This window comes from Microcaecilia unicolor, chromosome 3 (genome assembly GCF_901765095.1).
Source record: "Microcaecilia unicolor chromosome 3, aMicUni1.1, whole genome shotgun sequence".
NCBI lineage: Eukaryota > Metazoa > Chordata > Amphibia > Gymnophiona > Siphonopidae > Microcaecilia > Microcaecilia unicolor.
In genome coordinates, this window is record NC_044033.1 from 83,667,915 (window position 1) to 83,740,003 (window position 72,089).

A 72,089-nucleotide genomic window follows, 5' to 3' on the forward strand; every position below is an offset into this window, starting at 1 on the left:
TTGCCTCTGCCTGTTCTGCACATACTTTTCCCAGGAAAATAATGCATGCATTTTTCAAAATGCAAAACTGCATATGTGTTAATGCCTTCTCTAGTCAGACCCCACCCCAAAAAATGCCACAAAAAATGCAGGTGAAGGAATATCCACCACCAGGGAATCCTGTTTTTGGTTCAGATTCATCCACTTCAAGAACCAGCTGAACGTTAATTGTATCATGTAATAAATACACAAATAGAAATATATATTTTAGGGAGCTAAAATAAAGCAAATCTACTTACATTTTCAAAAGTATGCATGCAAACAGGGCAGGTGTTAGACATTCAGGGGCCCAGGACCCAAGATCAAATTAAAGGAGACCTAACCAAACATAGTCCAAAAGAAAAAAACTTAAAAGACTATCAGGCTTATTTTCGAAAGACAAGGGCGCCCATTTTTCGACATAAATTGGAAGATGGGCGTCCTTCTCCCAGGGTCGCCCAAATCGGCATAATCGAAAGCCAATTTTGGGCGTCCTCAACTGCTTTCTGTTGCGGGGATGAGCAAAGTTCACGGAGGCGTTTCGGAAGCATAGCGAAGGCGGGACTGGGGCGTGCTTAACACATGGGCGTCCTTGGCCGATAATGGAAAAAAGAAGGGCGTCCCTGATGAACACTTGGCCGTCTATACTTGGTCCTTTTTTTTTTTTTTAACGACCAAGCCACAAATATGTGCTCTAAATGACCAGATGACCACCGGAGGGAATCGGAGATGACCTCCCCTTACTCCCCCAGTGGTCACTAACCCCCTCCCACCCTAAAACATTTTTTAAAATATTTTTTCCAGCCTCTATGCCAGCCTCAAATATCATACCCAGCTCCATGACAGCAGTATGCAGGGCCCTGGAACAGTTTTAGTGGGTACTACAGTGCACTTCAGGCAGGCGGACCCAGGCCCAACCCCCCTACCTGTTATACTTGTGGTGGTAAACGCGAGCCCTCCAAAACCCACCACAAACCCACTGTACCCACATCTAGGTGCCCCCCTTCATCCCTAAGGGCTATGGTAGTGGTGTACAGTTGTGGGGAGTGGGTTTTGGAGGGGGGTTGGGGGGCTATGCACCTGGGAACTTTTTCTGAAGTCCACTGCAGTGCCCCCGAGGGTGCCCAGTTGGTGTCCTGGCATGTTAGGGGACCAGTGCACTATGAATACTGGCTCCTCCCACGACCAAAGGGCTTGGATTTGGTCATTTCTGAGATGGGTGTCCTTGGTTTCCATTATCGCCAAAAATCGGGGACGAACATCTCTAAGGTCGACCAAAATGTTGAGATTTGGGCGTCCCCGACCGTATTATCGAAATGAAAGATGGCCGCCCATCTTGTTGCCATAATACATGTTTCCCCGCCCCTTCGCGGGGACGTCCTGCGAGGACGTCCTCAGGAAAACTTGGACGCCCCGTTCGATTATGCCCCTCCAAGACCCACGTGTCAGCTTTACCCTAGATTCAAATAAGAGAATCAAAGCTACTACTACTATTACTATTTAACATTTCTAGAGCGCTACCAGGGTTACACAGAGCTGTATAAATAACAAAGGACAGTCCCTGCTCAAAGGAGCTTGCAATCTAAAGGACAAAGAGTACAGTCAATCAAAAAGTTGGGGCAGTCTAGATTTCTTGGGTAGAGGTACAATGGTTAGGTGCCGAAAGTGACATTGAAGAGGTGGGCTTTGAGCAATGATTTAAAGATGGATAGGAAAGGGGCTTGGCTTATGAGCTCAGGGAGTTTATTCCAGGCATAGGGTGAGGCAAGGCAGAAAGGGCGGAGCCTGGAGTTGGCGGTGGTGAAGGGTACTGAGAGGAGGGATTTGTCCTGTAATCGGAGGTTACGGGTAGGAGCGTAAGGGGAGATGAGGGTAGAGAGGTAAGGAGGGGCTGCAGATCGAGTGCATTTGTAGGTTAGTAGGAGAAGCTTGAATTGTATGCGGTACCTGATCGGAAGCCAGTGAAGTGATTTGAGGAGTGGGGTGATATGAGCATAACGGTCGAGGCGGAAGATGAGGCGCAGCAGAGTTCTGAACGGATTGAAGGGGGGACAGATGGTTAAGTGGGAGGCCAGTGAGGAGTAGGTTGCAGTAGTCAAGGCGAGAGGTAATGAGAGAGTGGATGAGAGTTCGGGTGGTGTGTTCAGTGAGGAAAGGGCGAATTTTGCTAATGTTATAGAGAAAGAAGTGACAGGTCTTGGCTGTCTGCTGGATATGGGCAGAGAAGGAGAGGGAGGAGTCGAAGATGACTCCGAGGTTGCGGGCAGATGAGATGGGGAGGATGAGGGTGTTATCGACTGAGATAGAAAGTGGAGGGGTAGGAGAAGTGGGTTTGGGTAGAAAGACAATGAGCTCGGTCTTGGCCATGTTCAGTTTCAGGTGGCGGTTGGACATCCAGGCAGCAATGTCGGATAAGCAGGGCAATACTTTGGCCTGGGTTGCTGCAGTGATGTTTGGTGTGGAGAGATAAAGCTGGGTTTCGTCAGCATAAAGATGATATTGGAAACCATGAGATGAGATTAGCGAGCCCAGGGAAGAGGTGTAGATAGAAAAAAGAAGGGGTCCAAGGACTGATCCCTGAGGAACCCCGACAGAGAGCGGGATGGGGGTGGAAGAAGATCCAATGGAGTGTACTCTGAAGGTACAGTGGGAGAGATAGGAGGCGAACCAGGAGAGGACAGAGCCCTGGAACCCAAATGAGGATAGTGTAGCAAGAAGTAGTTTATGATTGACAGTGTCAAAAGCGGCAGATAGGTCGAGGAGGATGAGAATGGAGTAGTGACCTTTGGATTTGGCAAGGAAAAGGTCACTACAGACTTTTTAGTGAGTGCCGTTTCTGTCGAGTGTAGACGGCGAAAACTGGATTGAAGCGGATCGAGGATGGCATGAGAGGAGAGAAAATCAAGGCAGCGGCTGTGAACGGCGCGTTCAAGTATCTTGGAGAGGAAGGGTAGGAGGGAGATGGGGCGGTAGTTGGAAGGGCAGGTAGGGTCTAGTGAAGGTTTTTTTGAGGAGTGGAGTGACTACAGTGTGCTTGAAGGAGTCGGGGACAGTTGCAGTGGAGAGAGAGAGGTTGAGGATATGATAGATGGGGGGTGGGGTGACAGTAGGAGAGATGGTGTATAGTAAGTTGGTGGGGATGGGATCGGAGGAACAGGTGGTGCATTTTGAGGAGGAGAGAAGGTGGGCAGTTTCCTCCTCGGTGATATCAGGAAAAGAGGAAAAGGAGGCCTGGGTTGGTTGGTTGAGGGAGTGGGTTAAAGGGTGAGGAGGAGGAGGTGGCTTGGTAGTGAATTCGAGGTTGATCCTTCCAACCACTTTAAAAACTTCCACTACTACTACTAAAAGGCTCATGCTTGCATTTCTCCCTCGACCATTGTCCGAAATTCTTGTTCCAAACCATCCCAACAGAGGTGATTCAATGGCTAACAGACTGCCTTAACAGGCTACTAGTTTCTGGCTCTTTTCCCTTAGATATGAGCAAAATCATTCCACTCTTAAAGGATTCAGGGTTAGACACAGCCTCCGCAGCAAATTATCGCCCAGTGGCAAGCATACTACTCTTCACAAAAATGCTCAACTCACATGTCAGTAAACTATTCTCCAAATATCTGGACGCATTCCCCATATTACATCAGTCCCAATTTGGATTCAGATCAGCTCACAGCACTGAAACCATGCTCCCAGTACTAATAACGTACATCAAACAATACTTAAGCAAGGGGGATCAGGTTCTACTACTTCAATTCAATATATCAGTGGCATTTGGTGCAGTGGATCATGCAATGTTACTGTAATGTCTGAACCAGATTGGAATAATGGGACCAGCACTCCAATGGTTCAATGAATTCCTCTCCAACCGAAGCTACTCAGTGAAACAAAACAAAAACCTTTCCAAATACTGGATTCCAAAATGTAGGGTTCCTCAAGGGTCCCCGCTTTCCCTTATCTTGCTCAACTTCTTCATGTCATCCTTTAGCTCTATACACCTGGTCTCAGGAGAACTATTAATATCATACGCAGACGATATCATGCTCCTTCTACCTCTAACATCCTCACACCAAGACCCAACCCAACCAGCAGTGATCAGGATGCACTCCATTCAGACCTGGGCCCTGGCTAACAAACTGAAATTGAACACGCAAAAGATGAAGATTCTCTGGTTCCGGAATCAAGGATTTGATGTCCCAACCTCAATAACACTAACCAACATCACCTTCCTAGTTGAATCAGAAGCCACAGAGAACTTCGAGGGGAGGAATACTGAAGAAGACTGTAAATAGAATTATTATTATTATTTATTATTTTTAGAACATTTATATCCCACAGATTCCCACCAAGGCAAGCACTATGTGGCTAACAACATTTACGGAAAACAACACCTGTAAACTATGGGCCTCTTTTACCAAACTGCACTAGCGATTTCCACATGGCAATGCCAATGAAGCCCACGCAAATAATGGACTTTGCCAGCTTTGCCATGCCGGGAATCACCAGCACAGTTTAGGAAAAGGCGCTATATATGTTCAAGTCTATATACATTGTTTGCTGTAGACTGACTACCCAGGTAAAAAAAAAAAAAACAGCTACAGCCATTTATGTCCTAATACTACATGCACAAGTAAAACTTACTTATAGACTTGTCAAAAATAACTAGTCTGAAGCACTAAAGTGGTTAAAATGTTTTTATTAATTCATTTTTTTCAAAACTATAAAAGAACAATAACAAAGACAGTTCTTGGGTGCTGGAGGTGCTCATGTTTTCTATCCTCACTGTAGCCCTCAGGATGATCCAGATTTTTTCTGGCTCTTTTGTTTGTGAGAAGTTTCTGGTTTTCTGTCAGCATTGAGGAATGTGCATCTTTGATAGCTTTGTTTTTTGCAGTGAAGTCAAATTTTACCCTCAACTATGACCATCATTCAAACATATAGATATAAACTAAAGATATCAAGAAGAAACTGGTTCCATTCATTAACTGTACTTATAAATACAGAACACAGTTGTCAGTGTGTAAGTCAGAGTTCTTCCATTCAGGGAGGAAAAACACCTCAAAAGCAAGCCCCTCCCACAGATGTAAATGGGGTGAGGGCTACAAATTCATCATCACAGGTGCTTCTAAAACCTCCTCATTTTAATCACGGTCTGGGAGGAGAGTGTCTGCAATCTGCCGAAGTTAAGTAAAACTTTATAGCATACTCGGCAAAGCAGTTTTGTTGTTTAGCATTAGAAAAAAACTTTTTCAAAAAAATGTTTTAAAATGAGGAGGTTTTAGAAGCGCCGATGATGAATTTGTAGCCCTCACCCCATTTACATCTGTGGGAGAGGCTTGCTTTTGAGGCGTTTTTCCTCCATGAATGGAAGAACTCTGACTTACACACTGACAACTGTGTTCTGTATTTATAAGTACACATCATTCAAACATTACAGCTCATAAACAGCAGATGGCAGCATTGAGCTGCTGTCCATGAATGACTCTCTTTAGATCACATAAAGCAGCATTGAATAGAAATGTTTTTCATGAATATTGAAATAAAATTGCAAGCGTTTAACATCTTTTGGAATTTTTGCAGTGTTCTGGAACAGCATAGATAACCCTACATTGCTATTAGGAGTCTCAGTCCCAAGTAACTGTTTATACTGCATATAGAAAAAGAAGGCATCAAACAGAAAGAGATTCAAAGATATACCCTAAAAAAAAAAAATCAAAATTGAAGAAACAAAAAAACCAAGAACCAGGTCCAGCTGAATCTACTTTCACTCTTTTGGTCTAGCCAATATTAGCTCATAGCTAACTACAGGAAAGTTTCTGTTCGAGTAGACCAATGTTATTTTACAGATCTGAAAGGCAGCTGGAGAATTGTAGCCCAGCAAAATCACGTACTTCTATTTCTAGTACAAAGCTTAAGGTTTTTCTGGAGGTTTATTGACTGCATTAAAGCTTACAATGACTGGTTAAAAACCAGCAGTCAATTGGGACCTATTTACTGTGCTTCTTTGAAAGCTAATTTCTGCCATGACCATAATGGCTGCCTTGCAGGAGTCACTTCTGAGGTTGAATAGTGCTAGTGTTGTACTAATGTATGTATGGATATGTAGTCTTCATCTTGGAAGAGATGGCTTAGAGGGGTTAATACAAAAGGTCTTGATGGACATTCACTGTGACCTAAGCATGTAACGTGCCAAAACTATGACTGTGTGAGGTAACAATGTTATGAGTAATTCCTTCAGATTCTTATGCTCTCCCTGCACAGTCCTCACCATTTTCCAGGCCCAGGTTTCCTGTACTGCTTTCACTACCACTCAGGAGCAGCCCAGAACTCAAGCCTCTGTTTTTCACTAAGTGCTAGAGAGAAAGCACAGGTATGTGCCTTTTTAATTTCCTTTGCCTCCCTTTGGCTGTCAGTGCTTCTCAACCCAGTCCTTAGGGCACACTCAATCAGGTTTTCACAATAACTATGCATGAGAGAGATTTTTATGCATTGTCTCCTCAGCATGCAAATATTTCTTATGCATAGTCATTGTGGATATCCTGAAAACCCAACTGGCCAGGCATGCCTGAGGACTCACTGGGCTAAGTAAATGGTCACGGAGAACAGGGAGGCAGGCCCCTCTTTGGTAGACTCAGGTCTTCCTACTCTTTCTCCTGAGGCTAGCAACTCCTTAAGCACTCTGTTGCGTGCAAGTGAGGTCCAACAGATAATTAAGTCTCTGACATTGGGTACTGCCCAGGGAACCGACGGATTCTCCCCAGAATACTATAAGATGCTGGTTCAGCAAGTGAGCGCACCACTTATACTTTTCTATGAGGAGGTGATTTTAGGGGGAACTTTCCCTGCATGATCTAACGAAGCACTTATAGTACTCATTCCTAAACCTGGTAAAGCTCTTGATGCCCCTGAGGCTTATCGCCCAATTTCGCTGCTCAATGTGGACGTAAAAATCTTGGCAAGGGTGCTGGCAGATAGGCTAGCTAAACATATTCCCGATCTGGTGGGAGACCACCAGGTAGGATTTGTCAGAGAGCAGCAACCAAGCCTAAATGTTGGTAGAGCGCTGTTGGTGGTGGCCCAGAGCGGGGCCTCACGGAACCCGATGCTCCTTGTTGGTCTAGATGCAGAGAAAGCCTTTGATCGTGCAACCTGGGAATACCTTTTTGAGGTGTTGGGATATGTAGGGATAAAGGGGTGGTTTTTGCAGGCAGTGGGCACCTTATACATGGAACCGGTGTCCCATTTGCTGATGAATGGCTTATGCTCTCCTAGCTCTCGGGTGGATAGAGGAACCCGACAGGGGTGCCCGTTATCTCCTCTTTTGTTTTTGTTATATTTAGAACCCCTACTCCGCACCATACTAAGAGATCCGGCAATCACGGAGTTCTGCTACCCAATCTCTCTATTAAAGTGTTGGCTGTCGCAGATGACATATTGCTTACCATTACAAACCCCCAGAGCTCGTTGGCCGCTGTGCTGAATGTTATCGCAGAATATGGATATTATTCGGGCTTCAAACTTAAATGACAGAAATTGGAGGCCTTACCGATCCCTGTTTCAGTGAGGGAGGAATTCTTCCCATTAAAATGGGCAACTGGCCATATCAAATATCTAGGCATTCGGGTCCCAGCAAATTTGAAACAACTCTACGCTATTAATCTGGCTCCATTGTGGGCATCTACTCAAACTTCTCTGCGAATGTGGCAACCTCTTCCTGTATCTCTATGGGGAAGGATAGCATTATATAATATGCTAATAGTCCCTAAGTGGCTCTTGTTATTCAAGTATTGTCCCTCTTTTTTCTGCAACGCGATGATCGACTGTTGCATTGATTGCTGGTGAAAGTTTTTTGGAATGGAGGGCGAGCCCGGGTCCCTTTTTTGCAGACCTATCTTCCTATGGCCAAGGGTGGCCTTGGAGTGTTCAGTATTAAAGCATTCTCAGTGGCTGGCCGTATGAGACATCTGAGTGACTGGTTTAGGAGTATGACTTTCTTTTCCTTCCCGGCTACTAAGGGTATAGTGGTCAGCCCGCCCCACTTTAGTTACTGGCTACATGTGGCCCCTGGTCGAGCAGCTACGAGACTGAGTTTTGCCCCCCTTTTTCTTCCCCTGTGGAGGGCATGGCGTTGGGTCTGTAAGATTTAAAATCTTGACCCTCAGGTATCCCCATTGTTGCCAATGGGTAGGTCCTCAGCGGTTTTCTGCAGGTGGAGGGAGGAGAGGACTCTTTTTCTCTTCCAAGTTTTAAATAAGGATGGCACATGTAAAGCTTTCCAGGACTTATGTACTAGCAAGCACTTGACCCCTCGAGCCTTTCTCTCCTATCTGCAACTGCATCATTATATTGCCTCGTTACCACAAGCCTCTTTGTCTATGACAAAATGGGAACAACTAGTTGAGATATATGACCTAGAAGCACAATTGGCAGTTCCCCTGAAATATTTTCATAACCAATTAAGAGGCACTACCTGAGACATGCTATGGGGACCTGGTATAGAGTTGGTCTGGAGAGTTGGGATACCAGATACAAAATAAAACATTACAAGCCAGCTTACAAACCTGTTATGGGGCTTTTGGGAGTGCTGATATTCGGGAGTTGCAGTATAAATTTACTATGCGCCTATATATCTTGCTGCATAGGGCCTTTAGGGCTACCCTGCACCCCTGTGATGACTGCCTGAAATGTGGGGGAATTGGAGCTCACTTGGGCCATATGTTTTGGCTGTGTCCTCCAGTTCTGGCATTCTGGACGACCCTTTGCGCCCATGTGTCTTGAACTTGGAGGATTAGGTGGTGACCTTCCCCTGCATTGCTGTTCAATGTGTATCATACAGGGGGATCCCTAACAACTTTCCTAAGGCGGGCGGTTCGGATGGGGAACAAAAAAAACACTATATTGAGTGTCTGGCTGCTTCCCGATTGCCCCTTGGTTCCACAGTAGCGGTGCCTTTTGATCTCCTTGAGTGCAGTGGAGCGTAGGGACATTCGGTATCTGGCCTCCAGTGCGGGGACCGTCTCTTGCAGTGCTGGTCTCCCTTCTGGGACACGCTAACGCCAACTGCTCAGAGTAGAATTTTGAATGGTTGATGCCCTCTAGGGGAGGGAGGGGGTGGGGGGAGCGGGAGAGGAACTCAAGGGAGGGAGGGGGTTGATTTACTTTAGTTTTCAGGGGGGGGGGGTAAGCAATTGTAATATGGGTGTTATGCCAAAATGATAAAATTCAAAACTGTTGATTACCTGTTATTATTGTAACCACATACATTTGCATAAATGCAGTTTTAAAAAATGTTAAATAGAATTGGTCTCAATACCGATCTATGTGGCACTCCACTGTTCACCCTCCTCCATTGAGAGAAATGACCATTTAACCCTACCCTCTGTTTTCTGTCCAATAACAAATTCCTAATCCACACCAGAACCTTGCCTCTTTTTCTCAGGAGTCTCTATCATGAGGAACTTTATCAAAAGCTTTCTGAAAATCTAGATACACTACATCAACCGGCTCACCTTTATCCATGTTTATTCACGCCTTCAAAGAAATTAAGCAAATTGGTAAGGCAAGACTTCCCTTGGCTGAACCCATGCTGACTCTGTCCCATTAAACTATGGGTGTCAACGTGTTCTGTAATTTTATTCTTTATAATGGTTTCCACTATTTTGCCCGGCACTGACATCAGGCTTACTGGTCTGTAATTTCCCAGATCACCCCTAGAACCTTTTTTAAAAATCTGCCTACCTCGAGTATGAGGAACTTGGTCCTTGCCTGGAACGGCGAGATCCAGGCCCACCTTTGACTCCAGTGATGCTCCCTTTATCGTCGTCAAGGGGGCACCAGCATAGGCAGCTGTGGTCGCCAGTATCACACACAGCACTGGCGTCTGTGACCTCACCAAAGGCTGAGGGCTTTGCGAGGCAGCATTTAGAGGCATGACTGGCACAAGCATTCCCTGATGCCAATGCACTCCGCTGGAATATCCCCGCCTGGAGAATGGCCCGGATTCACTCACTAGGGTCGAATTTGGGAAAGGCTGGGGTGTCAGTTCAGAGACAGCCTGCTGAACTGTTGGGGTTGACTCAGGTACCTGGCCCTGGCTACCCCCACATCAACACCTCCTCGACAGAGGGGGAGCACTCTTCCGGTGCAGACTCTTCTCGGGTACAAGATCCCTCGGTGCCCCGGTGCTCCTGGCACTATGTGTTCAGGGGGGGATAGATGCTTGTGCTTCTTGGCCTTCGCCCAATGCCAAACATCGACATCTCGGTGCTGACAAGGATGACATTGAATTCTCATGCGTCCTTGGTGTCGTGTCCGATGCTGACTGGTCCCAGGGGCCCTGCACAGCGGCCAGCACTGAGGCAGATGGAGACGTGCTTGATGCATGCCCACTCCCAGTGTGGGACGTGGGTCTAGCAGCCACAGGGACTGATGCACCTGATGCCAGTGCAAGCACAGATGCCAATGTCGATGCAGACGTCGTCAACGATTTGGACCTGGCTCCAGAAATTCTCTAAGCCTCTCTGGACAACCATGTTCTTTTCTGCATATGCAGGCAAAGAATACAGTTAGTAGAGCTGTGGTCTGGCTCCAAACACTGGAGAGACCAGGAATGGGTGTCAGTTCTAGAGATTGTCCGATTGCACCAAACACAGCACTTTAAGGCACTGGGAACCTTCGATGACATGGAAGGAAAAACAGCTGTGGCCCAAACCAAACAACAATGATGACAGAAAAAGGAGTAAATCACAGAGAAAAAAAAGGTATGAGAAAATCCTGACCAAAGCAGGCCTCATGAGTCCAAGAAAGTGGGGGAAAATAGACTAAAATTTATAAGTAAGGAGAAGAGTCCTGAAAAAGGGAAAGAAACACAAAATGAGGTAGAAAAAAATGCAGGGAAGGTACCAAAAAAAAAAAAACCTCAGAAAGTAGTCACGCACTAGACACTGTGGCACGAGAGCATGCAAGCTCTTAAATATATAGTATGCTGTAAAAGTGTTCTGCACTGGGAAGCATGGATGACATCACCCACATGTGAGAATGGTCTGGTCTGCTCATCCTCAGAAAAAGATCAGTTTTCTCTATTTCCATCTACTCGTAGGAGAGGATAATACCCACTTTTTCAGGATGATACAGTCCAGACAACTAGGGGGAAAAATAAATACAATTTTAAAAAGCCCTAAATGCTGCAATGTTAAATATGGGCTTAGTGTGCGGGAAAGTCACACGTTAAGATGCACTAAGCCCAGATTCTAGTGCCCTTTAGTAAAAGGGCCCCTTATTTAGTAAAAACAAAACAAGTTTCATATGTTCACAAATGCTCTGATGAGTGATTTTTAAGGAAAGAAAACACATGTTCTGAAAAGTTTGCAGGTAAAATTAAACTTTTTCACCCCCTAAAACAAAGATCGTGATTTATCAGTCCAATAAAACTAAAATCTTGTTAAGCCTAAAAGAAGCACTGCTATTTTCTGTGATTAAAAGTGACAGAGATCCTTTTCCTTCATTTGAAAATATTTGTTAAATTTGAAAATTATAAAGAAAGTTATACTGTATGTGAAATATATTGCTTGACTGCTCTAGAGTGGTTGTGGACACAGTGTTCAAGCCAGAAATTATATTTTTTGTTCTGTGGTTCTCGGCCCCCTGCCCACCCCACGCCGTTTTCATATTGAGCCTGCCATGTGTGGGAAAGCGCGGGACACAAATGTAATAAATAAATAATGTGTTTCATACTGGATCTCTCTCAAATCCACACATTAAGTTAATAACTAAATAAATAAATGCTTTAACCAAAAATTATTGTACTCAAAATATCTTGGAATAGTTACAATGAACTGCAGGTGTGCCAATAAGCTTTTATATTGCTAAAAATGGTTTGACTATGTAGGCTACTCTAAAGAAGTTTCACCAGCAGGCAGTAACAACCCCAGTTTTGGCCAAAAGCATAAGTCTTATTCTTGATGACGCCTTGGGGAACTGGAAGGACAAGCTATGCTGCTGTGATGGAGGATAATGCAATGGCAGGTTGCCTAATGTAAAGACACTGTATAAGCGCTTCTACAGAGGGAATTACATTACTATTACACTACAGCTTGGTAAAAGGAGGCTTGGTGACTTCCTACAGATGATATGATGCTCTAGTTGCATGGGAGGAAGAAGGGAGGGAGGAGGGAAGCAGACTTAAGGAGCTGGAACTAGGAATTCTCATCTCAAACCTACAAAGTATCCAAAGAAAGGGTCAAGAAAAACAAAGCAGTCAGCTGGCCATACATTTAAACCAGAGCTCCAAGCATTTACAACTGGACTTGAATAATGCAATATTTTGGTCCATTGTTGGTATTAATTTTGAACTGAATGCTGAGCAAAGAAGGACTTACTACCTCTATCAGGATAGAAGATAAAAGCATATTGGTGCTGCATAGTGTTACCTCTTCACCTCATTTACCTGAAAAAAAAAATTAAATTAAAAATTTCAGTATGGAATTTCAGTTCAGAATTCTGTGGAACTGAACATAATTTCCTGAACAGATAGCCAAACTTTGTAATGTTCCATGTAGCCATTGTCCTGTTCAATTACCACGTTAAGCCTGCAAATGAAGGCTTATCTTGATGGACATCTTTCAATCTGACCATTAACAGAACAATCTGAGAGTCAACACCTCTTATCCCAACTTAACACAAACACAAATGGGCAATTCAAGACAGAATGTACAACTAATACTTTATTTATATTACTATACTTATAAGTTACTTCAGTTACATAAAACAAGCTTTTTTTTTGTCCTTTTCTTCGCATTTTAAAAGAAAATTTCCAATCAACACAGATTATGTTGTGACAAGAACTAGGAATGGTGACATCTCTGTCTCAAGTACAACCAGACAGAAAGGGTTCTGTGCTACTTATCGACCCCAATAAGGAAATGGCACACTGGCCAGCACAAGCCAGCCCAACACTGAACCTTTAGCATGGGTCACACTTTCAGATCTTTTTCTTAAACTACCAAAGCAAGAGAAAATTTTAAAAGATTACATTTTTTTAAAAAATAAAGCAAAACAAAGGATATTAAACACACATCTTGATGGTTCTGTCAACAAGAACTTACATAAATGAAAACTCAATTGGTACATCCTGGATTTTTTTTTTCTCTTCGTTCAAAATCTGTTCATTTAACTTCACATATCAGACCTACAGATGTAAACACAGGAAAATCTCTATCACAGCACCTGCACATTTTCCCTAAATATCACTGGGATGGAAAGTTTAAAAAAAGAAAAAAAAATGAAATGAGGGGTGGGGAGAAGTTAACAAGGCTTCATCTAAAATTCTCTCAGTCCTGTTCTTGATGGTTTTCACGAATCCAACGCAGATGCTAAGGTGACCATATATGTAAGTAGAACATTTTGCATGGTTTTGGTACGTTTCAGTGAAGGAAACCTATATGGAAAGAGACTGAGGTTGAGGCCTCTTCAAGAGTTGTCAGACGGCACATGCTCCTCAAAGCCCTCACTTTCCCTGACAAGAGCCCGTTCCAGAATCACACGGCCTTCTTTGTAGCGCTGGCTGTCTTCCGTTGCAAACTCGTAGATCCAACCCAGTTTGCTGTTGCAGTTCTTGCAGCTCACATCACGAACCATGTGCCGGCCTGTCAGCATGACCCTGTCCTGGACTTCACTGTACTGTAGATTTACCACCTGAAAAAAAAAAAAAAGGTATGTAAACAAAGAACCTGATATTACATCATTAAATTTCAGCAGCATTAATGGCAATGTTTTTACTTTACAGAACTCAGAAAGGGAATAATTATTACATTGTGACTCATATTGTGTTCTTTAAAAGATACCAAACTTCTCCATTATACTCACTCCCACCATAATAAATCTAAGTAAGTAGGGGCTCTGCTGACTTGGAGCATAAGTCCACGAACAGTTGCAGCATGAAATCTGGACAGAATATTTTTTTCAAAAATATATGACAGTAACCATAAGAAAGACACAAATGCACTTTTTCTTGTAAACCCAAATTCAAAAACACTGAAAACTAAAGGGGGAATGAAAAAAGAATCCCAGAATCAGGCATAATGATATTTTGAGGAACTTACTTTAGGGCACAGGTTGATCTCCACTGGGTAGATCAATTTTCTAAAAAGAATTCTGTGTACCTGCACAATGCAGAATTTGCACAGAATTCTTCCAATGGAGCTGTGGTTTGAAAGCAGCTGTTGCCATCTTTTCCTACTCCCTGTTCTCTAACTGAGATCCATGTGTTGGATTTAGGGTATCCATATGGCTCACACTTGAGAGCTCAGCAGTGCAAGATACTGACAACTGTACCAGGAATGTTGCTTAGTGTCGAGAGGGGCTGAATCATTTACTACCTTAAGTTTAGGGCTTCTGAGTTCAGGAATTTTCATGTTTGCAACCTGCAGAGTCCTATAGGAGTTCTGGACAGAATAGATTTGTTTCCAACTGCTGGTATTTGTAGCATCAACTAGAACCACCACTGTGATGCTGCAAATATTGGCAGCTGTCAACAGTTAATACTGCCTGCAGTTCAGCACTCCCTTTGCACTCTATGGACTGTTGAACTAAAATCACCAAAACCCAGAGGCCTTAGTTATGGTGCACTATTACTTGACTCCTGGTGAAAACTTGCATTAAAAGTCTACATCTCTAGTTAAGAACATCTGTTTGGAAGTTGAAATTAATTACTAATAAAAGAAAATGGCACTATTATATGATTTTGATATAGTATGCAGTATAGTATACATAAATATTTTAAAATAAGATTACATGGGGGAAAAGTTATCATCTATCTTCTTAACTATTTCAGATTGGCGCCTGGCTGCTAGCTTTTGGGTGTAGGTAGGTGATGCAGGTACTAGGATTTGCTGGCTTTTTTTCTCTCCCCCTGAGCACTTGCTGTATTCCTTGTTAAGTGTGTGGTGCTCTCTTTTCCTAATATTTGAACAGGCTTTCTTTTCATTCCTTTTACTTGAAATTGTAAACCACTTTGTTATACCAACATGGGCGTAGTTTGGGGGGGGGGGGGGGGGGGCAAACAAGCTGCTCCTACCCAAACCTCCTTGGACTAACCCACCACTATCTTCTCTTCTCCCGGCTGCTGCTATCGCAGCCTGGAGGAACCGCAAACTTCTATGCTCTTCCCTTTCCTTCCCTGCCTTTCACTCGCTCACTCCCTCCCTCCCCCCTCCCTGGCAAAGCATAATGCAAACATGCGCAGGGCCGTACTCCCGCTGAACGCGCCGCTGCTGGCCTCCCTCTCTCTCTATTACTCACCTCATAATATAAGTTCATGTTTCCGGAGAAAGGAGGGAAGCCGGCAGCGGCACGTGTAGGACCATGGCCCCGCGCATGTTTTTATTTTGTTTTGTAGCAGCGTCGGGTGCGGAGGTGATGGAGTGAGCGAAAGAGAGGCAGGAAAGGGCAGGGTAAAGCACAGAAGCTCGCGGTTCCTCCTGGCTGCCATAGCAGCAGCCGGGAGGAGCAGCCAGTAGTTTTGCGCCTATGGGGGGGGGGGGGGGTAGAGAGAGTGAGTGAGAGGACAGGTGAGGCAGGGAAGGGGAGCGAGGGAGGACATTGATGGAAGGATGAGGCAGAGATGTTCGATGGAGGGATGAAGGGGAGACGCTGGATGGAAAGGAATGAGAGAGAGATGGAAGATCCTGCCAAGGGGAGGGGGGGATAGATGCTGAATGGAAGGGGGAAGAGAACACGATGGAAAGGAAAGAGAGAAAGAGAGAGAAGCTACGAAGGGGGAGAGAGAGGGGGAGACGCTGGATAGAAGGAGGAAGGGGTTGGAAAGAAACAGGATGGGCAGGGGAGAGAGGAGAATTGCTGGACATGGATGGAGGGGCAGGGGAGAAAGGAAATTTGCTGGATATGGATGGAGGAGAGAGCAGGGGAGAGAGGAGAATTGCTGGACATGGATGGATGGCGGGAAGGGCAGGGGAGAGAATAGAAATCGCTGGACATGGAGAGGAGGGCAGGGAAGAGAGGAGACTTGCTGGACATGGATGGATGGAGGGGGCAGGGGAGAGAGGAAATTTGCTGGATATGGAAGAGGGCAGGGGAGAGAGGAGAATTGCTGGACATGGATGGATAAAGGGGGCAGGGGAGAGAGGAAATTTGCTGGATATGGAAGAGGGCAGGGGAGAGAGAAGAGTTGCTGGACATGGATGGATGGAGGGGGCAGGGGAGAGAGGAAATTTGCTTGACATGGATGGATGGAGGGGAGGGAAGACAGGAAGGAGATGCACATGGATGAATGGAAGGGAAGAGAGGAGAAATGCACACGGATGAAAGGAAGAGAGGAGAAATGCTGGACAAGGATGGAGGGAAGAAAAGACAAAGGAAGGAGATGCACACGGATGGAGGAGAAGGGAGAGAGGAGAAATGCTGGATATGGATGGAAGGGAAACTGCTGAATTTAAGGGCTGGATCGAAACACTGAGGGCAGATGCTGAAACTGCAGGAAGGATAGGGACAGGACTACAGATGGTAGACAGGACGCATAAGGACACAGGAGGATGGTGGACATGGTGAGTGAAAAAATATATATCAAATGGAGAGAAGAAACTGCATAAAACAGAAGACACTGGGACCAAAGCGAATAGAAAAACTAAATGATCAGACAACAAAGGTACAAAAAAGTATTTTATTCAGAATTTATTAATTGGAATATATCAGCTGTTGGAAATGTGCATCTGTGATATTTTGCATTTAAGCTTCAAATTTTCTTGTATTGCCACATGCCAAGTCTGACTTCTTGAGGTAACTTTCCAGTTCAGTATTTTGCCTTCATATTTTTTATTTCTAGTTTCTTGTGTCATGCGTGATCAAGGTGCAGTATTCTGCTAGCGTGTAGCATTTGCAGCCCTTTTTGTTATTTTTCATGAGGTAGTGTATTAGTGTTTTAGAGCCCAGTGTAATTACAGTTCGGCCTTTCCACGCATAAGGTTGTAGCTCGTCCTGTCCTTGGAATTAGTGCTGTCATAGTTTGGTAAGGTTATGAGTGTGTTTTTGCACAAGTTTTTGTATAGAGGTTTGCAGTGGAGAGATTGTGTGTTGGCCTTACTGAGGTGGCACCAAAACATCAGAAAGGGTTTTAGAACGTAAATCATGACATACTACCTCTTGAAGGATCTACATATAGAGCCTATGCATTTCTAAGGTCAACACTGGCAGGGGGTGGGGAAGTACTACTGGAGAGGAAGAGGGAGTGCTGGGTAAGGAGGAAAGAAGGAAGGGAGAAAGAGCTGGCTTGATATCTCATACATATTCATTATGGTTATTCCCAAAAAAAGCCAGCTCTTTCTCCCTTCCTTCATATTAGCATGTTCATTTGCATATATATATATATATATATATATATATACACATACAAATGAATATGCTAATATGCCCCGCACCATCCTTTGCCCCACCAAATGAAACAAACTACGCCCATGTATACCACCTAATCTGACAGACAAGCCAATATAAACACATATCTGTGGGTGTCATGTTTATCTTTCCTCCGATTCCAATTTACAGTAGGTGATAAAGGCAGCTGAAGAACAGCTGATCTTGGTTCGCACTGGAGTAACTCTCCCAGGAAACAATGAAAAAAATGCTCCCTGGGAATCCTATGAATGTTTTTATTGTGATCGGCTTAGTTGTGGGCAGAATATAAATGGGAAAATAAACAAACAACCTTCTAATGTCATAAAACAAGGAAGGATCCCCCCCCCCCCCCAAAAAAAAAAAAAAAAGAAACCATTTTTAGACACCACCACCACTTGTTTATATAATACTACTGGATATACACAGTGCTGTACAACGGTGATAAGTATACAGGTACAATATGTCCCTTCCTTCAAGAGTTTACAATCCAAGGGGGTGCTCGACATTATCTCCCACTTTCTCCATTTTCCCCAGTCACAGCATCCCTAAGAGGGAACTAGTAGTCCAGGACCTCAAGCATCTTAGCCCTGGGCTCGTCCTCCACATACAAATGAAATGGAATAGCCTGAGCCATTTCCTTTACAAAACGGGAATGAAAGGCTCTCCAGAGACTTCCTCCTTTCAAGTGGAGGAGAGGGTTCAGAGGGAATTCCATAGGACTTATCTAAGGAAAAAATACCTTGGATCCTCCTCTGACTCCCATGAGTGTTCCTCGTCGGTATCAAATAGAAACTCCTCATGAGAGGGCTGAGACTGAGCCTGCCTTGACTTTAAGGAGCCATGTCCCCGAGAGGGGCGTCAAGAAACCGGCTCCCGCCTTGACTCTGGCAAAACGTCCTTCACTGACATCGAGGGGGTACCGGCACTGGTGGCAGTTGACACCGGGGCCGCACACGGCATCGGTCTCACTGCAGGATGAGGGCCAAGCGGGTAGAGCTGGTGCAAATACCTCTGATACCGACGCACATCATTGCAAAAGGCCATCCAGCAGCTCAGGAAGCAAGGCCCAGAGACGCTCATCAAGGTCCGATATCGGGAAAGACTGGGGGGTGCTGGCTCCGAGACAGGCTGCAGAACAGACGGGGCAGAGACGGAAGTCGGGTCCTGGCTGCTTGGAGACAAGACATCAATACCTCCCGAATAGAGGGGGAGCAATCCTCCCAGCACTGATGCTTCTTGGGTGCCGAATCCCTCGATGCCCTGCAGCTCCCGGCAACATGTGTTGAGGACGACCGATACCAAATCTTCTTGGCCTTTGCAGACAAGGACGGCGTCAAATCCTCACATCGCCTCAGGGTCGGGTCTGACACTGGCCAGTCCCAGGAGCCCTGTTCAGCAGCTGGCGTCGAGACAGGTGGAGACCCACCCGATGCACTACTGCTCCCTGTGTCTATAGGTCTCAAAGCAGCCATATGGACTGATGCTCCCGATGCAGTCTTTGACGTCAACCTCAATGCCGATGCACATGTTGAGGACTTGGACCTGGCTCTAAAATTGTTCAGCCTCTCTGGACATCAAAGTCCTCTTCTTCATCTGAGGACAGGGCTATGGTCATGCCCTAAGCACTGAAGACACCAAGATTAGATGTCTTTGCCAGAGATCATCCGATTACACCGGGAACAGTGCTTAAAACCACTGGGAGGTTTAGTGGATATGGAAGGAAAAACTTCCAAAGGCAAATCAAAAGACAAGATGGTGCCTGAAAAAAAAAAAAAAAAAAGGGCAAGGCACCACAAGAATCACAGGAAAGATCCAACCAGAGACTAGGACTAAACGTGGCCTAAGTCACGGAAAATAAAGGAAACTTAAAAACCGGCAAAAAGAACTAAAAATATAAGAGAAGAGAAAGGGACAAAGGCCTGAACAAGGCACAGAGAACAAGCAAAAAGAAGCCGAAAAAGGAGCGCTTCCAAATCTACAGACACAGTTGTCTCCTCACTGTGGTAGAAAAACAACTGCTGTAATCACACCCTCACAGAGGGCGGGAAGGCACTCACAAGTGCGTGGTGGAGAGTCTCTCGTACTCCGCAAAGCTTGTTATAAGCTCCGGACAGGCAACATGGCACTGCATTACCCACTTGTGAGAATGGCCTGCTCATCCTCAGAGAAAATCAGCTTTTGTATTGCCAGTCCTGGCCACTGAAAAACCAGCTAATTGGCAACCCTAAAGCCAGGTTTGTCAATAATGGATCAAGGCCTCAACAGGTGGTGGTGGGGGGTGGGGGGGGGGGGGGGGTCAGCTACTCCAGAGATAAAGCAATTGTTCTCAGGGGGATTATCTTCCTTTGGCCTTCAGCAAGCTTCCAATCAGTGTTGCCAGGTGGGCGGTTTTACCGCCCAATTGGGCGGTTTTCCGCGACCCGCCGCGGGAAAGTTTTGCCCGCGGCGGGTTGCGGTTTTTTGGGCTGGTTTTTGTGCTTCGGGCGGTTTTTTTAGGTGGCTTTTTCGGCCGCGGTGGGCGGGGTTAGTGACGTTTTTGGGCGGGGTTAGTGATGTGGGAGGCGGGGTTAGTGACGTGGGAGGCGGGGTTAGTGACGGGGAAGGCGGGGCCTATGACGGCGGGGGCGGGGTTGATGACGGCGGGGGCGGGGGTGATGACGCGGGGGCGGGGGTGTCAGGGGCGGGGTTTGAGTTTGGCCGGGTTTTGGGCTGGATTTTGGGCTCCTTTAGGCTGGAAAAATATTTTCCACCTGGCAACCCTGCTTCCAATGGAGCCAACACAATGAGCTACAAAATTAATCTACCAGGCCAGCAACAGATATAAAAGGGACTCCGACAAAGAAAACCTCACTTTCACTTTGCTTTTGCTCATCCTGAGGATATAACAGATGTTTAATACAGAAGCTCAAAATACATCAGCACCATCTTTGGATCTCATCCCAAATTTCAGCAGTTTAAAGTGGACCTTGGCTTTCACCAGCTGTCAGTACAAGATCTTCAAAGGGGAATCTGTCCTCTACTTCAGATATATCATCATCACCCATGCTGGTGCATTTTAAATCATCTAAAGGTGCCTCACACAGTTACCTAACAAGCGCACATACCGATTATTGCAAAAGATGCCATCCTCGATCCACTTCAATCCGGTTTTCGCCCTCTACACTCGACAGAAACAGCACTCTCTAAAGTCTGTTCCTTGCCAAATCCAGAGGCCACTACTCCATCCTCATCCTCCTCGATCTATCCGCCGCTTTTGACACTGTCAATCGTGATCTACTCCTTGCCACACTGTCCTCATTCGGGTTCCATGGCTCTGTCCTCTCCTGGTTCTCCTCCTATCTCTCCCACCGCACCTTCAGAGTTCACTCTCATGGATCTTCCTCCACCCTCATCCCGTTATCTGTTGGTGTTCCCCAGGGATCTGTCCTTGGACCCCTTCTCTTCTCAATCTACACCTCTTCCCTGGGCTCCCTCATCTCATCTCATGGCTTCCAGTATCATCTCTATGCGGACGACACCCAGCTGTATCTCTCCACACCAAACATCACCGCGGCGACCCAGGCAAAGGTATCGGCCTGCTTAACTGACACTGCTACATGGATGTCCAACCGCCACCTGAAACTGAACATGTCCAAGACTGAGCTCATCGTCTTTCCACCAAAACCCACTTCTCCTCTTCCTCCACTTTCTATCTCAGTGGATAACACCCTCATTCCTCCCCGTCTCATCTGCCCGCAACCTCGGAATCATCTTTGACTCCTCCCTCTCCTTCTCAGCACACATCCAGCAGATAGCCAAGACCTGTCGCTTCTTCCTCTTCAACATCAGCAAAATTCGCCCTTTCCTCTCTGAACACACCACCCAAACTCTCGTCCACGCTCTCATTACCTCTCGACTTGACTACTGCAACTTACTCCTCACCGGACTCCCACTTAGTCATCTATCCCCCCTTCAATCTGTTCAGAACTCTGCTGCACGTCTTATATTCCGCCAGAACAGATATACTCATATCACCCCTCTGCTCAGGTCACTTCACTGGCTTCAGTTCAAGCTTCTCCTTCTTACCTACAAATGTACTCAATCTGCTGCCCCTCACTACCTCTCTACCCTCATCTCCCCTTATGTTCCCACCCGAAACCTCCGTTCACAGGACAAATCCCTCCTCTCAGTACCCTTCTCCACCACTGCCAACTCCAGGCTCCGCCCATTCTGCCTCGCCTCACCCTATGCCTGGAACAACCTTCCTGAGCCCTTACGTCAAGCCCCCTCCCTGCCCATCTTCAAGTCTCTGCTTAAAGCCCACCTCTTCAATGCTGCCTTTGGCACCTAACTCTTACCTTCAGGATATCCGGACTACCCCAATTTGACTGCCCCTATCGTATTGTCTACTCACTTGTCCTTTAGATTGTAAGCTCTTTGAGCAGGGCCTGTCATTTTATGTTAAATTGTACAGCGCTGCGTAACCCTAGTAGCGCTTTAGAAATGTTTAGTAGTAGTAGAGAAGGGAAGGGAAGAGTGCTAGGACCATAATACAAAATGCATCATGCTCCAAAAAATAGATGCAATCTCTTCATTGTTTTTAGCCTGTTCTCACCATTCTAGATACCTGCACCTCTTTCATTAACTCTCAATCCTCTAATTCACTTTAAGACAAGGTCATAACATCTAAATGAATCTGTACTGGGGTAATTGATTTATTAATCTATGTAAAGAATGAAGAACAATATTAAGGTAGGAGACAGGAACCTTGACAATGTTAAGGGGGGGGGGGGTGGAAGTCTCCCCAACCCCCAACCAAAATACTTCTGTCCAAGCCTTCAAAAATGACTGGAGCCACTTATGCAACTTACCAATTCCCCCTAAATCCAGACAACCCTGGGTCTATTAAATTAAAACAGAGCTAACAAAACTAGAAGGGCCTGCACCCCCCCTCACCATTTGTAACATAGTAGATTACATCTGTACAGTCTATCTACTCTATTCAACAAGATAAACTCATAGCATAAGGCAGTGTTTCCCCAAGTCAGTCCAGGACTACCCCCTTGCCAGTCAGATTTTCATGTTACTGCATTATAAAACCTTGGCTTTTCAGGAGGTTTTCACAGCTTCATTAAAGTACAATGTATGCAAATCAATCTCATGCATATTCATTGTAGATATCCCAAAAACCTGACTGGCAAGGGGGTACGCCAGGACAGACTTGGGAAACACTGGCATAAGGTACGACGTGATACTAGATATGAATACTATAAATATGATAGTAACCAAAAAAGACCTTGAGTGGGAATCAAACCCATGTCCCCTGCATTAAGGGATCACAGTCCTAACCCCTACGACAAACGTGTTGCACCATTACAGAGCTGTGTTCAGCACAAAACCTTGCCTGCATCTTGGTCAGTGCCCCACTGCCCTCTACATGGAATTTCCTACCACTAGAGCTTCAGCAGTAGTCTTCATTGTAAATTTAAAGTGGCTCTGAAGACATGGTTATTTACTCAAGCCTTTCCCAATTCTAACCCAATTAACTTGTTTCAGCAGCTGCCTTTGTTTAGTTATTTATCAGCCTGAACGTACCTTCCCTTTCCACTATTTGGATTTCATTTTAAAAGATTATTGTTGTGCTATTCAGCCCTTTCTTTTCTGTGTGCCATGTTACCCTATCTTGTTCACAATTTAGAATTGCTATTCTTTTTAAGTTAGGTTATTTATTCTTCATAGTTTTCTGGACTTGTAAACTGACTGGCGATTGATGGTATAACAAATAATAAGCAGCTGTAAAACAGATGGATTGAGAAGTGAGATTAAGGGGGTGGGGGTGCCGATTTCACCTGTGCCTTAACAGATCAGTGACTAGGCAACGGTCAATGGTACTGGAACAGAATTTAGACTGGCTCTTCCTTATTGAAATTTAGATAACAGAAGGAGAAGATCCTAATAATAGCTTATATACTGCATGGAGTGGCTGTGGTTCTTGTGGAGTCGGTGGGATTGACAGAGCTCTGATTAAGCTAGGGCCCATGAATTGAGAACAAATCTTGTTACTTTACTGCTGCCTGCTAACTCTGACAGGGAAAAGATGGAATTTGCATATTGGGGGTTCTTTTAAATGTCCATTTAAATGTCCATTAGATTGTAAGCTCTTTGAGCAGGGACTGTCTTTCTTCTATGTTTGTGCAGCGCTGCGTATGCTTTGTAGCGCTATAGAAATGCTAAATAGTAGTAGTAGTAGTAGTCCATTTGTAATTTGACAAAATGGTCATTTTAGAGAACTTTAAAGCAGCTGGGGGGGGGGGGGTCATTGGTTCAGGGGTCAACCCCACCATAGCAGGGACACTTCATTTTTATATTGGCTTCAGTGTTGGAACAAGGGGGTTGATGGTGGGAGAAGTGAGATCAGTAGCATGGTCAGATCATTTTTTAGTGTTTTATGGGGGAAGGCCTGTAGGTTGCAGTTTTATTGATAGCACCAATTATGATGGAACTCAAGGTGGTCAGACAGAACATCTGGGGTCGCTGCCCTGGAGTAGTGAAATAAGTTACAGGAACTGCAATTGCTGACAAATCTGCTTACATTCCGCAAGCATTTGAAAGCCTCCCCCCCCCCCCCCCCCCCCGATAGATGTGTATGAGGCTGGAAGTAGCAGGAGTGATTGGGGGCAAGTTGGGCGTGGGGGAAGGAATTGTGAGTTTTTTTTTGGGGGGGGGGGGGGGGTCCCTACTTGTGAAATGGCTGGTTTTTTTTCTTTGTCCCAATTGTAAACTGTTTTGAATGAAGGACTTCAGGAAACTGGTATAAAAATTTATAAATAAAATTAAAAAACAAAACAAAAAATACGCCAATCAGATTTTCACATCAAATTCTGACCAGCAGTAGCAACCCAACATCTGCTCAAATTATGCCCATCTCATTTAACTGCTTTAGGTTTCCTACTTTTCAATTCAGCAAATAGCCTGAGGCAGGTTACAAATTCACATAACAAACCTTCTTAATTCATTAGCAGGGGATATTTCTAGAAAAATGAGCACTAGAAAAAGCTCACTAGAGACCAGTAGAGACTTACATAATATAACCTGGCTTAACAGTTCATCCTTGTCATAGACACTGCCAAATTATCCCATTTGGAAATATTACCTCAAGTAGCCAGCATATTTTAAGTTTTTGTTTTTCTTATTTGTCTGTTTTTCATTAAGTTTAAAAAAGTTGACCCAAGTATGTGGAACAGAGATGGTTTGATTTACTGCATCACAACTGGAGACTGGCAGCTACTTATGGCGAAGGATTTATAAAAAGACAGACTCCAGCAACATTGCAAATTAAAGCAGGGATTATTTCATGAGAATTAAACTCATCACATGACATTTATCCAAGGTTAACTATAGCCACTTGAAAAGTCATTGCTTCTACAATGGGGGAATAAGTCTATCACTATCTCATTCGTATGCTGGTTTAACTAGTGAAGATTAGAATTCAACTAGAAGGGCAATGAACATAGCAATGCTGATGGACTTTACAGGAAGGAAGAACCAGAACCGAACTGACACTGGACTGTCAAGACCTGACCAGTGGACTGAAGAGGCTACAGTCCAGAGTCTTTCTTAAAGGGGGGAGGTATGATGAAACAGTAGGTTTTTAAGCCTGTGAACTGTATTAATTATTTCATGAAGTTTATTTCTCCTAAGTTATCCAGCAGATGGTGTTTGCTTTGTGTTTTAAAGCTGTTTCAGAAAAAGACCTTTTCTTTTCCAGATTAAGCTTGGTGAACGGCAATCTGCAGTACCATTGGCCTGATACTTTCAAAGCTGGTACCCTGGTCTCTGGTTCTGGAGTTTAATTCTAGCCAGGAGGTACTGATTTTTTCCCCCGTCTCAGCTAGGGAGGAGAAACATCTATGTCCTGCGACCCTGTTCAAGACTTGTGAGCAATTATTTTCCTGAAGCTCCCCAGGTGCTACCAAGGTAGTTACAAGTGTTAGATAGTTTTAATGTAGATCCTAATGTAGATCCTTGTTTTGGTTATGTTATTGCTTGCTGTACTTTTTCACCAGTTTTTTTTCAAGTGTTCACTGTCCTTCTGTGACAATAAACATGCAAGTTTATTGGCTGTGTTGTCCTAGACTAAGATTCCTGGTGGTTTTTGTGTTGGGTCTGTGGTTGCTTTCCAGGAATTATGGGACCCCTAACAGTGTGGTCCCAGTAACCTAGAAATCACCAGGGAATAACTTGAGCGTGGGAAACTTGCCCAGAGGCAAGTGAGACTCAGTTGGTGGGGTGGAGGGTGCAAGAGTAGAGCAGAGCACACGCCCAGGTGCAGGCAGGCCAGAGCAGTGCTAAGGGCAGACCCTCTTAGTTGCCGCAGGGTTAGCCCGAAGTGGGTGCTAGGCGTTTCATGACTTTTTCAAGGATATTGTCTGGCCTTAAGACTGAAGGGTTCTCACACATCTCACATTCTTGCATCTGTTTATCTTTCTGCCCTCTCCCAGGTATAAAGGTACTAGGTACCTGCAACTTCATGGAATATGGTCCTAACATCACCAGGTGGAGAGACAGAAAGACACAGAAGGCTATTGTAATATGAGAATAATCGGTAATTTGTTTATTACACTTACCAATCAGGAATACAATTAGAATACATAATATAATTAATTCTCATATGAGATAGCAACCGGGACACAAACGTGACCTCTGACATTAGCTCTCTGGTTGCCTCTCTCCATAATTCTCCTTTATACTCTTTTCTCTCATAGACTAGTATGGGAAGTACAAAATCAGCATTTCTCTCTTATTCCAGCCCATTCTAGCAAATTCTATCTTTACAGAAGCAAAGTTCTTCATAACATATTTGTTTATAATAAGTAAGGTCAGTAAGGTTATCCTACTTTGCAAAAACCCATCTTCCCAGCAACTAAAGTTATGTCTCCTTCATTATCTGCTTCCATGGTCAACAGCAAATTTTCCCTCTTACATTACAGTATTCTCTTGTCACACATATATTTCTTATGATTCCATATCTGCCTGTGTCTCCAACAGAAGGAGCAAGCTGACATGAGATTCACATTCTGTGTATTTCTTATTATTTAGCTCCTCAATGACTTTTAACCTGTTCATAGCCTGTTCACAGAGGCCTAGCTTTGCTCATAATTCTCAGTTACTGCTGTAAAGTTATTTCATGGTTCATGACCTGCATGTCCCATATAAACACATCGTACTCTCTCTTTGCTTCATGTACCATTTCTCATTCATAATAGGTTTTCTTAATGTTAAACATCCATAGCTAGACCAGTATGTTTATGATACTGTATTGTAAAATTGGATTCTTACAACAAATTACTTTTTATGCATTATTCTTTGTTATGCGTCCTATACTGTTTATTGGAAACCACATTGAACTCAAACTTGTTTGGGATAATGTGAGATATAAATATCACAAATAAATAAATAGCAGTGTAATACTCGGATGTTTGTGTGTTCTGTTTTAGAGTAAGGGAAACTCACAAACCATCAGAAAAGCATAGATTCAACATTCTGCCTCATACGTGTGTCACTCACACTGAAGTGGTCTGAACTGCGGAAGAAGCCCAGAAAGGACTTCAAACACAGGAACTGCACAGTCTGAAAGAGGCTCTAACAGGCTGTTCAAAGCCCCATCACCTGACAGCAAGTTTTACTTCTCTTTTCGATGAGAGAAACCAGAACTGAATAAAAATTGTCATGTTACTGCATTATAAAATCTTGGTTTTTCAGAAGGTTTTCACAGCTTCATTAAGTATATTCTATTGTCACAAAATGTTATTTATTAAGCTGACATGATGGTATTTGTGCTATTTAGAATAAGCAAACTATGAACAGATGAATATTGAACTATTAATACTACACTTGGGAGTATTTTTATTTTTTGGAAAAGGGAGTATAAATAAATGCACCCATTAAATTCCTATATTTACTTAGGGTCCACATAGATAATTATTTTATCAAAATCTGCATGAGCAAAATGTTTATTTTACCTTGGCCCTTATGAAAGTGCTGTATATGCTATGAAAATTTCCAGAGCTGGGGGGAAAAAAATCCCTTAAGCTAGGACTATCTGGGTGCTTAAAATTCAGAAAAGGCAAACAAAAGTAAAAATCTGCCATAAGAGAACAAAGCAAAAATAACTGGGAAAAAAACAACAACCCAACCACCAACCAAAGAACAGCATAAAAACCAGAGTGAAAAAGGGAAGGAGAAATTTTCCCTGCTCCTCAAACTGGTATCCAATTTTTCTAAAAATATCTCCTCCTAAGTTTATGGTATGTAACCTCAATTGCTGACTCACATCTAAAGAATATTGGAGAGATCCACCTATCTGATTCATTTGCGAGTCAGCTTGTTCCCTCATTCCATGGAGAGGAGGAGGGATGCACCGTCCACTGTGGGTGTATCCCACACACGGGGCCTACTGGCCATATGCTTCCGTTGAATCAACATTCCGTTAAAGGTGCTGGAAACAATTTCAGCCCAGTATATGCTTTAAAAAGATCTGGTTGTTAGTATTAGGAGAGATGGAGAATACTAGTTTCTTTATAAAAAAAAAAAACAGCAAGAAACAAAGAGTGAAGAATATGTCATACTGTAGAGAAAACTCGTTTCATGAAACCTGGATAGTCGAAGCACTGTCTGTGTCCGAAGTTCACCAGGGATTTTTGCAGGTTTTAAAACCTTTTAAAAAGGTGTTTTATAAATTACATTTTATTTTATATGCTGCCTTCTTGTAACAAACTTTCAAGAGGTTTATAAAACAAAATAACATAAAAAAAAATCAAATCAAGAGATAGCTATGAGCTGTTGATATCTCAGAGACTTCTTCCAAAGACACTTCAAACCCATTGGCCTTCGAGAGGCAGTTCAACCTTGCCAACTGTTAAAAAGACATGCATTACACAAAAGCACTGTACTCTCTCACTGGAAAACATGAAGAGGAATAGTTCAAATAGAAAAATATAATGTATTCTTCTCTCCTTTGCTTTTAGAAAGTGCAAAGTGCATTTAATTATTTTATTTTATCAAGTCATTCATGACTGATATTTGGGACAGACGAGAAACCCATCAGCTGCCATGCTGCAGTGCTAGAATGCCAGTATAACCAAGAAGCACAAAAAAAGAGCACATTAAAGCAATTAATGGGTTGGAGGTGCTGGCATGAGGGGATTGCCAGTTTGTGGTATGGTGAAAGGCAGGAAATTTGCCACCCTAGAAACAGACTAGGTAGAAATGCGGGCTTGGTCACAGGTTTAACGTTAAATTACTTCTGATATTCTGGGGAAGTTCCTCCACAAATTCAAATTGAGCCCCCCCCCCCCACACACACACACACAAGTGCTGTACAGAGGGTGTCCAGTGTCTTCCATTTGTCACTTTCTCCCTATTTGGTGGGTTACTACTTTTTGGATGTCTACTGGGCCAGCCCAAGGGTATCTTGCTGCCTTAGGTGAACCTTCTGCCATGTGCCTCCCTGTCTTGGGGTGGCTAAAGCCCTACCCCCTTATCCTTGCACTCCCCCCCTTCCCCAAACATAGCCAGCATCTCCCCTTCCACTCCCTATCCTTGCATCCCAGACAACCAGCATATAGCTTTCCCCTTTCTGCTCTCTACAAACCCATTCAGAATCTCCTCTCAACTTTTCCCTACCCCCAACCTCCTGTTTAGCATCTATCCCCCTCTTTCCTACACTCCTCTGACAGAGGAGTTCCTGTTGGAAGGAGAGTAGGATGTGGCAGTGCTTAATCTCAGGCCTTTGTTTATGGTCACTACTCTAGTGATGAGTCTGCTTTCAACTTCTGCCTGGGTCTGGGAAGAGGTAGAGGAGTGGCAGTAGGGTCAGGGGAAGGGGGGGATGCTGGAAAATAGGGAAAAGGAGAGGAGATGCTGTTCTCCAGCTGCCATTCAAGGCAGAGACCTAGTCCATCTAGTGGCTGGGCAGGCCCTGAATGTCCAGCAGATATACAATTGTTGGAATTTGATGTAAAAAAAGGCGTGTGCAATAGCTTGACAGCTGTTTGCCAAGTACAAAGACCCATACTGGCTCTAGAATACCACAGGGTAAGTACACTGGTTCCAACTGTAACAGGATATGAGCCATATTTTGAGCTTCCCAAGTCTGTGGCAGTGGCATAGCCATGGCGGATACAACTTTGGGCTCAGGCCCACTCCAAAAATTGCAGAATTGGATGAATGGCTGGTGGGGAAGCCCAAGCCCCCTACCAGCGGAAGAGACTTGCTCGCCGAGACCCCTGCCTGTGCTGCCTCAGCAGCTTCTGTGAATCTCTTCAGGTAGTGGGGGCTTGGGCATCCCCACCAGCAATGGAATGAGCGGGGGAGGGGGGTGGAAGAGAGAGCAGAGCTGAGAGGAAATGCTTGCTCTTCCCCCCCCACCCACAGTCCACTTCGAGCTTCTGGCTGTTTTGCTGTTGACCTTATTTCTCCTTTTTTCTAGGTGGCCTTAAAGGAAATAAAGTTCCTTATACGTGTTTCATATTCTGCTGTCTAAAATATACAATCCAAATGAATGATTATGCACTGCTTACTACCGTAAACTTTCTGATATTTGATTAACACTGGTCTTAGTAGAATAAAAGTTAATTTGTATTAGCCTTCTGACCCCCCCCCCCCCCCCTACCTTTTCTCTAAAGTGGTTATCTGGATACATACAAACATCCATCCATCTTTTTTATATACCTCTAATACAGGGTTATCAAGCCTCAGTCCTCGAGGGCCGAGGTTGGATACCCCTGCTCTAATAGAAGGATAATTTACCTTCTCTTTCATCAACTTACTATAGGCATTTCCTTTTACCCCCACTTCAAAAGGGGGAAAAAAAAGTCATACTCTATAGAGATCTGGCCCTACTGGTACTGTTAGCAGTAGCAGTATTGTTGGAAGGATAATCAAGAAATTTGTCACTTAACTGCTACCCATTAATTGAGATCAGTTTTACTTCTGGGTCTCTACTTTGTAAGATTAATCCCTTGAATTAGGCCTTCAACCAAACATCAGAAATTAAAAAATAAATAAATACCCTATACCCTGAAAGGATAAGCTAAATCACTGTATATCCCAATAATAGGCAAGGAAGTACATTGAACTACACACACAGAGTAAATCTGAACAGGTTCTTAGATCTCATATTGGCACCATCCACACAGCCACACATTCAGCTTCAGGATGCAAGCTTCCTTCATTTGGCCTTTACCTTCAACAAGAAGGATCAATGAGAACACCACCTATGCACTTAGATGCTTCACCCTCTGACCTTCGATCTGTCCCAGTATGGCAATACTTATGTACTTATGGATTATTCTTCACAATGTGCATCACTTTGCATTTGTCCACATTACAATTTCATCTGCCATCTGGATGCCTAGCCTTCCAGTTTCCTAAGGACTTCCTGCAATTTTTCACAGTCCGCACATGTTTTAACAACCTTGAATAGTTTTGTGTCATCTGCAAATTTAATCATCTCATTTGTCATCCCAATTTCAAGACCATTTATAAATAGGATAAATAGCACCAGTCCCAGTACAGATTCCAGCAGCACTCCACTTTTCACCCTCCCTCCATTGAGAAAAATGGTTTGTGCAGCCAGAAGTGTACAATACACTAGGTGCTGTGTGTGCAAAATTCTGAGGAAATAGGCTGGCAGTGCCAGGGAAGGTAAGGGGACATGTGGATGATAAATCAGGTTTGGGAGGAGAGAAAGAAGAGTGTTTGCCTTTGGTGGGATCGGGCAGCAGTCAGGATTCCCTGGGCCTGGTCTGATGTCAAGCCATTTTTTTTTGAGGGGTGGCACTTGTCACACCAAGCCACCCTGTTGCAATGCCTATAGGCTCATCTAAATTGAGTGCTGCTCTGAGTCTCCAGAAGACAAAGTTGTTTGGGGGGGGGGGGGGGGGGGGGGGGGGAAATACAGAAAGTTTTAAAGTAACTCAGGTAAACTTGGGAGTAGGATATTTTCACAATAGTGGATAAAGCGTGTAATCTGAATTTCTTACTGGATCCAAGTTGGTCAGGGGAGGGCCAAATGAGATGGTAGGCTATGTGTATAGAAAGTTTATGTGCTATATGCCAACTTCATCCCCTGTTTATCTGGAAATGTTTTGTCTAGTGATACACGCTTCTGTGTAACAGATTTTGGATTACTATAATACATTATGTATATGTGTATATATATAGGTTTGCCACTAGGCTATGTTAAGTTGTAGGTTGCTCAAAATGCAGCAGTGAGGTTAAACGTTCAACAGCCAAGGTAGGTTTTGGCATCCTCTTTGCTGCAAAAGCTGCACTGGCTGCCAATTAAGGCAAAAATTTGTTTTTAAATTGCTCTATAATGTCTTGGAGTGGAGGAGTAGCCTAGTGGTTAGTGCAGTGGACTTTGATCCTGGGGAACTGAGTTCGATTCCCACAGCAGCTCCTTGTGACTCTAGGCAAGTCACTTAACCCTCCATTGCCCCTGGTACAAAATAAGTACCTGAATAAGTACCACTTAAGAGCGTGTTGCGTTCAAGGTCTGTATTCTGGTTCATAAAAACATTCACGGAGATGCCCCGGCCTACATGTCAGACCTTATTGACTTGCCACCCAGGAACGCTAATAGATCAGCACGCACTTTCCTGAATCTTCACTTCCCTAGCTGTAAAGGACTAAAATACAGATTAATACATGCGTCCAGCTTTTCCTACATGAGCACGCAGTTGTGCAATGCATTGCCACTTGACCTGAAAACAATCTACTTTCACAAGTCACTGAAGACTCATCTCTTCAACAAGGCATACTACAATGATCCATAATAGGAACTGCAGCACATCACCATTTACCTGATATTCTGAATGTTATCTCTCTATACCTGATTGCTTAATTCTATTATATCATCCATGTTCTTTATGTAATACCAATTGTATCTTTTACTCTGGGATGGCGAATGCCATGACGGAACATTGTAAGCCACATTGAGCCTGCAAATAGGTGGGAAAATGTGGGATACAAATGCAACAAATAAAATAAAAATATATGTAAACCGCTTTGAATGTAATTGCAAAAACCTCAGAAAGGCAGTATATCAAGTCCATTTCCCCATTACTGTTTTACAAAGTGTGTTGAAGAAAGAGCCCAATGAAGGGCAGGTGGCTTCAACCACCCAAGATAAAAATGTCCAATAAATACAGGTGGCTTATGTTATAGAAGCATTTACACACTTGCTGAGATTTGTTTGCACTGAACCACTTCCAAGAGACCAGATTCTAAGAAGAATTTACCTGTAACCCAAAGAAAAGGAATAAGGGTGTCTGAGGTGCATAGAGCAGAGTGCTCCCATCTCACCTTGTTGAATAGGAAAGCTCTCCCGGTGGCTCCTGTGAAGCGAGTGGAGATGAGCTCTGAGCGATTGGTCAAAATTGTGTCACAGTTTGCACAGGAAAACAGGCGAGTGCCACCGATATGATCCAGGAAAATTCTGCCCATGATTGCAATGGGAATGTAAATGCTCAAAACCTACCCAAAAACAAAACACAAGGCATAAGTATAATGAATAAATTACAAAATATAAAACATTTTCATTAAAATAGCTCTTTTACAGACACTTTCTGTAATCAACATTAATTCACTCCTCAATGCATATTATGTAACAGTAAATGACCTGCATGGTCCATCCAGTCTGCCCAAAAGTCACATTCATTATTGAAAAATTATTTCTTACCTGATAATTTTCTTTCCTTTAGTCACAAGCAGATGAATCCAGAGACTTGTGGGTTGTGACCATTTACCAGCAGGTGGAGATAGAGCGATGAAATGCACCGTCTTATAGGATGGAATGCTCAGTATTTCTCATAACAAAGCAGAAGAAAACAGAATTATAACATGTCTCCTTCCCCACAGAGTGATAAACCAAGAACTGCAAACATGTAAACCTATTACAATAGTCCATCTAAAATATAAAAATGAAGCATCAAGTTCCAACAGCGAACTAACCGATAGGAATCACCAGAAAAACAGGGTGGGCTTCTGGATTCATCTGCTGTGACTAAAGGAAAATTATCAGGTAAATAATTTTTCATTCCTTAGCGTCAGCAGCAGATGAATCCAGAGACTTGTGGGATGTAGCAAAGCAGTCCTAAAGCAGGGTGGGAACCTGAAGCTCCCATGAAGAGACAGTTCCTGCTCGACAGAGCTTACAATCTAATTAGGACAAACAAGACAAACAAGAGATAAGGGAATTTTAAAGTGAGGATGATAAAATAAGGGTTCTGAACAAGTGAATAAGGGTTAAGTTAAAAGCAGCATCAAAAAGGTGGGCTTTTAGCTTAAATTTGAAGACGGCCAGAGATGGAGCTTGACGTACCGGCTCAGGAAGTCTATTCCAGGCATATGGTGCAGCAAGATAAAAGGAACAGAGTCTGGAGTTAGCAGTGGAGGAGAAGGGTACAGATAAGAGATTTACCCAATGAATGGAGTTCCCGGGGAGGAATGTAGGGAGAGATGAGAGTGGAGAGGTACTGAGGAGCTGCAGAGTGAATGCACTTATAGGTCAATAAGAGGAGTTTGAACTGTATGCGGAAACGGATAGGAAGCCAGTGAAGTGACTTGAGGAGAGGGCTAATATGAGCATAACGAGACTGGCAGAATATTAGTCGTGCAGCAGAATTTTGAACAGATTGAAGAGGAGAGAGATGGTCAAGTGGGAGACCTATGAGAAGCAAGTTGCAATAGTCTAAGCGAGAGGTGATAAGAGTGTGGATGAGGGTTCTGGTAGTGTGCTCAGAAAGGAAAGGGCAACTTTTGCTGATATTATAGAGAAAGAAATGACATGTTTAAGCAGTTTGCTGAATATGTGCAGAGAAGGAGAGGGAGGAGTCGAAGATGACTCCAAGGTTATGAGCTGATGAGTCAGGAAGGATGAGAGTGTTATCCACAGAAACAGAAAATGGGGGAGGAGGAGAGGTTGGTTTAGGGGGAAAGATGAGAAGTTCAGTCTTGGTCATGTTTAGTTTCAGATGGCGCTGAGACATCCACAATGTCAGACAGGTAGGCTGATACTTTGGCCTGGATTTCGGCTGAGATTTCTGGTGTGGAGAGGTAGATCTGGGAGTCATCAGCGTAAAGATGATACTGAAAACCATGGGATGAAATCAGAGTACCAAAGGACTAATGGAAAGAATCTGAAATCTGTTGCACCTAGTTAAGGAACGTCCAAGCAGCATATGAGCTGCAGTTAGCCATCTGCAGAGAAAAACTTCTGAACTGTCAAAAGGCAGCTGCGCTGAATCCACCAGTTGTGGCTGAGTTTGGTTTGGAGGGTCCAAGAGAGATGGAGACCAACAGCTGAGAAGGAACCCCTAAAGTGGTCTGATGTGGAATATGGCCCATGGAAGAACATCCAAAAGAGAGGCCATTGCGCCCAGAACTTGGAACATATTCTCAGACCCCAGACCACGGTAGGGAATGTAGAACCTGACCTGGTTGTGAATCTTTTGCTGATGAGCAACAGGAAGAAATGTCTTCCCTAAGCCTAATGTCGAATAACACTCCCAGATACGCCAAGATTTGTGTTGGAAACAACTGACTCTTGAATACCAATCCTAAGTACTAAAGAAGAGTAGCCATCTTGGATGAAACCTGCAGACTCTTTTTGACAGGAAGTCGTAAATCAGCCAATTGCGAGGTATGGACGAACTTGAAATCCATCTTTGCAAAGGAAGGCTGTCACTACTACCATGACCTTGAAAAAAATGTCATTGGTGATGTGGAAAAGTTGAATGGCATGGCCATAAATTGAAAATGTTCTCCAAGGATTGCAAACCACAAATCTTCTGTGGGACGGTGAAATGGGAATATGAAAGCATGCTTCCTTGATATCCAGGAAGGTTAGAAAATCTCCCTGCTGGACTGAAACTATTACAGACTGCAATGTTCCCATTGTAAAATGCTGAACCTTTAAAACTCTGACTCTTTTGAAATCCAAACTCCGGTAGAAGTTAGCTCCCTTCTTTTGGAACTACAAAGTAAAGAGAATAACTTACTGTTCCCTGGGGACGGTCTCGACTGTGCCTAAATGAAGAAACATTTGCAAGGTGGCTTGACCTGCTTGATATTTGGGCTGGAGCCTACATGGAGATTTCAAGAAAGAATCTGCAGTGTGGAATGGGAGAACTCCAGTTTGTAACCTTGCTTTAGTATTTCCAAGACACATTGGTCTGAGGTAATTTTGGTCCACTCCTCATGGAACCAGGAGAGGAGTTCTACTATTATAAAACCCGAGGAGTGAACTGAGACCCCATCATTGGGAGATGCAGAAGGCATTAGTAGACCTGGAGTCTGAAGCAGAGTTCTGTCAGAATGAAAGGTGACTTGTCTTTGTTGAAGTGGGAACCCTGAAAGTTAGATTTACCTGGCCTGTAGCACTTGGTCTCATGAAACCTAAGACAAGAAACAGAGGATTTAAAAGAACTTTCAGACTTGACCTCCAGCAATCTCTGAGACGGAGTCCCCTAGTTTACCTCTAACCGGTAGCTTGCTAAATGTGACTTAGAAGCCATATCAACCGTTCAATGCCTAAGCCAGAGTATCTTCTTGCTGTGAGGGTCAAGACTTGGCTGGCATGGCTGCACATTGGAACTAACTAGCATGGTTGAAAGCCAGAGCTAGATGATATAGCTGAATATGGCTGTTTGTACCACTGTGCACTACTGATGGCAAGCTGCAGTGGGACTTCAACCAGCAACCTCTAGATCTCTGTGCTTACTCTCAGCTGGTTGCTTTAACCATTAAGCTATTCCTCTACACTGAAATAGCTCAGTAATATTCGTTAGCTATCCAATACAATGAAAAGGTCCAAAACAAGCATTTAGAGACACTGACAAACAGCTAGAGACACTGCTGATACAGTGGTGGCTGGAGCTAGTATGCAACAGTTTGGACCAGTATCAGTGTGCAATACAAGAGAGCAGAGCTGCTGTGGAAAACCAACACAGCCAACACCTTTAGCAGTGTAGTATAGTGTTAGCTGTTCCAATCATGAAATAAACTGCTTGACAAAGCAAGCAATATGGGAGAATAAAATAAAAGATGCCCATTTGAAACACAGCTGAGTGCCACAGCTTCTAATATGATGCTGAAACCAGTATTGAACCTGTAAACTTCAGACTGAAAGCCAGCCACCTTCCAGAATAAAACTATTTGCTGTAAACACTGCACCTGGAGAAAATGCCACCATGGCAGCACCAAAGTTCCATTTTTGTTTTTTTAAGTAACTTCCCTCTGTGAAAAAACCGAGGGGGACTCAAAGCTCTCTAAATGAAAGGTATCTAAGAATATGAGAACACTAAATAGGCCCCTTTCAGAGAACCTAACTCACATGGTGCACTGCCCTGATGCTGTTCACTGGCTCCCACACTAGAACAGCATTTAACCAGCTCTGGAACTATAAGTAAAATCTTAACTCACCAAAGACAGGGTGGCCTTTTGGTGACTGTTGCCACCAATGAATCCACTTTAGGCAAATGTAGCTTTTCCAGTTCAGGTGTGGGAATGGGGTAAAGACGTGACATAGCCGCCACCACTCAAAGATGTGACCCACTGAGCAGAAATAATTTCCAAATAGCCGGTATTCTAGTGCTTGTCATTTTAAGATGAGCAGATGCAGGTGTAGCAGGATCAGAAGAAGAAATATTAAGAACCTGGAGAGCCTTGGGTATAAAGAAAAGCAACTCTTCTTTATGAAAACACCCACATATGGTAGGATCATCAGCGTCCTCTGTAAATAGCTCCCCTTCTCCAATCCCTCTTGCATTTGTGCAGAAAGGGACTGCCCTGAAATGACATGCTCAGAATGAGAAGGAGACAGGGGAGCAATAGACCCTACTTCTGAGCTGGAGTGCAAACATCTCCTCTTCGGGGCAGGGTCCACCAGTGGAGACTGAGGCAGGGAACAAGCCAGAAATCTCTAACAGCGGAGCAAAAAAAAGGAACTGTCAGTTCCCCTACCAGACTTATGCAACATTAAGGCATTAATGGGCAGTAGAATGAACTTGGGGGAGAGGTCCAAAGACCCCACCCACGGAGAAACCCCCAGAGCGGTTGATGTTTGTAAGGGCCTCCAAAGCAGTGCCAGGTAAAGGAGCCACTAGCAGTGCTGCTTCCGAATCATGCTGCTGTTAAAAAGGCTGCCGGAACACTTTTGGCCCCATGAGGAGAATGAGCCCACATCTCTTCTGCATGGGAAACTATCGAGGCCTTCCCAAACACTGCCCCCTCTACCAGAGGAGAGCCTGCACAGCCACCTGAACACTGCCCCAATGCTGCTCTCCGCTTCCCACACTGGAAGCAGCTTTTAATAACTTCGGCAGCCATTTCAAAGAAAACAAAAGTAAAACCGCAACTGACCCAAAGGTGAAAGAAATGTAAAGATACATTCACCTCAGAAGAGCCACCCGTCAGGAGTACTGCCTGTCAAAAAAAGTGCTGCTGGAAGCACACTCACATCCTCTCCATCACTAAGCCCTTTATACTGGCCCAAACCTGTATCTCTCCTGCAGCCAAGGCTGTGGGCTTTAAAGAATTATGCCCAATTTTTTTTTCAGTGAGGAAGAAGAATGGAGTAAGGGCTGGAGAAGGGTGGGGGAGGGACCTGGGGTGACCAGGTACACCTCCTAAAGGTGGCACTGCTCAGCCATATACCCCAAAGCACTTCTGAACTGAGAGACCCAGAACAGGAGCTGCCAACTGAGAGACCATCTATACACCTGCTGGAGATAGAAAATACTGACTGACTAAGGCACATTCCATCCTATAAGACAGTGCAGTTCAGCACTATCTCCACCTGCTGGTAGATAGAATCCACAAGTCTCTGGCTTCATCTGCTGCTGATGCTAAGGCACAAATTGTTATTGAAACAATAATCCAATAGTATTATTACAACATTTTATTCACTGTTCCACTTTACTATGTCTTCCCCTCCCCCACTGAGATATTATAGGACCCACATTCATAGCATACGATATGAATGTGGTATAAGTTATGCATACTTGATCCTGATCAGCCCTTGCCATTTCAAGAGCTTAGACCATAAAAAAGTATGTCCTGGTAAAAACACTGTTCTGCTTCTCATAATACGAACTGCCATTTGCAGCCACCTATTACTGCAACATGAAACAGAGAGAGGTTACAGAGAAGCAAAAACTACTTTTAAATTATAAAGTGAGAAACAATTGGGCCTTTTTAACTTTTAGAATAATGAACAGGGAGTCCTAAGCTGTTCACTGCTGTGAAATCCACCACCTACAACTTCAAAAGTGAGCTGCTCTTGGACCACTTCCACAACACACCTTTCCTTACTGAACCTAGCTTATGCTGGCCAACAAGTTCAAATATTACATTATTCTATATATGCACTCAACCTTTGGCTACACTGTAAATGCTATTGTCCCAAATACTGCAACTAGACAGCCCGTGCAGACAATACTACCAACAATGGCTTTAACTGGACTTTCAAGAAAGCTATTGTGTGGCAGAAGCAAGCTCTGAGGCTTACCTGCCACTATTACATCACATCTTCTTATGGTGCTGTGTCCTAACAAACCAGTTGCAGAAATGGATTGGTCATGTAAGTGCTGCCGAAATTTTCTTCCCTATGTATTCTGTTAGTTATTACTACACATCTGAGCACTGCTTAAGGACATTGTCAAAACTGTTGGAATTTATTAAAACAGAAGGGGCTGAAAAGTCATAAGGCACTTGTTAGCAATGCCTAGATCAAGGCAGACCGGATAAAGGACAGTACCAAAAAACCAGGCAGAAGGAAAGAAGAGGCTGATCATTGTTTAATTTAAAATATCTTAATATACTGCTTATGTGTTATAAACCACTATGTGTATATATTTATGTACATCATATTTTAAACTGGAAAAATAAACACCCAATAAAACTCTCTCTCCCCAAAAACCCCACCCACTAAGATGACAACAAGCCTACACAAACCAGACTACACAGTACCCCAGGAGCTGGCCTGAACTTGTCATGCAATTATTCAACCTGTCCTGGTAATTCCAACAATCAGGTTTCAGGATATCCACAACAAATATGCACAAGACACATTCACATTGAGTGGCCAGAGTATATGCAAATACATTTCATGCATCCTTGTTGTGGATATCCTGAACCTGCCCAGAAGTCACTATGCCGTAGTAATCAGCTCCCAATACAGTAGTGGGTATCAGACCCAAATACAAAGTTAGTTGGCTTGATATGCATCTATGTTTCTACGAGTAACGTGAGGAAATAATTCGACATGGAAAGGGTGGTGAATTTATGGAGCTGCCTTTCAGTGGAGGTGGTGGAGACAAAGACTGTTCAGTTTTATCACCATTACTTTTTACTATCTTTCTTAGTCCATTGGCAACTCTTGTCCAAGATCACAATATTAGGGCTTTTTACTATGCTGACATCTTGCTCCTCTACCTGTTCAATCATTTCGCTATCTAGGGATACTGTTCGATTCATACCTTACTTTCGAACTGCAAATTTCCCGTGCAATACAATTAGGCTGTCACTTTGTCGGCTTTGCTCATTGCGCAGTCTCCTAAGTCTCTCTGCTACGTAGACACTCAAGCAATCATAATATCCTGTTTGGACTACTGCAACTCAGTTTACGCAGGAATAACCAACCAACAAGTCAAGACGGTTGCAAACTTTACAGAATGCTGCCATCTGTTTCTTATGCCGTGTAAAAAAAACGATCACATCACTCCTCTGTTTTATTTACATAGGTTGCCTATCAAATCTCACATACAATTTAAAATTCTGTGCCTGGTACTCAAGGCCTCCCATCTCAGAACTCCCTCTTACTTATCAAATATGGTCAACCCACATACCCCAGCACATGTTCTACGCTCCCTGGATAGGCATTGTTTTGTTCTACCATCATCAAAGCAGTCCCGCTATGAAAGTACCAGGTCATTAGCGTTCTTTTTCCTAGTGCCTAATGATCTGACAAACTGTATCAGATTGGAATTTTCCTTTACAAAATTTAAGACTCGCCTTAAAACATATTACCGTATTTTCACACATATAACCTACACCCAAGTATAACCCGCATTAAACTGACCTGTTTGTAAGTTTGTGTATACCCCCACACCCTTATATAGCCCGTGGGTTATATACGCAGGATGTAGATCTGCACGCCTTGCAGAAAGCAAGGCTGTGTGACGTCAAATGACATGGGATTGGCTTTATAAGGCATCAATTCAATTTTACATAAGGCCTACTTTAACTAGGCCAAAAAGGAAGTCATATACATCTAAGTTATCAGTGATAGAGTATGCAAAAGAACATGGAAACAGAGAAGCTGGACACTTATTCTCCGTGGAGGAGAAGTCTGTCCGTGAATGGTGCTGCCAACAAGAAACACTGAATAAACAACCCAAGAAGCATGTTCCTTGCAGAAGATTTGAAACAATGGATACTATTGCAAACAGAAAGTTGAAGGGTGATTTCATCTATCAGCATCAAACAAAAGGCCAAAGTGCTTGCTGTCATCCCCAGCGGATTTACTTACAAACTACAACAACTGGACATCACACATTTAAAATGCCTGTTAAGAGAAAGAAAAAAAAAAGTGGAATAAGTGGATGCAAGAACTCATTCATTCACTGCTTCCGGCAGACAATGTGTGCTGTTAGGTACAAACTGCTTGGAATGCTCTGAAGCCAACGGCTTTCAAAAGGCAGGCTTACTTGAAAACAACATACCATATTCAGATTCCAATGATGAATACAAAATGGGTTCACTGCATTCACTGCAGAACATTTTGTCAACACCGTGAAGAGGAATATGATGCCCAAGAAATTAAACAGTGAATTTACTTTTTGACTTGAAAAATTGTTGGTGAAATTGATTTGTAAATGCCGTTTTTTTGCTATAGGTTAAACAAAAAGATATACGGTTTATTATTGAATTTGCAGCTCACATTTTATTGTCTGGTAATGCAAGTACTTGTATTACCTGTAGTTTTGTATACCCCGCACCTATCTTGTTCTAAAAGTTAAATAGTGTATAACCCATGGGTTATAAACAAGAAAATAAGATACTTTGAATTAGCTTTTGGACCAGTCAAGGTATGATTCTAATTTATACTAATGAGCCCGAAAGACTGGGGACATAAGTAAATAAGTATTGCCATACTGGGAAAGCCCAAAGGTCCATCAAGTCCAGCATCTTGTTTCCAACAGTGGCCATTCCAGGTCACAAATACCTGGCAAGATCCCAAAAAAAGTACAAAACATTTTATACTGCTTATCCCAGAAATAGTGGATTTTACCTAAGTCCATTTAATAATGGTCTATGGACCTTTATCCACATGTTTGTTCACCCCTTCAAAGAAATGTAGTACATTGGTGAGGCAAGATTTCCCTTCACTAAATCTCCTTCCCCTTTTACCTATCTTCGTCTACCTCCCCATATTCCAATTCATATATTCTTGGGCACTGTTGCCACTGTGTAATATAACCTCTAATCTTTTCCATCCTTTATACCATATCCCTCCCAATTTCCTTCCCCTCTTACCTATCCTATCCTTCTCCCCTCCCAATTTCCTTCCCCTTTTGACTATCCTATCCTTGTTTATCTCCCCATGTTCCAATTCATATATTATTGGGCACTGTTGCCACTATGTTTTATCACAGTTTACAATATTCTTCTTACATGTCCTTTGTAATGTTTTTTTTTTACTATGTAAGCTGAATTGAGCCTGCCGTGAGAAAGCGCGGGGTACAAATGAAATAAATAAATTCATATTGACTTTGTTTCATTACTTTATGCTTTTGAATATGGTCTGCAATTTTGTTCTTAATAATAGTCGGGCTCATTTTCAAAGCACTTAGCCTCCCAAAGTTCCATAGAAACCTATGGAACTTAGCCTCCCAAAGTGCTTTGAAAATATGCCTCAGTCTCTACCATTTTGCCCCGCACAGACGTCAGACTCACCGGTCTATAATTTCCCAGATCTCCTCTGGAACCTTTTTTAAAAATCAGCGTTACATTGCCCACCCTCCAATCTTCCGGTACCACGCTCGATTTTAAGGATAAATTACATATTACTAACAGTAGCTCCCCAAGCTCATTTTTCAGTTCTATCAGTACTCTGGGATGAATACCATCCGGTCCAGGAGATTTGCTACTCTTCAGTTTGTAGAGCTGCCCCATTACATCCTTCAGGTTTACAGAGAATTCATTAAGTTTCTCCGACTCGTCAGCTTCGAATACCATTTCCGGCACTGGTATCCCACCCAAATCTTCCTCGGTGAAGACCGAAACAAAGAATTCATTTTATCTCTCTGCTACGGCTTTTGCCTTTCCTGATCGCCCCTTTTACTCCTCGGTCATCTAGTGGTCCAACCGATTCTTTTGCCGGCTTCCTGCTTAATATACCTAAACATTTTTTTTTTTTTTTACTGTTTTTGCCTCTGACGCAATCTTTTTTTCGAAGTCCCTCTTAGCCTTCCTTATGCTGTTTCTTATTATTTTCAGTCAGTTCCTTCGTCCATTTTCTGAAGGATTTTCTTTTAGCTCAAATAGCTTCCTTCACCTCACTTTTTAACCACGCTTGGCTGTCGTTTGGTCTTCTGTCCTCCTTTTTTAATACGCATAATGTGGGGGAGAGTAGTAGCAACTATTCAGTGATTCACACTGAAGGCCACTGCAGGCATACCTGGAGGGGATCTGTACAGAAGTAAACTCAGATAGTCACACAGAAGTTATTTAAATAACAGGAATGTGTCTTATGTAAAGAACTGGCACACAGTATAGCCCTATCATACAGGTACAAACTGGCTTTGGGCAGAATTTGTTTTCCTCAAAAATCTGTGAAGGCTTGAGGTCAGATACTGACCTCCTCAAGCTATCCCTTGACCAACTTTTTACAAACTACACGTCTGGCCTGTATGATTTTATGCACTTTGTCAAAATAGGTAGTGCTAGAGGACATCACTCATTAGTGAGAGGCAGTTAGCAAGATTAGCAAGTGTTATGTAACTAATCAGTATTCAGTATTATGTGTATGCACTAACAAGCCATGTATGTATTATTCAGGGTTGTGCTTAAGGAAATCACAGTATAAGTGATAGCACAAAGCTTGTAGTTCAGACAGACAATTTGACTGAATCCCTGTTTCTCAGTGCTGATACAATACACACTTTGTCATAATGCCATGAGATCTAGTCATTTAATTCTTTACCAGTGTTGGTGTATGGGAACCTGGAGAATGACTTGGCCTGTTTCGAGTTGCTCTGGGATACCAGTTATTGCTTGGTACCAGATAAGATGTTTATTCTTATTGCATGTGGTGCTCTATGTGGCTGGGTTCTCTCTGATCCCTCCAATGCCTCTTTTTTTTTACCTCCTGCTAGTACTAAGCTAATACAGCATTATAGAAACTTTGAAGGCAGCTTATTTAACTGAACAATTTGGTCAAATATTTCAACTTGCACTTTTGTTACTGCCATCTCACAGCTAGGAATTTTTCTGTTTTAATTTCAGTGTTTGACTCTCAGGAATACCCTTCTTTCCAGTTTGAGGGAGCCTTGAGTCCCATCCCCTCAGTGCATCAACAGTACAACCCACTCTACCATCACCTGCCCTCTCGATTAGTTCAAAAGTAGACCTTTATTTTACATGTACGCATATAGCCACACTACCATTTTTGCTAAAGAGGGGTGCTGGACGTCAATTAAGTGGCGGATTCTGCATGCTCATCCGCCCAAGGTGGTACACGACAAAACAGAAAAACGACAGAAGTTGCCCTCCAGTACAGATTCCTGACAATTCGGCTTTGTGGTTCTGCAACATGGGAGTAAATGGACACTACATAGGCTAATTGGATCATTTGCCATCATGGGCTACGCAAAGCGAAATTAAGGATTTAACAACTTTTTTTCCCTACCCCAAAACACCTGTTTCTACCCAACCGTTGTCTCCAAACATTCAAAACAATATAACTTGCTATCCACAGCAATAATGCAAATCAACATCAGAGAGAGAATCAAAACATATCTATGCAATCGCCACCCACACGTATGCGATTACAGCCGTGGGGCTGAGTCAGAGGTGTCGACGCTGCTATATTCAGCCGATCTGGGACACCGCAGCGGGTACCTTAAACAGCGCACGCCCGCTCGCTCACATGCACAGCCAAGAAAAACAGACACACAACACAAAAGGAAAGAGGGGGAGGAGCCAGACTACAGCTGGTGTGGGTCACGTGCCAAGCGCACAACCAACGAGCGGCTGGCCCTTCGCCTCGGAGCGCGCTCCCCAGAGCCCCAATCGAGTGCTCGCGCACGCAGAACGCTACAGCCTACCACAACAATAAGGGAAACAGCTAAGGCGCAGCAGTGTCAACATCAGAGGCCCAAGCAAAACAAAGGGAGAAGCCAAAATAACTTTACTCACCCCCTCCCAACAACGAACTCCGGTGCGGCTCCCTTCCCCCTATTCAAGTCCGACACTGAATTCTGCTTTCCCACCACGAACCCGGGCCCGACTTCCTTTACCGAAACGAGCAGCCGTCTGTACCACTACATCCCCTTCACCGGGAACAGCAATAACTGGTACAAAACAAACGCCCGGAGCCAAAGGAGATCTAGACACAAAAGTGAGGCTGCCGCTCGACCTCTGAGTACAGAAGCAGAGCAAAACCTGGTAGCTGTGGTCTGCGCTCATTGAATCCTGGCACAGCCCGTTTCTCACCTCTGGTTCAAGACTTCAGCTCTCAGAAAAACTGCCGCGGCCGCCGCCGACTCTTTAGTGTCTCAAACTGGTATCTGACTGAGGGCTGTGAACACAGCGCCCCGCCTTCCTGCTGTCAATCTCGTGCATAACACCGCCCATCCTCCGTTAATCTCCAACATAATCCCGCAATTTTTCCGTCAATCTCGCATTTAGCCTGTCCCACTCGCCGTCAATCGTGCGCATAACCCCGCCCACTACGTCAATCTCTCAGTAACCCGATCCCCATCTATATATCCAGTGTTGCCGCTGTCATAGAAAACTCCAGTGACCCATTTTAAGGAGATTTGATAACGGGAAGGGGCCTATCTGGTCCATTATGTGGTCTAAAGCGAGTAGGGAGCTTGTTGCTATTAATTTCATTGTTTTGGGTGTACCAAGATGGCGGCAGCTGCAATGGGGAGAATTAAAATCTCCTTGGTGAAAAGACTTGTGACATCATGCCATCTCCTGTTATCAAACCTCCTTGGTCAGGCTGGCCATTTAATCCTGCCTCCTTGTAAAGTTTGTTTGTTTGTTTATTTATTTATTTCACTTGTATCCCACATTTTCCCGAGTTACTGGAATTTATGCTCTACTTATTCGTCCAATAAACCAAACCCTAAATTGACAGCGTTATCTGCTGGCTCCTGAATGTTAAACCTTATTATGATATCCACCCAATCTTATGAATATCAACAAGTGGCACTTGTTGTTAGACTGCCGCTCCACCTCCTGCTGTTAATGCTGTCACTAAACCCTGCCCCTGCTTTTCCCTACGTGTGACGTAATTAGGCGAGGGTAGTGGCTGGTGCTGGTATATAAGAAGGAGGTTTAATGAAGACAGGAGACGGCATGACGTCAAATAGTTGAAGCTGGCCCCACCACGCAGCCGCCGTATTAGTGAATTACTTCTAAATCGTAATCAGTGTATCATTTTGAGGGGCTGGTTATAAGGACACCGTTACTACTACTACTACTTAACATTTCTAGAGCGCTACTAGGGTTACGCAGCGCTGTACAGTTTAACAAAGAAGGACAGTCCCTGCTCAAAGGAGCTTACAATCTAAAGGACGAAATGTCAAGTTGGGGCAGTCTAGATTTCCTGAATAGAGGTAAAGTGGTTAAGTACCGAAGGCGACATTGAAGAGGTGGGCTTTGAGTAAGGATTTGAAGATGGGCAGGGAGGGGGCCTGGCGTTTGGGCTCAGGGAGTTTATTCCAAGCATGGGGTGAGGCGAGGCAGAAAGGGCGGAGCCTGGAGTTGGCGGAGATGGAGAAGGGTACTGAAAGGAGGGATTTGTCTTGAGAGCGGAGGTTACGGGTAGGAACGTAAGGGGAGATGAGGGTAGAGAGGTAAGGAGGGGCTGCAGATCGAGTGCATTTGTAGGTTAGTAGGAGAAGCTTGAACTGTATGCGGTAACTGATCGGAAGCCAGTGAAGTGACTTGAGGAGAGGGGTGATATGAGTATATCGGTCCAGGCGGAAGATAAGACGTGCAGCAGAGTTCTGAATGGACTGAAGGGGGGATAGATGGCTAAGTGGGAGGCCAGTGAGGAGTAGGTTGCAGTAGTCAAGGCGAGAGATAATGAGAGAGTGGATGAGAGTTCGGGTGGTGTGCTCAGAGAGGAAAGGGCGAATTTTGCTAATGTTATAGAGGAAGAAGCGACAGGTCTTGGCTATCTGCTGGTTATGCGCAGAGAAGGAGAGGGAGGAGTCGAAGATGACTCCGAGGTTGCGGGCAGATGAGACGGGGACGATGAGGGTGTTATCAACTGAGATAGAGAGTGGAGGGAGAGGAGAAGTAGGTTTGGGAGGGAAGACAATAAGCTTGGTCTTGGCCATGTTCAGTTTCAGGTGGCGGTTGGACATCCAGGCAGCAATGTCGGATAAGCAGGCCGATATTTTGGCCTGGGTTTCCGCAGTGATGTCTGGTGTGGAGAGATAAAGCTGGGTGTCGTCAGCATAAAGATGATATTGGAAACCATGAGATGAGATCAGGGAGCCCAGGGAAGAGGTGTAGATTGAGAAGAGAAGGGGTCCAAGGACAGATCCCTGAGGAACTCCAACAGAGAGCGGGATGGGGGTGGAGGAAGAACCATGAGAATGTACTCTGAAGGTATGGTGGGAGAGATAAGAGGAGAACCAGGAGAGGACAGAGCCCTGGAACCCAAATGAGGGCAGTGTGGCAAGAAGTAAATTGTGATTGACAGTGTCAAAAGCGACGGATGGGTCGAGGAGGGTGTGGATGGAGTAGTGACCTTTGGATTTGGCAAGGAACAGGTCATTGCAGACTTTAGATAGTGCCATTTCTGTCGAGTATAGGGGGCGAAAGCCGGATTGAAGCGGATCGAGGATGGCATGAGAGGAGAGAAAATCAAGGCAACGGCTGTGAACTCAAGTATCTTGGAGAGGAAGGGTAAGAGGGAGATGAGGCGGTAGTTGGAGGGACAAGTAGGGTCAAGTGATGGTGTTGTATTCGTCCAGAGATATTTTCACCTAGTAAAGGGCCACCAAACCAGAGGTTATGTTATGAGAATCATAAGCTCAACATTCAGAGTTTTTATTTTTAGCTTGTTGAGAATTGTTTTTGTTTTTTTTAAGATTTTAACATTTAAATCAAGCAATACACTTGTTTGTAAAGCAATACATTTCAACATATTTGAGGAAACGAAAAGAAAAAAACAGGAAAAATACTGAAATTTCTTGCTCAAGTCCACATTTTTTTTAGGGCAAGATGTTAAGAAATGGAATATGTATTATAGCAACAATTATCAAGAATAAGCAGCAAATGGTAACAGCCAGCATTGTACAGTGTTTATCTATATTTCAAGGGTAAAAATGTACTAAGATCCCCTATTTTGCCTTGAGGTAAGAAATGCTGTTAATTGAGCCGGGTCAAAAAACACATATTTGTTTGATTGGTATCTCACCACACACTTGCATGGGTATCGCAAGTAAAACGTTGCACCCAGTTGAATTACAGCTGGTTTCATTAAAAGGAATGATTTCCGACGCTTTTGCATATCTCTGGAGATGTCGAGAAATTTGAATTTTCTGACCAAGAAATGTTTTATCTTTATTCTTGAAGTACATGGACATTAACCATTGTTTATCTGGTGCCAGTGCCAATGTTACTATCAAAGTTGTAGGAATCACATCTTCAGAATCTGTTAATTCAAGCAATTCAGTTACATTCAATGGTTGTTCTTGTACTTCAATTTTTTGTGCACTTCTCTCTTTAACCGGAACATAGTACACTTGGGTAAAAGGAGGAATTAATTCCTCTTTTACTCCTAAAATCTCTATTAAATATTTTTTCAACATTTCCCGAGGGGGTTTAGTAATCTGTCTAGGAAAATTTAACAATCATAAATTATTACTTCTAACAATATACTCAAGAGACTCAGTCTTTCTTCTTAATAAAGTCAAGTCTTTAATCATAACCTCCTGTTGGGACTGGATTCTCTTCATATCAAGATCTTTCTTTTCCTCTGCCTGTTCAAGTTTCCCTATTCTTACATCTATATTCTTTATTTTTTCCTCTTGTTTTATCATTTCCTGATTTAATGTATTTATCTGTGGTGTAAGAGACTTCCCAAGGTCTACTATCAGAGTCCATAAAGAGTCTAAAGTCACTTCAACTGGCTTGTGCAGTGGTGGTGGTACCTCTTTCTGCAGCAAAACATCCGGATTCAAACCAACAGCGTTTCCCACCGAAGTCACTGTTATTATCGGCGTTTCCATCAAGGCTTCCTGCACTCCAAAAGACCGCTGTTCTGCCTCCCGACTCTGTTCGGTCTCACCGCTTCTGGGAGACCCGTTCAGGGTCGTCTCTGATGGGGTGCTATAGCCCAACGGCTGAGGGGGTGGATCCCTTGTGTCGGGGCTGAGCGTAAGCTCTAGCCCAGGAGACGCTGCCGTGCCTCCATCCGCACTGGCGCGTATCGGGCTGCCTCCCGACGCTTCCAGCACTGCCGCAGATGGACCCACAGTTGTCTGCAGAAAGGTCAGAATATCTTGCGAGAGAGGATCTGACCGCTGCAGAGCATGGGGGGCGCACCTGCCCCGTCGCTTCGGCATCTCAATAGGTAGGAAACTGAGAACTGTGGAAATGCTGGCGGTTAGCAAGTACGCTCGGCGGCCATCTTGCCCCGCGTTCAACTATAAAGGTTTTTTTAAACCATACTGAGGCCCCAATGCAGGGCCGGCTGAAGAGGTTATGGTGCCCTGGACCAACCTTTGTTTCTGCGCCCTCCCCCCCCATGCCCCTGCCTCCCACCCCCCTGCCCTGCCTTCCACCTGTCCCACCCTCCTGTCCCGCTCCCTATGTTGGGCTAATCTGGAGATATGAGCTGCACAAACTACATATAAATAAAACCTGAATATTTCCTCCTTTTCCCCAGCTTTCTCTCCCCTGCCCCAGAATATTTTCTCCTCTTTTCCAGCTTTCCTTCCCCTCAGCCCCCAAATATTTTCTCCTCTTTTACCAGCTTTTGTCCCCCCAGCCCCGAGAACAGTTTCTTTTTTTCTCCAGTTTATGTCCCCCCTGAATATTTTATCTCTCTTTTCCTAGCTTTAAAGCCACAGCCCACCCACCCCTCCACACACACATATACACAATTATTTTCTCCTGTCGCCTCAATGTCCTGGAATGTCCTTGCCTTTCAAGGACCCCTCCCCCCCCCCCACCAGACCTGATGTCTCTAGAAACCTTCCCCCCCCCCCACAACAGCAACTTCCACAATTCCACTCCCCCCACCCACACATACACAGCAACTTCCACCGGTCCACATCAGGGGCGTAGCTAGACCTCGGTGGGAGGGGGGGCCAGAGACCGAGGTGGGGGGCACTGTTTAGCCGCCGCCGCCTCTACAAAAACCCTCCCCCGTCACCGCCGCCGCCAGGTACCTTGTTTGCTGGAGGGGTCCCCAACCCCTGCCAACAGAAGAGTCTTCTTCAATGCCGGTCGAGTCTGGCGCCTTCGCTGTATGATGATCTGTTTCGAACTCCTGACATCCTGCACCGTGCACGTCCTGTATGTAGCCCCATGCAGGACATAAGGCATCAGAAACAGATCATCAGACAGCAAAGGCGCTGTGCACATCCTGTATGTAGCCCCGTGCAGGATGTAAGGCGTCAGAAACATCATCACACAATGAAGGTGCTGGAGTTGACTGGCGCTGAAGAAGATTCTTCGGCTGGCGTGGGTTGGGGACCCCCACCAGCAAACAAGGTACCTGATGCAGTGGTGGCCGGCGGGGGGGGGGGGGGTCAAATGTAGAGGGGGCCAGGGCTTAATCTGTGGGGGCCCATGCCCCCGTGGCCCCACGTAGCTACACCCCTGGTCCACATTCCATCCCCCCCTCCCCCCTGGACTCAAAACAAGGCCAGGCCCTTTACCTGCTCAGGAAAAGCTGTTCTTCAGGTTGCAGAGCAGCAGGGGCAGGTAGAACAGAAGCAGGAGACAGGCATTCTGTTCTGAATGTACAGAACCGCAATATGCTTCCTATTGGAAAAGCCAGACAAGTGAGACTCCTATGGATCCACGCACAAATTACATGCCAGCAGACTTTCTCACCTTAGTCACCCACAGAACACAGTCCAATCCTCACCAATTACAGAATAAAGGACAAAAATTAGAAAAGGAAATACTGAGAAATCACATTCTCTGTAAGAAGTACAGCACAGGAGAAATAAAAATAAAAAAGGATTTATCTACTCTAGGGCGAAAAATACTAGATCACTTTCTACCCCAAAATAAAACCCACAAAAAATTATCTGGATATCCATGAAAAGTTAAAACTTGTGGGACAACAGTGAGCTGTATTTTCACAGCATTTAGGCTTACAAAGTTACATATTATGAGGCATATTTTCAAAGCACTTAGGGCCCTGTTTACTAAGGCGCATTAGTGTTTTTAATGTGCCTACAATTAGCGTGTGCGTTAACCGTGTAGGCTCCTATAGGGATATTGTAGGCACATACATGGTTAACGTGTGTTAAAAATGTTAATGCAGCTATAATGTGGCTTAGTAAACAGGGCCCTTAGACTTATAAAGTTACTTAGCAACCTATGGAAATTTGTAAGTCTAAGTGACTCCAGCCAACTTATTAGTAAAACATAACCACAGAAGAATGGTTATGTTCATATTAGAGCCCAGCTAAGGAAAAGGTTATTTTGAGTTAGTCTTCACTGGACCAAACTTGCTTTCCTGGTGCCATCAACATCCAGCTAGATAGGCAGTGTCTTAAAAAAGGTAGAGGATAAAGGATTATTACTATTATTAAATTTTTTTACACATTTATATCCCACATTATCCAAAGCAAGCTCAGGTTCAATGTGGCTTACATTCAGTGGTGTGCTGATAAATGTTTAACAGGCTCTCTCCCCGGTCCCCCTCTGCACCCCCCCCCCCCCAAATTGCAGAGATGGCTATAGCTGGGGAGAGAACCTGGGGGGGGGAGGGCAATGCATTGCTCCAGGGAAAAAAATTAAATGATCCCAGGTTCCAATCTAATTCATGTTTAATATGCGATAAAATGCCATAAATAAGTAAATAAATATAAACTTTTAATGTTGAGCACCTGATTCTCAAAGTGAACATATTCCAAACACTATAATGAAAATAAAATGATTTTTTTTCTATCTCTGTTGTCTGGTGACTTTGTTTTTCTGATCATGCTGACCCAGTATCCGATTCTGCTGTTATCTGTCCTCTTAACTCCGTTTCCAGGGCTTCCTTTCCATTTATTTCTTTCCTTTCCTCCTTTCTTCTTCATTTCTGGTCCTCCGCAGACTTGACTTGTGGATCCAGCTTCTGCCTATTTTCTTCATCCATGTGCAGTTTTTCTTCTCTCTCTCCTGCCCTCCCCTCCTTCCACCCATGTCCAGCGACTCTCTTCTCCCTCCACCCATGTCCAGCAACCCTCCTCTCCCCTCCCCTCTATCCACCCATGTCTAGTGACCATCCTCTCCCCTGCCCTCCCCTCCATCCACCCACCCATGTCCAGCAACTCTCCTCTCTCCCCTGCTCCCCCTCCAACCACCCATGCCAGCAACTCTCCTCTCTCCCCTGCCCCCCCTCCAGCCACCCATGCCCAGCGACCCTCCATCCACCCACCCATGTCCAGCAACCCTCCTCTCCCCTGCCCTCCCCTCCATCTACCCACCCACCCACGTCCAGCGACTCCCTTCTCTTCCCTGCTCCCTCCTCAAGCCACCCATGTCCAGCGACTCCCTTCTCTCCCCCTGCCCCCCTCCTCCAGCCACCCATGCCCAGTGACTCCACTCCCCTGCCCCCTCCTCCAGCCACCCATGTCCAGCGACTCCCTTCTCTCCCCTGCCCCCTCCTCCAGCCACCCATGTCCAGCGACTCCCTTCTCTCTCCTGCCCCCCCCCCCCAGCCACCGAGGTTGTCCAACGGATGCTTCGGGGCAGCCAGGAAAGATCCCCAGTCTTTCCTGCCAGCTGCCAGCGCTGACTCTCCCCCGCTGCTGGATTGCTATTCAAAATGGCCACCGAGACATTACAAGGGTGGCCTCCAAGACTTCAGCAGAAGTCTCGCGAGGCCACTGCTGGAAGTCTCGGTGGCCAATTTTAAAGAGTGATCCGGCAGCGGGGGAGGGTCAGCGCCAGCAGTGGGCAGGCAAGACTGCCTACCCCGAAGAATTCGCTGGACAAGTTAGGGAGTGGACCCTGTAGGAGGGAGCGAGTGAGCGGATCCTGTAGGAGGGAGGGAGGAGGGAGAGCCGGCTCGCCCTCAGGAACAACCAGCTCGCAAGTCGGTAAAAAATTTAACAACCGGCTCTTGTGAGCCGGTGCAAGCCAGCTCCAGCACACCACTGCTTACATTTGAAAATAAAGTGAGATAGAATAATAGAATTCAGTTATCTCATATGAGCAAATAGATGGATATGTCTGAAACATTTAATAAAGTTAAGATTAGCATATATACCCAAATGAGCATTCAAAAGTCTGTCCTTTAATGATGTTGCATGTTCAGAAATCATAGACATATGTATAGACATGCACTCACCAGAACAGGCATCCATACACACATTGTAAAAGTAAACAACTTCTACAGAGTATATCCAAAGCTTAATTTTTATTTTCTCATTTCCATCTTCCAAAATTCTAGACAGCAGACTTACATATCAGCAGCACCCAAAGCAGTCCAAACAAGTAAAGTCAGAAACAAGGCAATTTATACTTAATTGTTCAACCACCCTTAGGATTCACCTTTGGGTTTAAAAAGCAAAACCACATGCATGAAAGGACTAGATAAATGAATTAAAACAAAGTTTGAAGCAAATGCCCTTAATATGTAATACTTGGTAGCAACAGTGATGGAATATTCACATAGAAAGCAGCCTGAGCCAACAGAATTATTTTCCACCGAACATAATTAACTTTGTATGAACTTGATGTCTAACAGTGTGCTGAACTGAACAATGTTGGCACATTTACACTGCCTTTGGACAGAACTTCTGCATGAAGGAAGCCCCTACCTCATTATTCAATACCTCTCTCTGAAATAGTAGTAATAAAAAAGGCAAGTGCATTTTTATAATAACCACTGCATTCCACAAAACAAAAGCAGCAAGTTCCCACATGCCATCTTTTTCTTTTGATGTAGGCACAGGAAAAAAAAAAAAAAGAAAATGCTAAATGCTCCCAGGTTTCAATCTAATTAATGTTTTTTTAAAATTGTAGTTAGAAATAGTAAATCTGATTGTTAAGCACCTGAAACTCATAACATGATATCTGTTTTGGTGTCCCTTTATTAGATTAAAACATCTGTGCCTGAATAGAGTCCCTATAACCAGCCCCTCCAAATGACACAGGAGTCTTTTACCAAGCTGCAGAAAAAAGGGCCCTGCACTAGCCTAGTGGTTAGTGCAGCAAACTTTGATCCTGGGGAAATGGATTCAATTCCCACTACAGCTCCTTGTGACCCCCAGCAAGCCACATAGCCCTCCATTGCCCCAGGTACAAATAAGTATCCTACATATACTATGTAAACCACCTTGAATGTAGCTGCAAAAACCACAGAAAGGCAGTATATCAATTCCCTTTCCCCTCTTTACTGCAGCAGATAAATAAAAAGCCCCCAGCCCACATGGCCATGCAGTAAGAGACTTTTTACCACATGGCCATGCAGCAGGGAACCCTCACCACCACCCATTGAGGTGGCAATAAGAGCTCTCGAGCCAACCCAGCGGTAACCAGCAAAGCACAGAAATGCTCGATTACTGCTGGGTTATCGCCACACAAGCCATTTCCAGGGGTTTTCTTTTTCCCCCAGAAATGGCGCAGGGCAGGCCTACCACCGTCAGCCACGTTGGGCTGGTGATAGTCCTGGAAGAGTGAGCAGTCAGCTTGCGTTGGGCTTACTGCTGCTCTGTAAAAGGGCCCCTCAATGATTTACAGTTTAGAACTAATTACTCAATACTTCCCCTGTGTACATCCACATGCTGCAAAGCCGGCACGTTTGAAAATATAAGTGAGATCAAATAAAAATGTTACCAACCATAAAGAACGACAACATGGATAGAGCGGCTCACAGGTTTGCTTGCTCTGTTTTGCGTGGAACGGGGACAACCTACAGCTGCATGAAGGAGAGGGAAAAGGAGACTTACCTAATTGGCTTCAGCTTTTTAACATCACCTGTTCTGGTTCCCTGCACCGCTGCCCTTCTTCAATTTTACAGGCTGCTGGCAGCGTCAGTGAGGTAAATACAGTGCCTTTCGCAACCACGGAAGCTCTCCCCCTGTTGCAGACTCTGCCTATGCGGGACAGGAAATTGTAGCACAGGGAAAGCTTCCGGGCCACTGAAGGTAGTGTGTTTACCTCACTGATACTGTCAATGGCCCTTAAAATTGAAGGACAGTGGTGCAGTGAGAAGTGAAAGACAGTGGTGCAGAGTTGGGCAGTGGTGCAAGGAGCATTGAAGAACAGCGGTGCAGGGAGCGGGAGGGCAGCCAGTAGTGCCTAAAAATATAAGTTCCTTACCTGTAACAGTAGTTCTCTGTGGACAGAAGATCTTATAGCTACACTGGTGAATTGTCACCTCACTGACCTTACCAACCCGGTCATTCTGCAAGCTCTGCAAATTTAAAAGTCTGCTGCACATGTTCCTAAAATCCAGCCCAAACACAGGTAGCTATAGCTGATAGCCACACCCCCATACCCAGTTTATAAAATAGCAAATCGATAACTTAGGGAGGGAGGGACTGTATGACTATAAGATCTTCTGTCCACGGAGAACTACCGTTACAGGTAAGGAACTTATATTTCTTCATGGACAAGAAACTCCTACAGCCACACAGGTGAAGACTCCCAAGCTATACACAAGTAATAGATACAAACTTAAATTAAGACTATAGTGGTGTATACCATAAAATGTCTGGTACCTGTGATTGATGGAGAAGGATAGTTATCGATTCAGAGACTGAAAACCAAAATTGCTTGACCGAAGCAGTATCCAAGCAGTAGTGTTTAGTACAAGTATGGTCAGATGACCATGTAGCTGCTCTGCATATATCCATCATCGAGGCTTGATGTACCTGAGCTGTAGAAGTAGCCATTGCTTGAAGATTATGAGCTATAACATGAGGAATTTGCTCACGCTGTTGGTTAGGATTATTCTGGTAACAAAAACGAATGCAATTTGCAATCTAGTGTGAGATAGAACGTTTAGAAACTGGACATGAGTGATCTGGGCTAATTGGTAGAAACAACTGTGAAGGTCTATTTGAAGAAGTAGTATGTTGAAGGTAAATGTTAAGTGCTCATACATAATCCAGTGTGTGTAGCTGTTGCTGTCTGGGTGATTGATGAGGAGGAGAAAAGAAAACTGGTAAAATTATGGACTGATTAACATGAAATGAGAATGCAACTTTTGGATGAAACTTTGGATAGGGACATAAAATGGCCTTGTCATGTAGAATTTGTGTATATGGAGGGTAATAGACTAGAGCTTGAATTTATCCTATCCTGTGTGCAAATTATGGTAAGAAGGAAAGTTGTTTTCCAAGTTAGAAATTTAAATTGTGCAGACATCATTTGTTCAAAAGAAGATTTTGTTAGTTGGTTTAGAACCATGTTGAGATCCCAGATTACTGGAGGCATATGAACAGGTGGTTTTCAATTTAATAAACTCTTTAAAAAACATTTAACAACTGAACGGCAGAATAAGGTAGTATCATCTAGAGGATCATGAAATACGGAGATAACTGCTAAATGTACTCTGATTGTAGTATATGATAAACCTGAGTTTGAAAGATGAGGAAGGTAGTCCAAAATGTTGGAAATAGAACAGTTAATTGGATCTATATTTTTTGGGAAACACCAATTAAGAAATCTTGTGTCATTTAGCTGAATACATTGCTCTTGTAGAAGATTTTCTAGATGCTAGTAAAACATCCAGAACTGGTTGAGAATAAAGAGAAGAAAAAGCTGTTAACCATAGCATGGGAATATCTGGATGGAGAAGATTCCTGTTTTAGTAAATCTGATTCCTGTGGAAGGAATTGAGGGGGCCAAATTACTAGTTTATGCAGTATTGGGAACCATGGTTGTCTGAGCCAATACAGAGTAATCAGAACTAAAGTGGCCTTGTCCTGAATTATCTTCTGTAATGTTTTTGGAATTATTGGAAGCGGAGGGAATGCATAGAGGAGATGAGATGACCATGGGGTGCAGAATGAGTCCTCTGCTATGCAATTTGGAGCAGACTACCTTGAGCAAAATGTCAGGCATTTGTTGTTTAGTGGGGATGCAAAGAGATCTATCTCTGGAGTACCCTACCGAGCAAAAAGGCTTTGCATAATTGTGGTCTTGAGCGACCATTCGTGAGGTTGCAGCTTTCTGCTCAATGAATCTGCTAGCAAATTGCTGTTGCTTGGAAGATAAGCTACTTGTAAAGTTGAGTGGAGAGCAAGAGTTAGGTTCCAAATCTGAAGTGCTTCGGAATTGAGTTGGTAAGAACCTATTCCTCCATGCTTGTTCAGGTAATACATATTGTCACGTCTGTGGCCGTGATCACCCTCAGACTTACCCTGTTTCTGGGAGTCAGTGGCTGTGCTGGCTTCTGCTTGTCTCTGTGTCTGTCTCTGTCTTAGTTTCTCTCTGGCTCTAGGTGCTGATTGCCCTACTGAACCTCACCTGCGTGGGCTATGCCTCTTCCAAGATGGCTGCCGCCGCCGCCTCCTCCTCTTTGCCAGTATCCAAGATGGCTCCCGCTGTTCCTTCCTATGGGCTGACTTCTCTGTGTGTCAAGCCTCTGTTTGGATGCAAGGTGATTGCTGCAGCTGTGCCTCTGGTGTTGAAGGGCTTTATTAATCACTTAGAGACTACAGCCTTGGCCTTTGCATTTCATCTAAGGGCCCTGGTGTATAGAGTGCTCTGTTTCAGTGTTTGCTCTGTGTGAGTTTCTATGTTTGACTAGCCAGCTTGGGCACAGCTTTGCTTGTTAGCCTGTGTATAGCTTTGCTAGTTCTCTGTGTTTGTTCCTAGTGTTTGACTAGCTAGCTTAGGCACCGTTTGGCTTGTTAGCCTGTGTATAGCTTTGCTAGTTCTCTGTGTATGTTTCCAGTGTATGACTTGTTAGCTTGGGCACAGCTTTGTTGTTAGCTGGTGTATAGCTTTACTAAGTCTCCTGAGTTTGCTCTGTGTATGTTTCCAGTGTATGACTTGTTAGCTTGGGCACAGCTCTGTGTGTTAGCTTGTGTATAGCTTTCTAGTTCTCCTGAGTTGCTTAGTGTATGTTTCTTGTGTATGACTGGTTTGCTTGGGCATAGCTTCCTACTAGCTTATGTAGAGTTGACTAGTCTTCTGGTGTTTGCCTGCTGGTGTTCTGTGTGTGTTTCTTTTGCTTCTGGAGCTTCAGCCCTTGTTCCTTGACTTGACCAGTGCTCTGAACCTGCCTGCTGCCGGAACCCGGACATTCCCTGCCGGTCTGCCCTGCCTTTGCCTAGGTGCCAGGGGGCACTCCTGGATCCTCATTCCTGCTGTTCCTGCTTGCAAGTTCCAGTTCCGGGTTTTCCTGTAAGTCCTGCCGGCCGCCCGAACCTGAGGGCTCAACTCTCGGGGAAAGGTGGTTAAGCGTAGGTGAAGCCTAGGTCCAGTGTGTTCCAGTCCAGCGGGTTCCGGTCCAGTGTGTTCCAGTCCAGCGGGTTTCACTCCTGTATGTTCCAGTCCAGTGGGGCCACTCCAGTGTATTCCAGTCCAGCGGGCTCCACTCCAGTGCACACCCGTCCGGTGCGTTCCAGTTCCGTGTATTCCTGTGTGGAACTCCAGTCCGGGGTTCCGGTCCAGTTTTGTTTCATCTCTACCTTGAAGATGATCTTGCCTGCCACTGCCGCTCCACGGTAGTGGCCCAAGGACTCACGAACCCAGTGCTCCCGGGGAAGAAGCCTGACCGTCTGCCAAGGTCCTCGAGCACGCGACACATATCTACTTGATTGTCAGTACGAACTTGGATAACGTGATGATAAACATTGTGTTGAAAAGTTCAAATTGACAACTTCACGATTTATTGAATATTGGGATTCCTGATCTGACCAGAGTCTTTGAGTAGAAAGATGGTCCATATATGCTCCCCATCCTAATTTGGAAGCATCCCTTGTTATTATCTTTAATGGAACTGGTTTGCAAAATGGAGCCCCTGTAAGTAGATTGTGTAGTTGAGACCACAAGTTGAGTGCTGATTTGATCTGTGGTGATAGAAGTATTTTAGCAGATAAAGGATGAAGTGCTTGTATCCAACAGGTCTTTAGGTACCACTATAGAGGGCGCATGTGAAGTCTTGCTAATGGAATGACATTGACTGTCGAGGCCATACGACCTAACAGCACCAATAATGTTCTGGTCATTGTTATTGACATAGCATGAAGATGTGAACTAGTCGAATGATTACTGTTGATCTTTGAATTGGTAGAGTTGCTAATGGAATGGTTGTGTTGAGATGTGAACCTATAAATTCCAGATTCTGAGATGGGTTCATCTGGGATTTCTTGAAGTTGATCAGAAAAACTAACTCTGAAAGAAGCTGACGATAGATTTAAGGCTGCTAGATTTTACTCTGAAGAATCTGCTACTAATAGCCAGTCATCCAGGTATTGGCATAGAATTATACCCTTCTGTCGAAGGGTTGCCACCAGTGGCATAGCCACAGGTGGGCCTGGGTGAGCCAGGGCCCACCCACTTAGGGCTCTGGCCCACCCAACAATAGCACATGTTTAGCAGTAGCTGATGAGGATTCCAAGCTCTACCAGCTGAAGACTTCCCCCTGATGGTAATGAAAATGGTGTGCTCCACGTTACTGGCACCTGTGAATGCTCAGTTTTCAGTGCATACCTGCTGCAGACTGCCAAGGTGGAGAGAAACATTTTCTCACCAGCTTAGATATTTTTTGGGGGGGAGGGGGAGAACACTTGGTGCCCACCCACTTCTTGTCTGGGCCCACCCAAAATCTATTGTCTGGCTACGCCCCTGGTTGCCACAGGTGCTACCACAACCTTTGTGAGTACTCTGGGAGCTAAGGCGAGGCCAAAAGGAAGAACTTTGTATTGGTAAATGTTGATTGTTTACTATAAATCGGTGAAAGCACTTGCAAGCCAGATGGATAGGAATGTGTAGATATGCATTTTGAAAGTCTAAAGAAACCACCAGGCACTCAAAGCCAGATGCACTATACTTAACGAGCCAGCAACGTGGTTTTTAAGCTGGTTCTAGCCAGTTTAGCGCACAAGTAGTAAACCGGGGCATGCACAAAAGGGTTCCCCGAGCCATTTTCCTGTCACGGTAGCAGCTAACGAAAACGGAATGCAAATGAGGTAATTACTATTATAATGTGAACGCGATGCGATGCACTACCGTTTCCTTACACCATGCACAAAAGCAGTCCTTACCCTTTACTGTGATATATTGAACGTGTGCTCAGGGGCTGCCTGTAAGTCCAGAGCTGTCATAAGCACATCATAACATGTCCATATAGTGCGTGCATAAGGCTCTACAACATGCTATTTATGTGTGGGTACTCGCATGTGCGCATTTGTCGGAGAAGCCATGGCTGCACGCGGGAGAAAGCCCAACTTCTCCGACATGGATGTGCTGTGGCTAGCACAGCTTTTTGTAATAAATGAAAAGCATTTATTCTCCCGACCGGGGAAGAGGCAAGACATCCTGCGCATGGATAAGGGCTGGGAAGTGCTGCAACACCACTTCAACAGGCATTCTTCCTACCCCAGATCTGTAAGTATTGCCACGTGTCCCTTCCTCTCCCTCCCGCCTTCCTTATCAAACAGTTATACTGCCAGCATATTATACATGAATGTTTGTAATGTGCGTGTAAAAAAAAGTTATTTTCTAGAAGGTGGGGTGGAGCTAAGCGAGCGTTAGTGGAATTGGTGGTGCGTTCTCACCCTCGTTTTTCCCTATCGAACAGTTGTACTGCCAGCATATATGAACATTCATAATGTACATGTAAAAAAAAAAAAGACAAACAGAAAAGACAGCACATCGTTGCTTTTTTTATGTCCTTTATTTCTTTTGACATGCTGTGACAACAGCCCTTCTTCTTCTTTACAGGTTGAAGAGCTGAAGAAACGTGCAAGGGGGTTGAGGAAGGATCACCAGGAATGGCTCCAGGAGGTTAATACTAACCTTGACAACAGCCCAGGTACTTGTTGGTTTGCCATGGGTTTATACCTGCAACATGAGATGTGATAATGCCCTGGGGTACTGATATTTCCCTTGTCTCTATGCAGGAGATGGCAAAAATATTGCACATGGGAGGGCACACACTGGAGGACCTTTCCCAGCTGCTCCAGTATCTGTCCTCCTAAGTACAGCGTCCTTGACCTCCTCCTCCCCCTCTCCCCCTATCCAACCCCACATTTCTCCCCCTCTGTAATATATCCTCCCCCTTGTACATATTGTGTGTGTATATATATATATATATATATATATATATATCCCCTCCCCACATTCCCCCCTCTATAATATATCCTCCCCCCTTGTATATATTGTATATATATCCCCTCCCCACATCCCCCCTCTATAATATATCCTCCCCCCTTGTATATATTGTATATATATCCCCTCCCTCGTAGGATTTTTTTTTATATATTACACCCTCCCTTTGAAAATGTATAAAGTTTGTTTTTGTTAAGACTTTTCTGTGTGTTCTTGTGGTGTTTTCCTCCAAGAGGTTGTGTGTGTGGGGGGGGGGGGGGGTTTATTAGACAGCCAGGAGACAGAAATAATAGAAACTGTAGTACATAAAAACTAACAACATGTTGATGGAAACGGTGGAGGGGAGGGGCGAAGTCAGCATGTGATCAGAAATACTGAATGAAGCAACGTGAAGTTTCTGACTTGCGGTGGGCGGGAGGAAAACACAGACAAACCAATCGGCTTCTACTTTCCAGGTTATCGCGTCTCCACGCATTGGCTGTATGTGCGCATATATATGATGTAGAAGTGGTGCCTGGGATATTGTGCGTCATTAACACATTCCACCAAATAAATTCAGATAAAACACTTTTTTTCTACCTTTGTTGCTTGGGTACTTTATTTTTCCAAGCATATTGTTTCCAGTTTCTTCTTTTCTGTTTTCCTGTATGTCTTCTGCTCTATTTCCAGTAAGTGCAGTCCATTTGTCCTTTCTCCACATTACTCTTATCGTTTCCTATTCCCTCACTATATCTCTCTGATATATTTCCTCTCTCTCTGTTTTCTGTCTCTCCTCTCAAATTTCTCCTTCTTGCTCTTCAGTCCTCCACCTATATTTCACTTGCCAGTACCTATCAACTTTCCATGTCCTCCTCTCCCCCCCCCTACATCTCCTGTGTCACTCCATCCCTGGCCTCATTCCCTTCTCTTTCACCTACTCCTCATTAGTACAATTCTTCCCTCTGTACTTACTATCCTCTTCTCACTCCTCTCCTTGAGATCCCACATGGTTCCACCATGCCAAGTATCTCCCCCTCCCTTCTTACACCCTTGTAGCCCAGCATCTCTCTGTCCCTCCCCTCTCCTCCACCAATATGGTCCAGCATGTCCCTGTCGCCTCTACCTTCTCTTCCACCCCTATGGTCCATCAATTCCCTTTCTCTTCCCCCCTTCCTCCTTATGGTTCAGCAACTCCCTATCCCTTCTTCCTTTCCCTCCATGCCTATGATCCAGTAACTTCCTATCCCCTCTACACCTATGGTCAAGCAACTTTCTGTCCTCTCTCTGCCCCTTCACCTTTATGATCCAGCAGTTCTCTGTCCTCTCTTCCTTTCCCTCCACCCCTATGCTGCAGCAACTCCATGTCCTCTCTCTCTCTCTTTCTCCCCCCCCCCCCTTATGGTCCAGCAGCTCCCTGTCCCCCCCCTCTCTCTCTCCCTTTCCCATACCTCAAAGTGAAGCTTCAGTGTTCAGTAGGGCAGCAGCTCAGAGAGGAGAGCCTACTCAGGAAATCCAGCCTGGTGCCAAGAGAAGTGGCTACACATATCCTAGTGCCATGCACCTTTCCAGGTTGTGTAAGTGGCAAACTACACAGTAAAAATAAAAGCCTGCTAAGCATGGTTTAGCCCCTACATAACCCAGGAAGGAGCACCGCATCAAGGTTTGTGTAACTGCATCTCCTGTGAGTCCAGCATCTCTCCCCTTCTCTTACTCTCTCCATCCGCCTATGGCCTTCCATCTTCTTCCTCGCTCCTTGGTCCCCTCACCCATAGTCTGGCATCTCTCCTATCCCCCTACCCTTGCAGATCTAGCACCTGACCCCTTCCCTCCCTCTTTCTCCCCCCCCCCCCCATGGGTTCAGCACATCTCCCTTCTCCCCAATGAGTCCAGGACCTTTCCCTCTTCTTCCCTAAGTCCCCCTAGAGTCCCGAACCTCTCCTTCTGCCCTCAGCCCCCCCCCCCTCCATAAGTCCAGCAGCTCTTCCTCTCATTCCCTCAGCCTTTCCTGAGTTCAGCAACTTTCTCTTTATCCCTCAACCCCCCCCCCCCCCCCCCCCCGTGAGTCCAGCACCACTTTCTCTTTATCTCTCAGGTGTCTCCTGAATCTAGCACCACTCTCACTTTTTTTTCTAGCCCTCCCTTGAGACCAACACTGCTCCTTTTTCCCTCAACCCCTATCCTGAGTCCAGCACCTTCTTCTTCCCTCAATCCCCCCCTTCCCAAGTCCAGCACCCCTTTGTGTATTTGTGTAAATGTAACTTTCTACAAAACATGAAGTGAAGATGTGATTCCATGAGTTCCAATGAAAGGAGAGTTTAATTTTACTTCCATTTAATTTCAATATATTTCATCAACTTTATAACACCTGGCTACCCAAGGCAGATGAACCCATCAAGAAACAGGATATCCTCACTGAAATTTCATCTGTATGTATTGTATAGAACAGTGTAGAAAAATGAACAAAAAAATACATAGTTTTAACTGCTGTTTCTACCAGCTACTGTAACCTAGGGGTTAAAATAATCTTAACTGGCTCCTCCAGTGGGAAAAGAAAAAAAAAAGTTCTATAGTGACATCACTCTGGAACCACAGCTGAGCAAAATGAGACCTGGTTGCCTTGGTGACAGCTTGCTGGTCAGTTGAAAGTTGGGCAGAAACAGATGAAGAGGATCTATGTATTTTTGAGTGTGAGAGTGGCCGGAAGGAGTTGGTGCTGCGGTGAGAGAGGTTGGTGCTGATTGAGGTGGAGAAAGATATATATATGCTGAGTTAGGATTGGGAAAGGGGTGAATACCTGTGAGTGAGTGTCTAGAGAGGGGATATTAAAGGAAGAAGGGTGAAGCCTGTTGAAGAGTGTGGATGTGTGCTGAAGAGTGTCTGAGTACAGGGAGTACAAGTGAAGTAATAGGCAGTAGGAAAGAGAGTTGGTGTCAAGAAAACAAGGTTCTAACACTGTTTGGAAGGAGGAATAGCTGGTAATGTGTGTTTAGCATCCGGAAGTCAGAAAATTGGATTGGATGTGGTGAGTATTTGCCCTAAACATACCCTTCCAGGATAGGGAATACCAGTGTAAGAATAGGCCTGGAAGTGAGGGGCTGTTTGTTTATTTTTATTTATAAGAGTTTCTAGTTCCGGTGTTTTGAAAAGCATTTAAGTGTCACCCAGCATAGTGTTACAAGTCTAGATTAAGGAGTTAGGGTTTCTCTCCATTTGATTTAATTAAGAGAGAGGTGCAGGAGGAAGAGAACGTGCATCGGAGGAGATGACCGGGCCCCAACGCAAGAAAGAGTGAAACTGCAGTGAAATCAAAGAGAGAGACAAAGGGAAATTGGATAAGTAACTGAAAAATACATTATAGACACATACTTACCTGAGAGGGAGACCGGATCCAAAGGGAATCTGGAAAAGGAAAACAGAACCACAAAGTATCAAATTCTCGCTGATAACAAGGGGACAAACAAATAACAGTGATGTCCAATTCATAGAAATAGTAAATGGGAACAAGAATAATACTTATCTGATGCTGTGTATTTAGGTCTGTTAGTTCCACCTGTGCAAGGAAAGAAAGCCTCAATTGTTATGATTGTCAGATGACATGGATATATGGTTCTAAATGTTTAGCAATTGTTTGAAATTAAAAAGTACTCTAATTCTTTTGGGAAAACTAATAAACATATTTGGTTAACCTTCTAATTGGTCTCCCCCTAATTCGGAATCTATCTTAAATTTAGTTTTAATTCCTCTCCCGCCCTTTGAGGACCGGAGACGAGGTTAGTTGATTTGTACCTCCTTCCGATTTGGGCAGAGAGTTCCTGAGGGTGAGCCACGACTATGGACAATCAACCCTCAGAGAACTCATAGCCAACATCGCCTGCCTTACCGGGGGGGTGGGGGGGGTGGGGAAGGTAACACTACACTAATTTTTTAAAGCTGTTGTAGTGATACTCAATTTTTATTTCATATATTGGGCTAGATAGGCTCACTCACCTTGGCTGTCTTCTGTTTTTAGCCAACTTCCTTGGCTGATACAGTCTTCTGTTCTCAATCTAACCTTCTCCTTCCCTTCCATCCCTCAAACCTGCTTTCTGTAGCCCCTCCCTGCTGCTGTTTCCCTGCAGTGTTAACAGGCTGCCTGAGCCGGTGCCGAATGCTTCCCTCTGCCACATCCCACCCTCCCTCACGTACACAGTTGTGTCAGAGGGATGGACCGAGGGGGAGGGGGGAAGAGAAAAAAAATTGCTGGTGTTAGTCTGCTAGGCTCGGTCGTGGGGTGGGGGGGGGTGGAGAGTGTTTGAGGAGAGGAAAGAAGAGGGACGGTCGTTTCGGTATGATCAGAGAAAGGGGAGAAGAAGTGCAGCAAAGTTTAAAATAAAATCCATGCTGCTATGTGGCAGCAGGCGAGGTAGGCGCCATTTTCATTTGAAATCTGATTGGGGGAGTGGCAGCTCCCCTTGCGCCCCACCTAGCTACGCCACTGAGTGTCATACCACAGTATTCATAACTTACAGTATCTGAGGACTCAAGGGCTCGAGGTTTCGGTAGGACACCGCGACATAGCAGAGCTGGTCACTGGGGCTGCGAGGAAACAAAAGAAAAACAACTTTTACTAGTGTACATTAATTATGGGTGTGGCTGGGAGGGAGGGATAGTGAGGAGGCTCAAAAGTGAGCATGAAAAAAATCAACTATCGAGAGAGGGGCTGGGACACAAGGGAGGGATAGTGAGGAGGCCGCCAGCCCTGCATCTAAATCAAAAAGGGTTTAAAAGTACATTTGCCAACAATACTCACTATTGAGAGAGGGGCTGCCACACAGGGGAGGGACAGGAGGGTGTCCTGTGGTCCTGCCTGTGAATAAAAAAACAAAAAAAAAGGTGCATTTGCCAAAAGTGAGCATGAAAAAAAAAAATCAACTATCGAGAGAGGGGCAGGGACACAAGCACTTGAGATACTTACTTGGAAGAGCAGGGCTGGGAGACCAGGAAGGGAAGGGGGGGGGGGGGGGGGGGGGGGGAGGGAGGGTTGGCTTGTCGTCCATGCTGTAAGAAAAAAAAAAGGTGAGGTTTCAGTACATCTGGAGGGATAGTGAGGAGGCCACAGTGTGCATCTGCCAGGTATGCAGTGGCGTACTAAGGGGGGGGGGGGGGGGGGGGGCGCCACGTGTCTGTCGGCAATGCTCGTTCTCTGCTCCCTCTGGCCCCGGAACGGGTTATTTCCTGTAACGGGGCAGAGGGAGCAGGGAACGAGCATTGCTGACAGACGCGCGCCACCCCCCCCCCCCAGCAGGTAAAGATGCACGGGGGGGGGGGGGTGTCGTTGCGCTGGGGGGAGCTGCCCCTTTCACGTCCCCTGTCCCGCCCCTTCCATGCCCTCACCTCCCCCCTGGCATCTCTCTCTCCTCCCCCCTCCCGTCCCCTTACTCTGCTATCCCTGGTGGTCTAGAGGTACCTCTTTGGGGCAGGAAAGAGCCCCCTCTTTCCTGCCCGGAGCTGCTAGCTGCCCTGAATCCTGTCCTGTGGTGAGTCCAGCTCTCAGCGTTTCAAAATGGCCACCGAGAGTTGAAGTCTCGCGAGGCTGCGTCAACTCTCGGCGGCCATTTTGAAACGCCGAGAGCTGGACTCACCACAGGACAGTATGCAGGGCAGCTAGCAGCAGCGCTCCGGGCAGGAAAGAGGGGGCTCTTTCCTGCCCCGAAGATGAAGAGGTACCTCTAGACCACCAGGGATAGCAGAGTAAGGGGAGGGGGGATAGTCGCGTTTCGCCGGGGGGGGGGGGGGGGGGGTTGCGCTGCACCCGGGGGGCGGGCGCATCGGCGATCCACCCTGGGTGTCAGCCCCCCTAGGAACGCTGCTGCAGGTATGAACACAATAAGTACATGAGATACTTACTTGGAAGAGCAGGGCTGGGAGTCCAGGAAGGGACGGGGAGGGGGGGAGGGGGGGGGGGTTGGCTTGTTGTCCAGGCTGTAAGAAAATAAAAAAGGTTAAAAGTGCACAAATGTGTGTGTTTGGTGGGACACATGAGTAGGGGAAAAAAGAACACACGCATTAGACGAACACATAATGACAAAGGAATAGAGAATATGTGACTGTGGGAGAGATGTATATAGGGAATAGATAAGGAGAATATACCATTTGCACTGTGGGAACTGATGGCGGGGTCATCCCGCGATCTCATGCCTCAGCTCCCTGATCTCCTGCCGGAGATACAGAAAGCACATCCTCATTTGCTGTTCCTCCACGAAATACCTTTTGGCTTGCTTCTGTAGTTTGTGGAAATTCCTTTTCAGTATCTCACACAGGTCGCTCAAATGGGTGTTGGTGTTCTGCAAATGGGTGTTGGTGTTCTCCAACTCACGCATCAATGCACTGCCCACCAAATTCAGCTGCTTGCACTGTACATCAGACACAAGGCGCACCTGCTCACATATGGCATCTGTCAAATGCTGAACACGCCCAGCCACTTCTTTAAGCAGTGTGTTGATACCCTCATTCCACTTGGCCTACATCTCCCACAGCTGGCGCTGATCCTCCCATTCCTCTGTAGGAGGGGGTGCAGGAGGACGGTCATTGCATGACTGAACAGCAGAAGATATGGGGGTGACATCAACGAGCTGAAGGGTCACAGCTCCCCATCCTCTCCTCCCTATGTAGGTGTTAGTAACCATAGCCCTTAAAATAGAAAGGGTATAAATTACACACACACACCGCTAATGTCCTATTGTAACTTCATGCAACACACAATGCCACCTCAGTACTCATGTACTTCTTGTTCATCTTGGCTGCAACATGGTACTGCAGGCTCTGACACCCCTGTGGAAGTGCCCGCAACTGGATGGCCACCTACCAAAAAAACAAAACAAAACAAAACAAAAAAGGCCAGCCAATTAACAACCGGCTGCTGCGCCCACTAGTACTGGTCCCTTCCAGCACCCCATAGCACATCACATTACTCACCACCTTCTTTGTCCTCAGTTGTGGCACCTGGCAATCTGGTGTCATCTTCCAGATGTTCACCTACAAAGACAAACAAGTTTGATCCAAACCCACCCATCACCACAGTTCTTACCGCCACTCCATTGTCTGCAATATGCAAAACAAACTCACCCTCCATATCACCAATGGCCTCCTCTGACGTGTGGACACCACCACACAGGCCGACTACCTGCTCATGGCCAAGGGGGGGCAACACAGCCTCCTCCAGGGGAGTCAGCTCCAAAGCACAGCAAGGGCCACCCCCTGTACCCTTTCCATGCTTCCACTTCTTCCGTGCCTTGGCTTTGACGAGACCCCTGAAATCTTGCCAACGATGCTTACACTTCTCCACAGTGCGCCTCTGCACACCAACAGCACTCATATCCTCCGCAATCTTCCTCCAGATTTGTTTTTTTTGGCCAAGCGAGAGCCTGGACTTTTAAAAATGCCGGCCAAACTCTTTGCATACACGATGCACCAAAACTTCAAGCTCGTCGTCTGAATTTTGGTGCACGCTTCCGCTTACCATTGCCATCAGGGCCCCCACTTTGAACCACTGTTTCCTTCTCCTCCTCCCGTCAGGGCACATTATCCTCCATTGCTTCCAGAAAAATAAAATGGAGGAGATGTTAACATCAGGAAAATGCAAGAAGAAGCACACTTACCACCCAGCCATACGCTCATCTACCTGCATGAAACATCTCACTTGCCTATGAAAATGTGTAAGCACAAAGGAGTCAAGCAACGTGGCACACACCACATGCCAGTAACCGTTGAGTGATTACAAAATCACTCATGCACCTATAAAAAAAAAACAGAGGAGATGTTAACATCAGGAAAATGCAAGAAGAAGCACACTTACCACCCAGCCATAAGCTCATCTCTCTGCATGAAACGTCTCACTTACCTATGAACATGTGCAAGCACCTAACAAAAGAAAATCGGAGTCAAGCAACGAGGCAGACACCACACGCCAGTAGCCGTTGTGATCAAAAAGTCACTCACTTGCCTATAAGCCCCACTTCAGAGTGATGTGTATCTTACACGCCCCAGGTGCACATCTATGATGCATTTTTTGTAGACTTGTGTACAACAGCCACAGTGATACAGTGTGCTTAGCGAATGACTATTGTGCACATGTGTTTCCTACACTGCTAGCAGGGATTTCATCAGATTAGCGATACTTTCATGCATCCACCTTTGTAGTAACACGCTGATCATTTGCATGCGTTTTTTTAGAGCATCCATAGTTTTTTTATCGGGAAGTTTACAACGTGACCTTTACATTTTCGGTTCTTCTACGTTTCTTTGATGCATCGAGCTCTCAGTTAGAGCTCACAGACATACAAGGATTGAAGGATGCTGTGAGCCAGAGAAAAGAGTCAACAACAGGAAAGGTCAGAGAAATGTTATTGACATTTCCTATCATTGTATCATACCAAAGTTTCCAGCAAGGGTATCGTAGTAAGTCGATCTTTCACTTAACAGGCTGAAGCGTCCAGTAAAAACTGGAAGGAGCAAAAAACAGATTAGAAGAAAAGTCTCTCATATTTTTTACTAGAGTAATGATTCATAGCAAACAAGTTCCAAAGCTGGGCAGGTCCCTCTTCCCAGTACATTCAAGGTGATCTGGAAGGACAGCTCAATATAATTTCATACCAGGTACAGACCCTAAAAGACAGTTGTCAGGATTGCTGAGATGTCAGGATTGTTGGACATATCTAGATTAATATGAAACCAGCTTCTGATACCCCCCCCCCCTCCCTCAGGAAGCCCTGAGGATGGCAGATGGACCAAATGTTGTCCAGCTGCCTGCTAGCCCTTTGTTTCTCAAGTACCCCTACTTTTGTCCTCTCTGGGCATCTGGGACCAGGTCTTTCTGAGAACAATGAAAGCCAGACAGATAGGCTTCAAAACTAGGGACTTCAAAGATTAAAACATGTGAAAATGCTCATTTTCCTTACATCAGAAAGTTAAACTGGATTTTGCAAAGGAACTAGCTGATAACAAAGGCTGGGAAGGAAAGAAGTTATTTGATTCCTCTCTGTTCCTGTTAGATACAGTGGTGGAAATAAGTATTTGATCCCTTGCTGATTTTGTAAGTTTGCCCACTGACAAAGACATGAGCAGCCCATAATTGAAGGGTAGGTTATTGGTAACAGTGAGAGATAGCACATCACAAATTAAATCCGGAAAATCACATTGTGGAAAGTATATGAATTTATTTGCATTCTGCAGAGGGAAATAAGTATTTAATCCCTCTGGCAAACAAGACCTAATACTTGGTGGCAAAACCCTTGTTGGCAAGCACAGCGGTCAGACGTCTTCTGTAGTTGATGATGAGGTTTGCACACATGTCAGGAGGAATTTTGGTCCACTCCTCTTTGCAGATCATCTCTAAATCATTAAGAGTTCTGGGCTGTCGCTTGGCAACTCGCAGCTTCAGCTCCCTCCATAAGTTTTCAATGGGATTAAGGTCTGGTGACTGGCTAGGCCACTCCATGACCCTAATGTGCTTCTTCCTGAGCCACTCCTTTGTTGCCTTGGCTGTATGTTTTGGGTCATTGTCGTGCTGGAAGACCCAGCCACGACCCATTTTTAAGGCCCTGGCGGAGGGAAGGAGGTTGTCACTCAGAATTGTACGGTACATGGCCCCATCCATTCTCCCATTGATGCGGTGAAGTAGTCCTGTACCCTTAGCAGAGAAACACCCCCAAAACATAACATTTCCACCTCCATGCTTGACAGTGGGGACGGTGTTCTTTGGGTCATAGGCAGCATTTCTCTTCCTCCAAACACGGCGAGTTGAGTTCATGCCAAAGAGCTCAATTTTTGTCTCATCTGACCACAGCACCTTCTCCCAATCACTCTCGGCATCATCCAGGTGTTCACTGGCAAACTTCAGACGGGCCGTCACATGTGCCTTCCGGAGCAGGGGGACCTTGCGGGCACTGCAGGATTGCAATCCGTTATGTCGTAATGTGTTACCAATGGTTTTCGTGGTGACAGTGGTCCCAGCTGCCTTGAGATCATTGACAAGTTCCCCCCTTGTAGTTGTAGGCTGATTTCTAACCTTCCTCATGATCAAGGATACCCCACGAGGTGAGATTTTGCGTGGAGCCCCAGATCTTTGTCGATTGACAGTCATTTTGTACTTCTTCCATTTTCGTACTATGGCACCAACAGTTGTCTCCTTCTCGCCCAGCGTCTTACTGATGGTTTTGTAGCCCATTCCAGCCTTGTGCAGGTGTATGATCTTGTCCCTGACATCCTTAGACAGCTCCTTGCTCTTGGCCATTTTGTAGAGGTTAGAGTCTGACTGATTCACTGAGTCTGTGGACAGGTGTCTTTCATACAGGTGACCATTGCCGACAGCTGTCTGTCATGCAGGTAACGAGTTGATTTGGAGCATCTACCTGGTCTGTAGGGGCCAGATCTCTTACTGGTTGGTGGGGGATCAAATACTTATTTCCCTCTGCAGAATGCAAATAAATTCATATACTTTCCACAATGTGATTTTCCGGATTTAATTTGTGATGTGCTATCTCTCACTGTTACCAATAACCTACCCTTCAATTATGGGCTGCTCATGTCTTTGTCAGTGGGCAAACTTACAAAATCAGCAAGGGATCAAATACTTATTTCCACCACTGTATATATAAAGCAGAGCACATGGCTCTGCTCTCGCTTTTTTTTCTCTCTCTGCATACCCCCATTTTTAGCCCCAGAGCACCTGGCTCTGCGCCCCTCTTCTCCTTCAGTCCTACCCCAAAGCTCTCTCTCTTTTTTTCTCCGAACACCCCTGTCCTTACTTTTCTCTCATTGATTCCCATCTAAACACACACACAGATACAGCATTGCAATATTTATCTGTACTAAGTGCTGTGAGCCTATATATGCAAATATATATACTTTCTATATATATCCAAACCCATGTGGATTATGTATTCTTGGGAAACCACTGC

General features: G+C 44.8%; 1 protein-coding gene across 2 annotated transcripts; it reads right to left on the reverse strand.

Moving 5' to 3' along the window:
* Nucleotides 1-13,021: 13,021 nt before the first annotated feature.
* Nucleotides 13,022-45,313, reverse strand: YPEL5 (yippee like 5). 2 transcript variants are annotated; one of them, XM_030194653.1, is made up of 3 exons: nucleotides 45,175-45,313; nucleotides 32,761-32,931; nucleotides 13,022-13,701 (listed from the first exon to the last, which is right to left on the reverse strand). In XM_030194653.1, the coding sequence occupies exons 2-3, from the start codon at nucleotides 32,899-32,901 to the stop codon at nucleotides 13,477-13,479; spliced, it is 366 nt and encodes a 121-aa protein (XP_030050513.1). In that variant the 5' UTR covers nucleotides 32,902-32,931; nucleotides 45,175-45,313; the 3' UTR covers nucleotides 13,022-13,476. The 2 variants fall into 2 exon arrangements, with proteins under 2 accessions (XP_030050513.1, XP_030050514.1); XM_030194654.1 differs by lacking the exon at nucleotides 45,175-45,313 and adding an exon at nucleotides 44,498-44,518.
* Nucleotides 45,314-72,089: the final 26,776 nt, after the last annotated feature.

Coding starts and splice junctions, on each gene's coding strand:
- YPEL5 (XM_030194653.1), bottom strand. CDS start 32,901: ATGGGCAGAATTTTCCTGGATCATATCGGTGGCACTCGCCTGTTTTCC. Junction 13,702..32,760: donor GAGCTTTCCTATTCAACAAG/GTGAGATGGGAG, acceptor TTTTTTTTTCAG/GTGGTAAATCTACAGTACAG.